Here is a 72089-nt window from a genome sequence, read left to right as displayed (position 1 = left end):
ATGACTCACGATCCTGTTATGTAGGTACCTGGTAAAGAAGAAGAAGAAACCTTGGCAGTAAAATCAGATCTATAAACTACAGTCACAGATGTGCCAGTGTGTAACAGAGCCGCACTGTGGCCTCCTCATCCACCTCCTGACTAGAGGACACATTAGAAAACACTGACAGACTAAGAACAGACAACAGTGATTCATAATGTGATATTCTCAAAATGACACACACTGCACTACATGGCAAACATAACAGTATAATATATAATACATCCAGGTTCATTACTTTATGTTAATATTTATTTTTAATGCAATATTAATAAAAGGGTTTCTACCATCAGAATTTCTGTTATGTAGCTGAGTGACATTAGCGATGTGCTAATGTCAGCACTACATAACAGTGTGTTTATTACATTTCTCCCTGCAGCCGTTCTGATAAAACAAGCACTTTTACAATATGCTAATGAGCCTCTAGGTGCTATGTGGGCGTAGATTCAGCACCTAGAGGCTCCGTCTACTCACCCTTTATCCCACCCAGGTCCTCCGTTCTGCCCGCCCCGCTCCTCTTGATTGATGACCAAGTTCCATGCATCGTTGAGGAAATCCCGCGCCTGCGCCGTTCACTTCTGTATTTGGTGCAGGCGCACTGAGTGAAGGCCGCGCTCCTGGTGCCGGCTTCCTTACTGTGACGTAGTCGGCGCAGGCGCAGTGAGGAAGCCGGCACCAGGAGCGCTGGCTTCACTCACTGCACTTGCGTCAAATACAGAAGTGAACGGCACAGGCGCGGGATTTCCTCAATGATGCATGGAACTTGGACATTAATCAAGAGGAGCGAGGCGGGCAGAACGGAGGACCTGGGTGGGATAAAGGGTGAGTAGACCGAGCCGCTAGGTGCTGAATCTTCGCCCACATAGCACCTAGAGGCTCATTAGCATATAATAAAAGTGGATATTTTAGCAGAACGGCTTCAGGGAGAAATGTAAAAAACACACTGTTATGTACTGCTGACATTAGCGCATCGCTAATGTCAGTCAGCTACATAACACAAATTCTGATGGTAGAAACCCTTTAAGTCCCAAATATATAGATGCAGCAGCAGGTACAGTTATATGAAGTAACTCCTGAGTTCATATGGTGACAGCAGTGCTAGGCCCTAGCCTAAGGGCCCCAGATACAACACATAAAGAGAAGAATACTGCAGCACTCTGTGTCTTCCTTTAAGGCCTCCTGCACACGACCGTATGGCTTTTTCAGTATTTTGCGGTCCGTTTTTCAGTTTTTTGTTTTAGTAGTGTCTCCACTTCTATTCTGTTTTGCCGTTCCGTTTTTCTGTTTGGTTTCTGTTTGTGATCCGTTTTTTGCGGATTGCAAATGGAAACAGAAGCATGCAATAATGTTCAAACAGTAAGTACATTCAAAAATTGGGCTGGGCATAACATTTTCAATAGATAGTTCCGCAAAAATGGAACGGATACGGAAGACATACAATATGCAATAATAGGACATGTTCTATGTTTGAACGGAATGGAAACGGAAGGCATACGGAGTACCTTCAGTTTTTTTTTTGCGTATACATTGAAAGGAATGGTTCTGTATACGGTCCGTATACGGAACGCAAAAACGTAACGTAAAGGAAAAAAAAAATACTTTCGTGTGCAGGAGGCCTAATAGTTATTCAGGTTTATTCACCAAGAAAGATGCAACGTTTCTTTATCAAGCAATGTGGTTGTATACTCCTAGGTTCTTTGATCACCTATAGGATATGGGGGGGTGGAGAGGGATTTCTCGATATCTGGGAAAGATTGGGACAAGATATGACAGTTACGTCTCAAGATCTGCGCTATTTGCCCACTAGATGATGTAAAGATGGAGACAAATGGTATCCTTTTAGCCCTTGGTAATGCGTCTTGATAGTAACTCTGTGCGATCCTGCTGTTGGTGTCTTTGTACTAGTGCCCTCGGGTACCCTCACTTTGGGACATTGCTTTCCTGCCCGGGACACTAAGCCCTAGGACAGGAAATAGCAATTTCGCCTAACTAGATGCATATAGCACCATTAATCCCCAATAGTAACATCTTTGGACATTTCCTATACAGCCTTCCCCGTTCCTTCATAAGACTACAGCAATGGATGCGGGTTTTCTTTGGTTTAAGTACAGCTCCCACTCACATCTTGGGGCTCTGTACCCAACACCTATCCTACTATCTGTATATCCATAGACAGTTTACATCAATAGCCATCCTTCCCACCATATTAATAGCTACGTCCCTTGGATGCTTATGTGTGCCCATGGTAATTTTTCTGATATTCTGTGACCGCTATCCACCATCCTATGTATTCTCCTGGGGACATCAAATAAACTTGTTGATCAGATTTCAAGTTTATCACATCAGTTTTACATAGTCACCCAGATTGATTCTTACTTATGATGAGGCAGTCTGTACATATAACTAGAGATAAGCGAATCGAAGCTGACGAAGTGGAATTCAATCCAAATTTCAGGAAAAATTTGATTTGCATCTAAAATGGCGGCTACAATGGCGGCTACACGTGTGAGGACATGGGGCAAGGAACTCTGGGAAGGTGGGCTAACCCATAATGCCATGCATGCAATCAATCAGCAGCCAGGCCTGTGATGTCATAGCCCTATAAATATGGCGGCCATCTTAGAGTCAGACATTTTCAAGTGTTCTGAGTGCAGGGACAGATGTGAGAAGGCGCTAGGGACAGCAATTGGGAAAACCTAATTGTGAAAAAAAATGTGAAAAAAAGATTTATAAGTGCAGGGAAAGGATAGGGAGGAATCATTTCACAGCATCTTAGTGCAGGGAGAGACGTCAAAAGGCGCTAGAGACAGTGCTAGAAAAACTATTTACAAGTGCAGGAAAAGATTATTTGGGGATCCAAAAAGCCATTATACAGCTCTGTCATTCCAGCTATTTGTTCTTAGGGTGCAAGTGCCTTTAATGGCTTATATCTTTTCAAACAAGAAAAATATATACGCAGTTCACTTCCGCAGTTATATGTGTTTAAAGCGTAGAGAAAGAAAAAAATATACGCAGTTCACTGGTGCATTTATTTCTGCAAAAGCGTTTACTGGCCTATTTCAGTACAAAAAAATATATATATTCTCAGTTCACTTCTGCAGTTATATGTCTTGAAAGCATTTACTGGCCTATTTCAGTACAGAAAGAAAAATATATATGCACTTCACTGGTGCATTTATTTCTGCTGAAAGCGCTTAGTGGCTTATTTCAGTACAAAAAGAAAAATATATTCTCAGTTCACGTTGGCGGTTATATGTGTTGAAAGCAGGGGCGTTGCTAGGGTCTGAAAAGATCCGGGGCCCAAGCCCCAATGAATATGGCCCAATACTCTAAGGCTACTTTCACACTTGCGGTAGCTTTCTCCTCTAGGCTGTTCTGGTGGGGTAACAGGCTGCTGGATGCGTGTTACCGCTAGTGGACCATGCTGCCAGAAGTCCGCTCCGGCCCCATTCGGCCAACATGCTGAAAGGTGGCTGGAATAAAACTGCAGCATGCTGTAGTTTTTTCAGCCCACCTCTCGGCATGTTTGCCGTACTCCACGGGAAGTCGACTCTCCCCGCGCACACCGCATTTTGCTGTGCTTGCTATACAGCAGCACATACAGTACCTCTCACATCCAGGGCCTCCCAGGTGACGTCTCCTCAGATGTAGATCTTCTCTGTCATCATCTTCTCCATTTGGTCCAGACAACTTCTCTCAGCCGCCTAGTCTTAGAGTGTGACACACAGACATCTTAGCTTCCTCACTTTTCTATCATCATCCTCCAACCTGGAGTCCACACAGTGTTATCCTGCTGCTCGCTGTGCTCCCCAATACCCCCAAATACTATCCTGAAGAAAAATGAGTGTTGTAGATAGCCCCCCCATAGTAATACTGCTCCTCGTAGTCCCACCAATAGTAATTCCCTTCTAGAATGCCCTCCTTAGTAATACTACCCCTAGAGTGCCCCCAACAGTGATAATGCTCCCCAAGAGTGACTCCATTAGTAGAAGAGTAGAAGAGCCCTCCAGTATTAATAATGCCCTCACAGACCCCTCAGTACTAATAGGACCCCCCATAGTGCTCTCTGTAGAAATAAGGTGGATCTATAAGACTCTCCTTTACAGCCCCCAGTAGTAATAGAACGCCTAATGTCCCCTGGATTTAAAATGCCCCTACAGTGCCCCCAGTATTTATATTGCCCCCTCCTGTTATAATGGTCTCCCCTGAAGTGCCCCGTGTAGTTATATTCCTCCTTTTAGTGTCCTCACAAATTATAATTCCTCAGTCCCTCCACCATACAGTCCCATGTAAATAACACTATTTCCCTCCCTCCGCCATAGAGTCCCATGTAAATAACATCACACCATCTCTCCAGCCACCTAAAATATACAGTCACATGTAACTATTATCTCTCTCTGTCTACAGCCCCCTCCTAACGACGGCAATACAGTTGTATCTGCCTGGCAGGCAGTATATTCGGGGCCTGGGACAAAACATCAGGGGCCCAGGCCCCAAATGTTTTAGCCTAGCAATGCCCCTAGTTAAAAGCATGCAGAAAGAAAAAAAAAAAATGTATTCAGTGTTCAGGGCTGCATTTATATGCGGTAAAATCTTTATTGACGTATTTCGGTCCAAAAACTAATTTTGTTCAGCGCTGCAGTTATATGCGGTAAAATCTTTATTGCCGTATTTTGGTCAAAAAACAAATTTTATTCAGCGTTCAGCACTGCGATTATATTCGGTAAAATCTTTATTGAAGTATTTTGGTAAAAAAAAAAAAATTTATTCAGCGGTCAGCGCTGCGGTTATATCCGATAAAATCTTTAGTGATGCATCTTGATGAACTTCGCAACTCTAGATGCCGGAAGACCGGGACACTCCATGATCTTCCCAGGAGCTGCTGTCGGGATCAGCGGTTCATTTTTGAGACGTCCGTATAGTGCGGGGGGAATCCGAAGACCCTCTCCATCTCCTTGCTCCATTATATGTGGTAAAATCTTTATTGACGTATTTCGGTCAAAGTTATCTGTGGTAAAAACTTTTGGGATGTATTTCGGTCGAAAAACAAATTTTATTCAGCGTTCAGCGCTGCAGTTATATGCGGTAAAATCTTTAGTGATGTATCTTGATGAACTTCGCGACTCTTCTGGGCTCAAAGCTATCTTGACGCTTTGTCTTCTCATTGTCTGTGGCCACTAGAGACCTATTCATGCCAGGCAGGTTCCCCCAGAAGTATCTGGGTCGATGAGCAGCCGATACCTCACTTGCATCAATCTTGACAGGATTCGTCTCCAGGTGGAGAGAAATTGTTTTTTGAAATTCTTTCTCTATCGTAACCAGGGGCGTTGCTAGGTTAAATCTTTCGGGCCTGGGCCCCTGATGTTTTGTCCCAGGCCCCGAATGTCCTGCCTGCCAGATAGATACAACTGTATTGCCATCCTCAGGACGGCAATACAATTGAATCTAATGCCCTGCAAGAGCTGAAGGACCTGTGGTGACAACACAGGTCATGTGATCAGTTCTAAATGCAGTAGCTGAAAAGGACCTGCGATGATGTCACCATCATGTGACCAGTGCAGGAGAGGATGGCTCAGCAGTGAAGAGAAGTCCTGGGAAGAAGCTGTGGTGAAGTCTGCGACGTAAGGAAAGGTAAATAAAGGGAGAGGCAGAGCAATGCTGTGAGTTGTAGTTATTTAACTGGGACTGTATGTTAGGGCTGAAGGGAGGGAAGTTATTTACATAGGACTGAAAATTGAGGTGGTGATGTTATTTACATGGGAGTGCATGTTGCAGGTTGCTAGGGCAGGGTGATGTTATTTAGATGGGACTATATGTTGAAGGCGGCTGTGGAAGGGAGTGATATTATTTACACGAGACTGAATGTTGAGGGGTAATGTTATTTACATGGGGCTGTATGTTGAAGGCAGCTGGGGAGGGGATGATGTTCTTTACATGGGACTGTATGTTGAAGGCGGCTCAGAAGGGGGTGATGCGATTTATGTGGGACAACATATTGGAGGGGGCAGGAGAGCTGGTGTAATCTTATTTACATGAAACTGTATTTTGGAGGGGGCTGTAGGTAGACAGGGATGTTATTTACATGGGCCTGTATATTGGAGGGTGCTGGAGAGGTGGTGTGATGGTATTTACATGGGACTCTATGACCGTATGTAAAAAAAAAAAAAGAGATGACATCCATATGCTATCCGTTTTTGTTTTTTTTGCGGATCCATTGTAACAATCCCTAAAATGGACAAGAATAGGACATGTTATATTTTTTTTTGCGGGGCTACGGAATGGACATACTGATGCGGACAGCACACGGTGGGTCTGCATTCCTATCCGCAAAAAAAAACAAAACGGAACGGACATGGAAACAAACAACGTTCGTGTGCATGTAGCCTTACATGGGACTGTATGGTTTAGGGGCTGATGAATTATAATTTCTGAGGACACTAAACGGAGGAATATAACTACAGGGGGCACTGCAGGGGGCATTATAAATACTGGGGCGCTTCAGGGTGAGCATTATAACAGTAGAGGGCAGTATAAATACTGGGGGCACCTTAGGGGCATTATAACAGTAGGGAGCGATATATAAATACTGGGGCACGTCAGGGTGAGCATTATAATAGTAGGGGGCGATATGAATACTGGGGGCACTGTAAGGGCATTATAACAGTAGGGGGCAATATAAATACTGGGGCACTTCAGAGTGAGCATTATAACAGTAGGGGGTGATATATATGGGGGCACTGTGGGGGCATTTTAAATCCAGGAGACATTAGGCATTCTTATTGCTACTGGGGGCTCTATAGGAGGGACTTATAGATCCGCATTATTTCTACTAAGAGCACTGTGGGGGCCTTATTACTACTGAGGGTTCTGTAGATAGCTTTATTACCACTGGGGGAACAACAGGGGGCCTTATTTCTACTGGGAGGCTCTGTAAGGGTATTATTAATATTGTAGGGCATTGTAGGGGGCAGTATTACTAATAAGGGCATTCTAGAAGGGAATTTCTATTGGTGGGACTATAAGGAGCACTATTACTATGGGGAAGATTATCTGTATGGCACTCATTTTTCTTCAGAATAGTATTTGGGGGTACCGAAAAGTGAGGAACCTAAGATGTCCGTGTGTCACACTCTGCAGAGATGAGGCGGCTGAGAGAAGTTGTCCGGACCGAAGGGAGAAGATGATGACAAAGAAGATCTACATGACAGGAGACATCACCTGGGAGGCACTGGATGTGAGCGGTATAGCTGTATGGCAAGTACAGTAAAATGTCTTCAGTGCTAGTGTTTGTGGTGGTGGGGGGTTGGGGTCGATTGGTCAATATGCATTGGGGCTTGGGCCCCGGATCTTTTGAGACCCTATCAACGCCCCTGATCGTAACCATGTCGTTGAATAAACAGAAGACTGGCGGATTCTCTCCTGTCTTAGGCAACACTTAATTTTTATCATAAAATGTATTAAATATTGAATATTAAACTGAACCAAAACTTGATTAAAATTATGAGAAAGTAAACTTAAATTCGCCAATATATTATCCCAATCTTTGAGGGAAATTCACGGACAATCAATTTGCCAAGCCTTTTGTGCCACAGAACGTGTATTATCAAATCGTGTTTTAAGCAACACATAATAAAGTTGAGAAATTTCTACCTTCTGTTCTTTTCCATATTCCCTATAAATGAATAGACGTAGCGGACACTTTGTGGCCTTCTCATGCTGCTGCCACCTCCACAATCTCTTGTCGTCGTGCCAATCTCTGGCTCCCTCATGCTGCTGCCACCTCTGCAATCTCTTGTCGTCGTGCCACTCTGTGGCCTCCTAATGCTGTGGCCTCCTCATGCTGCTGCCACCTACACACTATGTCACCTTGCCACTCTGTGGCCTCCTCCTCATGCTCTGCCGCCACCAGCTCCACACTCTCTCATTGTGCCACTCTGTGGCCTCCTCATGCTGCTGTCACCTCCCCACTATGTCACTTTGCCACTCTGTGGCTTCCTGATGCTGCCGCCACCTCCACACTAGGGTTGTTTCGGGTATCGAACTTTCGATACCCAATCGATACTTTTAGCCCGGTATCAATACGATACCGGGATTTCTCTTTTATCAATACTAGGCTGTGTTACTGCACAGCCTAGTATCAGATAATATGGATCGCTCTGCTCTCACCAGCACAGGTAAGAAGGAAGCAGTCTCTCCCTCCCCCCTGTGCTGCTGCCGCTGCCTCCAGTGAGAACGCAGAGGGGCAGAGGAGGGGAGGGACTGTGGCCACTGTGCCACCAATGATAACTAACATTTAATATCCAACTACAGCCAGCGGCAGAAATGTAATTGCCGGCACCCTGCCTCTGACAGGGCGCTGCGATCCTTGGCAATTAACCCCTCAGGTGCCGCACGGCTGTAGTTGTATATTAAATGTTAATTATCATTGGTGGCGCAGTGCGCCCTGCCCTCCCCTCAGTATTAAAAACATTGGTGGAACAGTGAACCCTCCCCCCAGTATTAAAATCATTGGTGGCAGTGGCCACAGAGTCCCCTCACCTCCTCTCATTGGTGGCAGTGGCAGCTTCTGATCGGAGCCCCAGCCCCAGCAGTGTAATTGCGGGGCTCCGATCAGTTACCATGGCAGCCAGGACACTACTGAAGCCCTGGCTGCCATGGTCAGCTCCCTGCTGCTGTGTGTACTATGCACAGTGCAGCAGGGAGAGTGTGAAGTCCTATTCACCCTAATACTGTAGATCTCTATTAGGGTGAATAAACAAGGTGTGGCAAAACCAACCTCACCACTGGGTTTTGGAGGGGCCTGTTTACCAGCCTCTTGCCTCAGGATTATGGCCCATACTAACTTTAAAGGAGAAGACAGACCGGCCGCACAGCTTAAATCTGTCTTTGGAATTGTATTTTATGTTATGTGAGGGTACCCAGATAGGTCATTTTATTGTATTTGTGTAGTCTGAGTGCCATTCACCTAATAATATGCACTCAGACTATCTGGGGATATGTTAAATGTCTGTATTTACTGTAAGGGTGTGACATTGTAGGTTTAAATGGTGATTTCTGTCCTGTTGTCTCCACATGTGTATTGGCGATTTCCCTTTGTCCTGAGAGATAATTGAATTGCTCCGCGGGTGTCTCCAGGGCAGAGAGGAGGAAACCATGATGCATTGTGGGGATGTATTGTGTCTGTGTATCCTTAATTGCTGCATATCTGTCCTGTGTCACAGTCTTCCTTCTGGTTCCCTAGGGGCGTGTCCACCAGATGGGGACCTGCATAAATACGGGCGGGTAGCCCTCAATAAAGTGTGCCTGTTTTATCCATTATCATGTTGAGGCTGGTGTTTGGGTAACTGATCAACACTGGGGGATTGCTATACGCTGAAGATTTGCTATACTCCCCTGGCATAACTACTAGCTCTTGTAAGCTGTTCCTGCTCTCGGGATTTAGGAGAGGTTCACCCACTGGAGCCTGGAGCCTTGTCGTAGGTCCAGGGTGGGTAGGAGACGGCGAGACCTCAACCAAGCTTCGGCGGTTTGTGGGGTCTGCAGTGCGTATGGTGTCAAGTGGAGTGCTTGGAGTCCTCGGAAAGCACTAGGAGCATCTATCGACGGAGGTACCCGGTCGGGGTGCCAGGAGATCCGTTACATTTTGGTTTCGCCACACAAGGGATTAAAAGATCCCAGGTTCTAGCCCCTAAGGGGGGAAATCGTTATGAAATAAACTGTAAAGAAAAAAGTTAAAAAAAAAACACACCAAAATATTATAAGTATAAATCACCCCCTTTCCCAATTTTACATATAAAATCTAGAAACAATAAATAAATAAAATATTATATATCGCCACGTCCGAAAAGTCAAAACTATTAAAATATAAAAAAATATCTCCTATGCCACACTATGTCACATTGGCATTCTGTGGTTTCCTCATGCTGCCGCCACCTCCAGACTCTGTTATTGTGCCACTCGGTGGCCTTCTCCTGATGCTGCTACTGCCACCTCCAGACTCTGTGTCACGGAAGGTGAGGGAAGAGAAGCAAACCAAACACAACAAAATTAAACAAAACAGCAGGCTAGGCCCCACAGCTAAAGAACAGGGAAAGGTCTTCTCCTTACAATCCCTGAGCCTTTCCCTAAATTCTACCAACATTAACAAATCTCAATGGTAAAAGTGTTCATGCACTTGAACCTAAGCCCTTCTGCAACTGATACAAACCCTCAGCTAGGGAGCAGGCGAAAAGACAACTGGTTCCTTGCACAAGATGAAGGAACCCGCGTCTACCTAAGGCCTAGCCAGTACAAACAACAGATACTGCTGCAAACTGCAGAATCTGTCATTGTGCCACTATGTGGCCTCCTGATGCTGCCGCAACCTCCAGACCCTGTCATTGGGCCACTGTGGTCTCCTCATGCTGTTTCCACCTCCCCACTTCATGACTGGGCCACTATTTTGCCTTTTGGCCTGGCTAACATCATGATTTATTTGACACTTCTTCTGATCTGTCAGAAGGAAGCAAAAATGAGACGCACAACGGATCCTGTCTGTGTAGCAGCTGTAAGGCCTATGGCTTATGATTTGGTAGCCAAAAGCAGGAGTGGGTACAAAACACAGAAGACATGCAAATATTCCATTCACGTGTCATCTCTGTTTTACATCCACTCCTGTTTTTTTTGGCATTAGCAATACTGATGGATTACTGACCAAATGCTGAGCGAGTGAAGGCAGATGCTCCACAGACAGGATCCGTTTTTTGTGGGTTATTGTTCTGACAGATCAGAGGAAGGGCAAAATAATCAGTGACGTCAACACAAACTTACTGCTGACAACCTCTCCACTCTGTTGGGGGAACAATACTTGTATAAGCGTTTAATAGAACAGGTTCTATAGACATCTATGTGGAATCAGCTGACGACGGTGTAAATGGAGTGCGCTTCTTCTTGACGCTAACATTGACCTGTAAGACTGAGTTCCCACTTGAGTTATTTAGTAAGTTTTGGCCCCATGACTGCCCAAATAAGTGAAGTGTGCAGTGATTCTAAGAGTGACGCCTGTCATCTGCATGTCATACTGACTCACAGTATTGTATTACTACCACAGCAGACTCCCTATGTGTGTTACTGCAAGACACAGTGTTCTACACCACTATAAAGGCTCTCTGCAGCCAGGAAATAGACGTTTTTTTACGTAATTGGCCGCGAATATATTCGGATCAAAGCTCATTTTTCCCGAAAAATTTGGTGAATTAGCAAATTGATTTTTTTTTTATTTGCTCATCTCTACATATAACGTTACACTTAGTGGACGCAACAGCAGGGGAAATGTGTCCCTGGTTACCAGACAACTAAGCATATATATTTCTGTCCTCACAGCCGAAGCACGCGGGGTGCAGTTGACAGAGTATAACTTATACCCGATGCATCAGCTGGATAAACACGTCCACTGTTGCACAAAGTGACAGCACTCCTAGCTTCCGGTCTTCACCATTGATGTATACAATTTAGGAAGATATGCGCAGATAAACACAATAGCTTGCTCTGTGACAGGAGGTGATGTAGCTTGGATTAGGCGCCAACTATGAACTGAATTATATGGAAAAGGATCTTCCTCCTTGGTCCCTCCGTGTTGCCTGGGTAAAGGCTGTATTACATTCACTCATATGTACTGCGTTGCGTGAGAATCGCAGCATGTTCTATATTCTGCATTTTTCATGCAGCCCTGGCCACATTGAAGTGAATGGGGCTTCAGTGAAAAACGCATTGCATCCGGATGTAATCTGGATGCAGTCTGGGTGCGATGCGTTTTTCACTGAAGGATGCTAGGAGATGATTGCACCCGCGCAGAAGAAAACTCAAACACTGAATGCAATGGCTGACTGAACTTGCTTGCGAAATGGTGCAAGTTTCACTGAACGCATGCGTATCATTCGTGTGAAAGGGGCATAATACTGCCGCTGATTGATTGATGAACGAGCAAATGCTCGTTCACCGGGCAATTCGAAATTTTAAGCTTGCTTAAAAATCAGCACTTGCCAGCGGCAGTTCATGCTGTCTAGTAGCGATCTGCCGCCAGCAAATGCCTAGACAATATGGGGGCAAGCGATAGCATAGCAATCACTCCTCCCCATGCTGCGGAGGAAATCGCTAGCTAGCAAGCGATTTCCGGGAGGGATCTCTTCCCTCCCAACAGGAGAGAATGCTTTTCTCCCGACAATTGCTCGTTCAATTGGCCTGTGTAATACAGACATAAGTGTAGCACCTCTACAATATTCTTTTTGTGCTTGAATAGGGGTTGTCATATTCTAATTATTCATGTATATGTTGAATAGTAAATTTGCAAATGAATGTTAAATAGCTCATTTGCATAATGAATGTCACATGATTGTGTAAGGCAGGTATATCCAGTATTTGTGTACGGCGGTATAGAACCACATTGCTTCATAAAGACTGTAGGAAGTCGAAACGTTGCATCTTTCTTGGTGAGTAAATATTAGGAGAAGACACGGAGTGCTGTGGCATTCAGGGGACCTCCCTTTAAAAGCGAGGAGTCAAAAACAAAGCAGAAGGTGAACAGACGACCACTTCTGCTTTATTATTAACAATAGAGATGAGCGAAGTTATAAAAAATTTGATGCGGCTGCTTTTCTGAAGTTCACAAAGAAATTAGATTTGTTTCGAATTACTTTGTCACGAATCGCATTCCATTGTATGTAGTTGGCGCAATGATGGGGAACAACGATAGTGCTGACTAGGGTTCCCATATAAAAGGTGAATGCCTTTGTATTCTACCTTCCAGTACAATTGAGGGCTACGAAGCAAGAGTTTTTGGTAGCGATATTTGACTTGCACATACCTTGCCAAGGATGATGCAGTTGCATTATTCCAACTTGCCCTTTGCAGCTAGACCAAGACTTCTTCAAATAAAGGAACTTGCAAACTTTACATGCTTAGTTCCTAAAAACTTAAATGTTAGGCTACACTGAATGTCAACACTTTGATATGTTTAAGTGACCTTTCCGGAGAATATGTTTAGCAGAACAGAAAGAACAAACAGCGCAAAACTGACGTGACATGATATACATTAAAATTTTTTATTTTTATTATTTAGTTTTATTTAATGATTTTTTTTGAATTTTACATACACTACTCACAACAAGTTAGGGATATTTGGCTTGTGTGTGAAATTTTAGAATGGACATAAAATGCACTCTAACCTTTACAGGTGAACCTAATGTGACCTTCTTTAAACTTAAACAAATAGGTGACATTTAACCACATATAACTTTAATATTTAACAGTTTTGGAGACATTTGGGGCATCTGTGGGCATGACTCTGTTATGGGGGGGGAGGGGAACGGGGGGAGGAAGAGAAGAACTTGTGGAGGGGCCAGGGGTATCCTAGAGGCGCCAGGGGGTGTACTGGAGCCATCCAGTCCCTCATTCACACAGTATTTATTAACCCCTTTCAGCAGTCCCCAAGGGGTTAATTAATACTGTGAAGGGGGGACTGCTGAGAGGGGTTAATACCTATTGTGAAAGGCCCTTCACACTTGTTATTAACCCCTTTCAGCAGTCCCCCGAGGGGTTAATAAATACTGTGAAGGGGGGAATGCTGAAAGGGGTAATAACTACTGTGAAGGGCCTTTCACAATAGCTATTAACCCCTCTCAGCAGTCCCCCATTCACAGTATTTATTAACCCCTTTCAGCAATCCCCAGCAGCACAGACCAGTTAGTAGTACCTAATTTCCCCCCTACCCTTGTTATTACAGTCAGTCCCCCACTACTCCCCCCATGAACAAACTTCCCCCCGGCCCTTTCAGTTTCAGCAAACCCCATTTCCCGGCCACAGCAAAGTCTCAGACCAAGTTGACAGTGACACTACCTCAGCGCAGCTGCACTCCTGAGAGTCCTGAGACTGAGTCTGTTCCCCCTGCTCGGAGCTGCTACTTCCTTCCTCTTCCCGCCGGGCCGCGCGCCTGAAAACCAGAATTGACTGGTCTGGCACGAATCCGCTGGCAGCGCATGATGTCAATGCGCCCTGAGCAGTGACTTGATTTGGATGATCGGATCATGTGAGTATATGGGCGATCAGAAGCCCTCTCTCTCACTATATTCTCGGGGGGGGGAGGGGGGGGGCAATTGACCCGTGGACCCTCCCCGGATCCGCCAGTGGCGTGGTCTGCATGCTAGACAACCTGCAAGAGTACCTGACCATAGGCGTCATCATCTTGCATGGGCCAGGGAACATCTACGCTGGACGAGGGACCAGTGAGCCTCAGTGCTGTTCACTGATGAAAGTCGATTCACACTGAGCAGAAATGATGGCCGCCAACGATGTTGGAGATGTCAAGGAGAGCGCTATGCATCAGCCACTGTTGTCACCAGAGGAGCCTTTGGTAGTGGTGGTGGTACAGTGTGGGCAGCTCATCAAGGTCGCATAATTAGGGAATGGCTGCTGGAGACTGGGGGACCTCAAATGGAGTTGCCTGCACTTTCTCCAGACCTGAATCCCATTGAAATCCTATTGGATCAGCTGAGTCGCTGTGTAGAGGCTTATAACTGTGTATCCCAGAATCTCAATGACCTGAGGGCCACCCTTCAAGAAGAGTGGGATGCCATGCCTCAACACTGCATGCTTCTACTTAAATGCCCTACTTTCATGATATAATATCACTGTAGCGTGTGCTTTTTCCATAAAGTTCACCCGAAAGCCAAATACCACTAACTTTTTGTGAGTAGTGTATATTACTAACTCACCACCAGTATTCTAGCAGTGTAATTTGATACACCCTAAGTCAGTTACATCCATACATTTTGTTTATTATAGGAACACGGTCACGTGATTTTAAGTCTGACCACCAGCACAGAAGCTTGCTCTAATGTGTAAACAGAAACTTGGTCTCTCCCTGTGGCTGATTTCCTCTGAACTACTGGATGACATCATCACCAATTAAATCCCTCCTGGCATCTGTCAGTCCTCTCCCCTCTCCATGTTCCTCTGTATTCTATTGAAAATATAATGTCTCTCCTATCTAAAGGATGAAGAATGCAGATATATAGTAGGTAAGTGTATACAGTGATCAGCTGCAGATATATTAACCTCCTGACTCACACTGTCTATATGTCACAGATGGTGTTACAGAAAACTAGAAGACACAAATGAAGATCCGACTGACTTGATCCAAAACTAAGGAACAAAAGGGTAAGCCCTGTAACAGCCCTAGCTCTCTCCCTTACTGCTCAGCCTATGCAAAAATCTCAATGGTAGAAAATTGAATACCCTCATTCCTCGACTGTATGACACCTGAACACCCTCTAATAGTGAGGGGACACGACCACCGGCTCCCTACACTTAATACAGAGGGAGTCAGGGTCACCTAGGATCAAGCCCACAGAAATAAAGAAACAGACTTATCTTGTGGATGCAGCAGTAACAGCTTCTAGCATCAGCACACTCCAGGAAGTTGTATAAACCGCAAGGTAAGGCAGTATGGGGAGGAGATATATAGGGAGGCAATCACTGCTAATAGATGACAGCTGGGAGAGGGAGGAGAGATGTCAAAACGAAAGTAAAACAAAAGAAGATCATGCAGAAGGTACTAAAGAACGTCTAACAGAACTCAAAGATCTGGTGGTGACACTATACTATCTGTGTGTGCTGACTCTCCAGTGTAGTTCTATGGGATGTATCTTCACACTGGTCTCCCTGCATCCTGCATGTAATATGCACTGCACAGGTGGCCGAGCATACCAAAAATTTTTCTCATAGAAGTCAATAGGGTAAGCTCCAAACCATTGTGTCTATGGCCTACAGTGACTGCTGTAAAGCATATCTCTAAATGCTACTGACAACAACTGAGGCAAGATGGCTGCCCCCATAATCATGTTCAGAAAAAAATCTGCAATCAGAAAATAAAAAATGATTAGAAGAAAATGATATGTGTTACCACCTGGCAGAAAAAATATGGGTGATGCTGCATTTACGCTATATAGTCATTGGGTTTTCCTGCACACTTCCGTATCTGATGATGAACATGTACCCATCCAGTCCTGATAATTATACCACATTTCCCAAAAAGGTAACGTCCCTTCTAACTTGCAGTTTGCCCACTGTCTTTGTATTGTAGGTGTATACAGTAGGATGATTAGTATTAATGGCAATCTTCTAAATTTGTGCTTATGGGGCAGCATGATGCCAGACTTTTGTAAAGAACAAAAACAGCTTTAAAGAAAAGGAATTGCCACAAAAATGTTAGATAGTCTGAAAACTACTGTTACAGGATTTCATAAGAATAAACTGGAAGTATATTGTGTTTCCCGGGCATGTTTGGTGGTGGAGAAGTCTAAAATGAAGACAAAAAGGCAGTATATTTTCTGAATGAAAAAATGCATTGTAGCTGGCATTTTGGCTGGTCAGGCAACCACAGAAAGTACCAAGCTATAGGGAGTCCATAAAGGGTTAACATACAGCAAAAAGAGGTTGTGCAGCCTGTTTATATTGATGATCTATCCTCATGCAAACACTACTTCCTCTTCAGTTCACCTGAGGATAGGTCATCAATATAAAACCTCTTTAAAGCACCAATGCTGCATATTAGAAATGTGTTGTTTCTAAGGGTGGCTATACATAGTCAATATCTGTCAGCTGAATGGTCTCTCCTGACTCTCCCCATACACAATTGGTTCAGCCGAATGTGTAGGTGTATTTAATGACGAGAGAGGATAGGGATGATGGAGGCCATCATCTGTCAGGAGAGAATCAGGAGCTCCCCAAACACATTAGACTGTCGGCTGAACCCGCTGTTCTCGGCACATTTGGCTGACAATACACCAATGTGTATGAGGTCCTTGACACTGCGTTTCGTTCCTCTGGAAGTAAGAGGTGTGAATCCCTACAAACCTGGTTTGGAAGGTGATATATATGGACACTTTCACATAGCTCATCTACTATTTGTTTCAATGCGGATTTCAGGCTGCTGTTTTAATACAGCTTGAATCCGACAGAAAAACAAATTGCATCATGTTCCATTGTACACTTATTGGTGGCCTGGAGCAAGGGTACTTTGTAGTATGGACGTCTGTGGACATTTGCTGCTATTATTGTTATAATCAAATGTAAGATAGATTGAGGGGCGCTCAAACTTCTGGATATGTATGGACGACTAAAAGTTTTAAGACAGAATATTTCTTAAAAATAATAATCAAAGATTTATAAAAATAAAACAATAAATACAAATAATTTACTTATGTCATAGTGGGGCCTTTCATATACTCAAAATTGTTTGTAGATGTCTCTGTGCAGCTCGTCGGGCCCATCCCTAATGCTGCACGGAGACATCTACACACACTGACTTTCAATGGTGTTCAAGACGGATCCGTCATGGCTAAAGAAAACATAATACAACCGGATCCGTTCATGACGGATGCATGCAGTTGTATTATTGTAACATAAGCGTTTTTGCAGATCCATGACGGATCCGCAAAAAACGCTAATGTGAAAGTAGCCTTATATTGAAACTCTGTACTTTGTTAGTCTATTGATTACTGAACTTGCAACATTGTTTCTGTTCAGATTGTGCTTCTCCACACCACCCCTAGGAGGTTTTAGTTCAGTTAGAAACTGTATATAAGAAGAACAGTGAGAGTCCCTAGTTGTCTGCAGATAGGCCAGTGTCAGTCAGTCTGAAGATAGGGACAGTGTTTAGTAGAAGAGACTGCATGAGCGACCAGAAAAAGATACTTCAATGGGGATATTGAGCCAAAGACCCTTTGTCACCAACCTTTTGACCAAGGAGCCAGCCAGACTACCAAGCCACCGACCCTGGGCCTTTAGCGCTTTGGCCAGGATACCAGTACTCTGGGAGAGCAAAGGACAGCTAGCTTCAGCACAGAACCCTGCCAGGGAGGTGACTAGAGGAGCAAACTCAGTGATTTGCCTGTAATGATTTGCACTTGAGTTCCTCCAGTAAAGGAGCATACTGGTTTACTGCAGACTGCATATCTTACCATCTCCGGAGAACAAGAACATGTAGTGACACCTCAATGGTGCCCTGGGGACCCAGTATATCGTTGGGCCCACACCAACCCCGGGCACTGAATACATATAGCATGAAATCAAACACATACACAGGTACAGTCGAGAGTTCTAGCTACAGTAGGAGGTTTATGAGTGCCCCATTATGGCTCTGTACAACTCGGAGTTCAAGAAACACATTTTGTATATACACCTCTTCATATTGTTTCATCTCTATTTGTCTATGGATCACAGCTACTATATTCACTATATATATATATATATATATATATATATATTGTAGTACAGACCAAAAGTTTGGACACACCTTCTCATTCAAAGAGTTTTCTTTATTTTCATGACTATGAAAATTGTAGATTCACACTGAAGGCATCAAAACTATGAATTAACACATGTGGAATTATATACATAACAAAAAAAGTGTGAAACAACTGAAAATATGTCATATTCTAGGTTCTTCAAAGTAGCCACCTTTTGCTTTGATTAGTGCTTTGCACACTCTTGGCATTCTCTTGATGAGCTTCAAGAGATAGTCACCTGAAATGGTCTTCCAACAGTCTTGAAGGAGTTCCCAGAGATGCTTAGCACTTGTTGGCCCTTTTGCCTTCACTCTGCGGTCCAGCTCACCCCAAACTATCTCGATTGGGTTCAGGTCTGGTGACTGTGGAGGCCAGGTCATCATCAGCACCCCATCACTCTCCTTAATGGTGAAATAGCCCTTACACAGCCTGGAGGTGTGTTTGGGGTCATTGTCCTGTTGAAAAATAAATGATGGTCCAACTAAACGCAAACCGGATGGAATAACATGCCGCTGCAAGATGCTGTGGTAGCCATGCTGGTTCAGTATGCCTTCAATTTTGAATAAATCCCCAACAGTGTCACCAGCAAAGCACCCCCACACCATCACACCTCCTCCTCCATGCTTCACGGTGGGAACCAGGCATGTAGAGTCCATCCGTTCACCTTTTCTGCGTCGCACAAAGACGCGGTGGTTGGAACTAAAGATCTCAAATTTGGACTCATCAGACCAAAGCACAGATTTCCACTGGTCTAATGTCCATTCCTTGTGTTCTTTAGCCCAAACAAGTCTCTTCTGCTTGTTGCCTGTCCTTAGCAGTGGTTTCCTAGCAGATATTCTACCATGAAGGCCTGATTCACACAGTCTCCTCTTAACAGTTGTTCTAGAGATGTGTCTGCTGCTAGAACTCTGTGTGGCATTGACCTGGTCTCTAATCTGAGCTGCTGTTAACCTGCGATTTCTGAGGCTGGTGACTCGGATGAACTTATCCTCCGCAGCAGAGGTGACTCTTGGTCTTCCTTTCCTGGGGCGGTCTGCATGTGAGCCAGTTTCTTTGTAGCGCTTGATGGTTTTTGTGACTGCACTTGGGGACACTTTCAAAGTTTTCCCAATTTTTCGGACTGATTGACCTTCATTTCTTAAAGTAATGATGGCCACTCGTTTTTCTTTACTTAGCTGCTTTTTTCTTGCCATAATACAAATTCTAACAGTCTATTCAGTAGGACTATCAGCTGTGTATCCACCTGACTTCTCCACAACGCACCTGTCATGTTTCCTGAGGTTCTACAATGCCCAGACAGTAGAAACACCCCACAAATGACCGCATTTCGGAAAGTAGACACCCTAAGGTATTCGCTGATAGGCATAGTGAGTTCATGGAAGTTTTTATTTTTTTGTCACAAGTTAGCGGATAATGATTATTATTTTATTTTTATTTTTTTATTTTTACAAAGTCTAATATTCCACTAACTTGTGACAAAAAATAAAATTTTACATGAACTAACCATACCCCTCATGGAATACCTTGGGGTGTCTTCTTTCCAAAATGGGGTCACATGTGGGGTATTTATACTGCTCTGGTATTTTAGGGGACCTAAAGCGTGAGAAGTAGTTTGGTATCCAAATTTGTAAAAATGCCCTGTGAAATCCTGAAAGTACTCACTGGAAATTGGGCCCCTTTGCGCATCTTGGCTGCTGGCATGTGGTATCGCCGTACTCAGAAGAAGTAGAGCAATGTGTTTTAGGGGGGTCTTTTTACATATACCCATGCTGGGTGACAGAAATATCTCTCTAAAAAACAACTTTTCCCATTTTTTTATACAAAGTTGTCATTTGACAGAGATATTTCTCACACAAAGTTTGGGTATATGTAAAAATACACCCCAAAACACATTGCCCTACTTGTCCTGAGTACGGCGATACCACATGTGTGACACTTTTTTTCAGCCTAGGTGCGCAAAGGGGCCCAAATTCCAATGAGTATTTTTTAGGAGGGCATTTTTAGGCATTTGGATTCTCACGCTTTAGGGCCCCTAAAATGCCAGGCAGTATAAATACCCCACAAGTGACCCCATTTTGGAAATAATACACCCCAAGGTATTCCATGAGGGGCATGGCGAGTTCCTAGAATAGTTTTTTTTTTGGCACAAGTTAGCGGAAAATGTTTTTTTTTGTTTGTTAGTTTTTTTCCTTACAAAGTCTCATATTCCACTAACTTGTGACAAAAAATAAAATTTTACATGAACTCACCATACCCCTCACGGAATACCTTGGGGTGTCTTCTTTCCAAAATGGGGTCACATGTGGGGTATTTATACTGCCCTTGCATTTTAGGGGCCCTAAAGCGTGAGAAGTAGTCTGGAATCTAAATGCGTAAAAAATGCCCTGTGAAATCGTAAAGGAGCTCTTTAGAATTTTGGCCCCTTTGCACATCTTGGCTGCAAAAAAGTGTCACACATGTGGTATCGCTGTACTCAGAAGAAGTAGGGCAATGTGTTTTGGGGTGTATTTTTACATATACCCATGCTGGGTGAGAGAAATATCTCTGTAAAAGACAACTTTCCCCATTTTTTTATACAAAGTTGTCATTTGACAGAGATATTTCTCTCACCCAGCATGGGTAAATGTAAAAATACACCTCAAAACACATTCCCCTACTTCTCCCGAGTACGGCGATACCACATGTGTGACACGTTTTTGCAGCCAAGATGTGCAAAGGGGCCCAATTTTCTTTTAGGCGGGCATTTTTAGACATTTGGATTCCAGACTTCTTTCTCACGCTTTAGGGCCCCTAAAATGCCAGGGCAGTATAAATACCCCACATGTGACCCCATTTTGGAAAGAAGACACCACAAGGTATTCCGTGACGGGCATGGCGAGTTCATCGAAGTTTTTTTTTTTGGCACAAGTAGGCAGAAATTGATTTTTTTTTGTTTTTTCTCACAAAGTCTCCCTTTCCGCTAACTTGTGACAAAAAATTCAATCTTTCATGGACTCGCTATGCCCCTCAGCGAATACCTTGGGGTGTCTTCTTTCCGAAATGGGGTCATTTGTGGGGTATTTATACTGCCCTGGCATTTTAGGGGCCCTAAAGCATGAGAAGAAGTCTGGAATATAAATGTCTAAAAAATTTTACGCATTTGGATTCCGTGAGGGGTATGGTGAGTTCATGTGAGATTTTATTTTTTGTCACTGCAGTGGGGCGGACTGAACGCAAGTGTGCGCACAAAATCCGGCCCGATCGGGCGAACACTGCGTTTTTTGTAGAGCCTATAGAACATGTCCTATTCTTGTCCGCAATTGCGGACAAGAAAAGGCATTTTCTATATAGTTCTGGCAATGTGCGTAAAAACAGCCTAAGGCAGGGCTAAAGACCACCCATTAGTGCTGATGACATCACCAGGAACACTGCTAGGCGGAAGTCTCCGTCACGTTTATGAACACTGCTAGGCGGAAGCCTCCATCAAGCCTCTGTTTATTTACAGGCAATTCCTGTAAATAAAATACCAGATTTCTGGACAAAATATCGTATCAATTACGAGTACCAGCCAGGTGGCAACCCTAGGTGTGTGTCAGGCAGTGCTAGTAATAAATCATGCCCTACTCCATCATATGGAAATAAAGGATTTATGTAAGCTCAGCTCCTGAAATTTAGGAAGTTCATATGTGAAAGTCGGTGAAATTCTTATGACTGGACTGGGATAATGTGCCCATCAGTCTATCTTGCTGAATTAATAACACCTAATAACACCTATCATTTTATATACAGAAGAAGAAGCTTCTGTGAGTGCTAAGTAATACTTAGAATACTTACCCACACAGAGGCTATGTACCAAATTTAATAAAAGGGTTGTCCCATCTCGCCATTTCCATGGCGAGATGGGACTAATTGCTGGCTGTATTGGCCAGAGTCACAGAAATGGCCAAGGGGCTTGCATTCCACTGTTTCAGTAACTCCAATAGCAGTGCATGAAAGCTACGCAAACTGTGTAGCTGGGAAACCTATACTGTTTCCGTAACTCCCAAGTTACGGAAGCTTGCTGTGCTATGTGTATGCATTTTTGCTGTCCGTTTTTAATATCCGGCACGGGATCTCAAAACCACAGCAAAACGCATCTGTTTGAATAATACAACTGGCTGCTGCATCTGTTGAGAATGGATCTGGTTGTATTATATCGAAACTGAACATGCTGATCCGGCACTAAAACCATTGCAAGTCAATGGGTGCCGGGACCATTGACTTACATAGTTTTTGATGCCGTATCTGGCATGTTCAGTTTCCCACAAAAACGCAGAGGTTTTGTGTCCGGCATGAGAACGCAACAAAACGGAATGGAATGCCTTCTGGTGCACTCCATTCTGGTTTCTTCAGTTTTGTTCCCATTGACAATGAATGACGACAAAACTGAGGTATTTTTCTTCGGTTTCTGAGATCCTCTGCCAGATCTCTAAACCGAAATGAAAAACGCAGAAGTGAAAGTAGTCTAACTCCCCGCCACTGCGATGGGAGTTATGGAAACAGCTGAGCGCCAGCTGTTTCTGTAACTCCACCTCCCATGGCCACACTGGCAGATCCAGGGGGGGCAACGGGTCAATTGCCCCCCCCCCCCCCCCCCGAGAATATAGTGAGAGAGTGGGTGCCGCTCCATTCGCCTGCTGTGGCCCCGTTACCTTCTTCGGCGCTGTATGGTAATTGCTACTATTGGAACACCAGGGAGGAGTCTGCCCTGCTTCTCCCTGGGCATTGCTTCTCCCCTGGCTGTAGCGCTGTCCAATCGCAGCGCAGAGCTCACAGCCAGGGAGAAAAAAAATCTCCCAGGCTGTGAGCTCTGCTCTGCGATTGGACAGCGCTACATCCAAGGAGAAGGAACGGCCATGGAGAAACAGGGCAGACTCCTCCCTGGTGTTCCAATAGTAGCAATTACCATACAGTGCCGGAGAAGGTAACGGGGCCACAGTGGGCAAACGGAGCGGCGCCCAGGGATAATAGTAAGTGCAGTGAGATCCCTGGGCGCTACATATACAGATAGGTATCTTACAATGTTTGGACCCATGAAAGGTCCTCTTTAATAAGTTTTTCAGGGCCCCTTTACATACACTGGCACGGCAGCATTGGTGGCCTGCCCTGTCCCTGCCGCCCCCCCATGCATCTTACTGCCAGCCAGCCAGAATCAAGCTGGTACAAGCCGGCGCCGTTCTAATTAGGCCTGCCCACCAAGTTCCAGGACCGGGAACTGGAAGTCCGGAACAGAGAAGCGCCACGCGGGAGTCGGGACAGGGACGGGACCTCACCTCACGGGTTGCAGACAACTGCGGCAGTGCCAGTGACAGTCTGACAGACTGTGCCCCTCCCGGGACCAGACTCTGGATCTGCCACTGCATGGCCAGCAGTTAGCCTCATCTTTGCTATTGAAATGGTGAGATGGGACAACCCCTATAACTGTTATAGACCCTTTTTTTTTTTTCGACCAAAAGAAGAAGAGATGGCCCTGTCCTAGGCAAATTCTTCCAGTATGGAAGTTTTCCTTGGCCAAAAAGCAAAGTAGGGTCAGGCTAAATGTGCCTTAACCCTGAAAAATAGCACCCCTACAGGCAAATCTTGCCTTTTCCATTGCGCTTGAGGCGCGGATCCAAGATAGCTGTTAACCCCCTCTGGAAGGGTGCACAGCCAATGGTGCGATTCCTGGCCTTGACAGCAAGCTGGAGTGAGTGTAAACAATCACAAGGAGTCCTGATAACACAATGTGGCTGTAGCTTTCACAAGGCAGTCACTGCAGTAGTGCAATAAAGTCTCTTTAGGGTCCAGACAACAATTAGGCCACTTCTTAGTAAGACATGGAGGCTCAATCCTGTTCGTGATGCCAAATTTATGTGCAGTACGCCCATGAAGAGCCACAGTGGAGGATGACAGTGGTAGTGGCTCTGGCTGTCCCAGACAATCACAACAGCTGTCCTCACACTGTTGCTCCCTAGGGCCATGCAGTGAAAAAGATGGGGAGTCACCCTATCTTCCCTTTGGGCACACTCTGATTCCGGGGCTCCTACCTGATGTTAGCTGGGGTGCCCATGATGTTAGGTGTTTGCATGGTTGCAAGGCAAGGCGTGTAGAGTGCAATGGCCAACGTATGGTATAGCAGTCAGGAAACCAGACTAGAGGTAGAAGAATAAATATCTCTCTTTACTGTAGTGCACAATGGGAGTTGTAGTGCATCTTACTATAGCAGTCACAGTTCCAACTGTACACAATGCAATTCTCTACCAGATAGTTCTGTATGGATTTAGGCAAGGATGGGAGTTATAGTCTTTTTTGTACATTATCTTGCTATAGTCTATCTCAGTATAATCTATGGCGGTAAACAGTAACCTGGCAATAATGGCTGTAATGTCCACTGCGGGATATAGAGTTTTGAAGGCATGTCTGATCTATGGATGTAAGGGGTAGGAGGTACTATTATCTAATGTTATTACACTACTAATAGAAACATCAGGAGAGTCCTCAGAGTTTTTGTATGAGGATAGTAGGATACCTGTGGATGTACATAGTAGGTACTGTAATAATATATTACATAATGTTATTACAGTAATAATGGTAATATTAGGAGAGCCCTCTGAGTTTATGTATAGCTACAGTAGGACACCTATGGATGTAGGGGATAGGTAATATTAAATTATATAATGTTATGAAAGTAATAATAGGAATATTAGGAGAGCCCTCTGAGTTTTTGCATAAGGATAGTAGGACCCCTGTGGATGTAGGGGGTAGGTAGCATTATATTAGATTATATAATGTTATTACACTAATAATAGGAACATTAGGAGAGTCCTCAGAGTTTTGTATGAGGATAGTAGGAGACCTGTGGATGTACATACTAGGTAATATTATATTACATATGGGTTATAACAGTAATAATGGTAATATTAGGAGAGCCCTCTGAGTTTCTGAATAGGTACAGTAGGACACCTGTGGATGTAGGGGTAGGTAATATTATATTACATAATGTTATTACAGTAATAATGGTAATATTAGGAGAGCCCTCAGAGTTTTTGTATGGCGATAGTAGGACACCTGTGGATGTAGGGGGTAGGTATGGCGATAGTAGGACACCTGTGGATGTAGGGGGTAGGTATGGCGATAGTAGGACACCTGTGGATGTAGGGGGTAGGTAATATATTTATTATTATTATTTATTTTTAAAGCGCCATTCATTCCATGGCGCTGTACATATGAGAAGAGGTATACATACATAATACAGACAATTGCACTAAGCATAAACAAGACGAGTTACAGACTGGTACAGAAGGAGAGAGGGCCCTGCCCGTGAGGGCTTACAATCTACATGGTATGGGAGAAGGACACAGTAGGTGCGGGTGAAGTTGGTCATGGTGGTATAGAGGCAGCAGGGTCACTGGTTGTAGGCTTGTCTGAAGAGGTGGGATTTCAGGTTTCTTTTGAAGGATTCCACTGTAGGCGAGAGTCTGATATGTTGAGGTAGCGAGTTCCAGAGTGTGGGGGATGCACGGGAGAAATCTTGGAGGCGATTGTGGGAAGAGGTGATAAGAGGAGAGGAGGAGGTCTTGTGAGGATCGGAGATTGTGTGTGGGGATGTATCGGGAAAGTAGCTCAGAGATGTAGGGAGGGGACAGGTTGTGGACGGCCTTGTATGTATTTGTTAGTATTTTGAACTGAATTCGCTGGGCAATGGGGACCCAGTGAAGGGATTGGCAGAGGGGAGAGGCAGAGGAGTAACAGGGTGAGAGGTGGATTAGTCGGGCAGCAGAGTTGAGGATAGATTGGAGCGGTGCGAGAGTGCTAGATGGAAGGCGACAGAGGAGAATGTTGCAGTAGTCTATGCGGGAGATGATGAGGGCATGTACAAGCATTTTCACAGATTCAAAGTTGAGGAAAGCGCGGATGCGGGAGATGTTTTTGAGTTGAAGGTGGCAATAATATTATATTGTATAACGTTATGACAGTAATAATAGGAATATTAGGAGAGCCCTCAGAGTTTTTGTATAAGGATAGTAGGAGACCTGTGGATGTAGGGGGTAGGTAATATTATATTATATAATGTTATGATAGTAATAATAGGAATATTAGGAAAGCCCTCTGAGTTTCTGTATGAGGATAGTAGGAGACCCGTGGATGTAGGGGGATAGGTCATATAATGTCATTACAGTAATAATTGGGAGACGTGGAGATAGTACTATCTAGTTAATAAGAGCCAGCAGTAGATATGCAGTCTTTCAGCTGGTTAACAGGAAATGCTCTGACATTAAATCTCTCTCCGGTATCTCAGAGTGTGTTCCTCTTCTTGGTTTCTGTAGATCTCTGCTCCTCCCTCGGTCGCTGCCTCTCCTTCAGCTGTCTTATTTCCTCTAACCTCTTGCCATCTCTTTTGTCTAGATGTCCAGAACCAACCACCCACATTACTGTTTGCCTCGACAGCCACTGTACGTAGTCCAGCACCCCTTCACTTTGTATTTGTCTCCGTCTCTAAAGCCCCCCCCCCCCCCCCCATTTCAAAGAGGAGGACAGACAGCTGTTGGTGGAAGTCCTTTTTATGGGCATGTCTGTAACTGTACGCCCACGGCCGCTGACAATCTGCCAAAGCAAATGAACTGTTCCAATGTACAGTATTTGCCGGTCTTCTTAAAGAGACACTACCATCAAATCTTTTTTTCTCACTTCAGCAAATTACATTTATACTAGAGAAAGTTAATGCAAGGCACTTAGTGTATTGTGATTGTCCATATTGCTTCCTTTGCTGGCTGGATTCATTTTTCCATCCCATTATACACTGCTTGTATCCAAAACATCAGTGATGGCCGTGCTTGCACACTATAAGAAACACTTTCCTATAGTATGCAAGCACGGCCACCGCTGCTAGATTGCAGGGCAGTCGTAACCCCTGGAAACGAGCAGTGAATAATGTGATGGAAAAATGAATCCAGCCAGCAAAGGAGGCAATATGGACAATCACAATACATTAGTAAGTGCCTTGTGTTATCTCCCTCTGCATGATAAATGCCATTTGCTGAATGAGACAACCCCTTTAAAAGGCTATTTATGAGTATTCATTATATATATATATATATATATATATATAATTTTTTTTTTAACACCACATGTATAGTTTTTTAAATATAATTTGTTAAAGTCACTCCATGTATTGTGCTTCCTGTTCTAGTTGACTTTGGACTGTTGCACAGCAAATAACCTTGTTTGACTTTTTCACTCAAACCAGAAGGGAAGGAAGAAGAACGGAGGGTGTGTGTGTGGGGGGGGGGGGGGCGGAGTGATTCAATTAGAGGATAACACATTACACTAAGTACAATGGGAGAAATTTATCAAAACTGGTGTAAAGGAAAACTGGTTTAGTTTCCCATAGCAACCAATCAGATTCCACCTTTCATTTTTCAGAGCTTCTTTGTAAAACGAAAGGTGGAAACTGATTGGTTGCTATGGGCAACTAAGGCTACTTTCACATTCATTTGCGTTCAGAGCGGATCCGCTCATATAATGCAGACGATGGATCCGTTCAGAACGGATCCGTCTACATTATATTGTAAAAAAAATTCTAAGTGTGACAGTAGCCGCAGACGGATCCGTCCAGACTTTACATTGAAAGTCAATGGGGGACGGATCCGTTTGAAAATTGAGCCATGTAGTGTCAAATTCAAACGGATCCGTCCCCATTGACTTCCATTGTAAGTCTGGACGGATCTGTTTGCCTCCGCACGGCCAGGCGGACACCCGAAAGCTGCAAGCAGCGTTCAGGTGTCCGCCTGCTGAGCGGAGCGGAGGCCAAACGCTGCCAGACTGATGCATTCTGAGCGGATCCGCATCCACTCAGAATGCATTAGGGCCGTACGGATGCGTTCGGGGCCGCTTGTGAGAGCCTTTAAACGGAACTCACAAGCGGAGCCCTGAACGCTAGTGTGAAAGTAGCCTAAGCCAGTTTGCCTTTACACCATCTTTGATAAACCTCCCCCAGTGTTCATCTTTACCTAGGTCTATCAAGAGAACAATAGAGCTTTGATATTGTTATCTTTATTCTACTAATCTATTATACTAATCTACTTGATCCAGGGAGTTATTCTGATTGCCTGATTGGAGTCGGGAAGGAATTTTTTATTCCCCTAAAGTGGGGAAAATTGGCTTTTACCTCACAGTTTTTTTTTGCCTTCCTCTGGATCAACTTGCAGGATAACAGGCCGAACTGGATGGACAAATGTCTTTTTTCGGCCTTATGTACTATGTTACTATGTATGTTAATACCATACTAACATGTGCGCCCCTTGCCTGTGCTGTAGACCGCAAAAAGCGGTCCTCAATGTACAAGCACCAGCCTTGTGTCCACCATTTGCGGATGAGGACCCATTCAACAAGATTCAGTCGCGAAAAAAAAAAACATGTTCTAATTTTTGCGGTGCGGAGGTAACCGAAATCATCCAATGGAAGCGCATTCTGTTCTGTTCTCATGCCGGAGAGAAAACCGCAGCATGCTGCAGTTTGCTTTCCATCCTGGGTTGTGGAGCAAGATGGATCCGTCATGACCCATAATGCAAGACAATGGGGACGGATTTTATCTGACACAATAGAAAACGGATCCGTCCTCCATTGGCTTTCAATAGAGTTCATGATGGATCCATCTTAGGTATGTTAAAGATAATACAAATGGATCCGTTCATAACGGATGCAGATGGTTGTATTATCAGTAACGGAAGAGTTTTTGCTGAACCCTGCCGGATCCAGCAAAGACACTAATGTGAAAGTAGCCTAACATCTGTCCAGTAAAGACTTATGCAAACAGTCAACTAGTTGTGCAGTACCTCAGTGGGGCACTACAAATGGTTAATTATTGCCAAGTCAGTTAACCTACAGATGCTTAGTGCAATGTTGTGATTTACGTAAAATACAATGTTTGTTTTACCTATTTTATGTAAGCCCAATGGTAAGTGTACAGGCAACTAAGATGTTAAACACTCGTTTACCCATTAGGTTGCTAGGGCGTTGGACTCAGGTCCACCCTCTAGTTAGAGAAAGTGTCTAGAGCAGGGATGCCCAATCTGCGGCCCTCCAGCTGTTTTAAAACTACAGCTCTCACCATGCCTGGCTGTAGGCTGATAGCTATAGGCTGTCTGGGCATGCTGGGAGTTGTAATTTTGCAACAGTTGGAGGGCAGCAGGTTGGGCATCCCTGATCTAGAGTTTGCAGAGAAGGAGGAAGGACATCTGTGAGAAAGCGCTGCATGCAAGGCCTCAAGTTCTAGAGAACTGCTGTCTCAGAGACCGCTAAAGAACAACTTCTACCTTAAAGTCCTCCAGAGAGGACAACAAACATCTTGAAAAACTGTAGAACCTGCAAGATAACGCCAGTGAGGTACAGACAGTTTATGGTATGCGACAAATCTAGCTCAGGCTTCTACCACACTGGGATATTGGTTAGCCATCCAAATCTTAATCTGCACTCCTCAGTTCAGGATCGGCAGGAGAGTTAGATAGTACAGTATAGCACAACTCTGGTGAATGGAAAGACTGTAGATAGATAGAGAGAGAGAGAGAGACTGGAAGTACTACAACCTCTATCATTGTTGTCTAGCACAGCCATTGAGTATACTGCTGTTCTATGAAATACCTCTAAACAGTGACTTTGCCTGTACTACTGGTTATTTATTATAACCAACGACCCTGATTATTGCCTCCATACTTTACCAGCCCTGCACCTGCACTCTTGCCTCGCACCCAGCCAAACACCCACCGAACACCAAGGGAACCTCAGCTACCACCAAACAGGAGACTCAATACCAGGGAGTACCCTGAGAGATAAACTAGTGCGCCCTCCATTCACTGCACGGCCCCAGGTAGCGCCAGAGAGAGGAATGCCACTGTGAACCTTGGGTACTATCATCACTGCCATTCCGGCATCCTTGCACCTCCCCAGCGGGATGCTGCAGTTGTCCCAGTTTGGATCCGGTGCTTGGAGTGTGTGACCATATTACTTTCTTTTTCATTCCCTTTGTGCGGTAATATTCCCATAGCGGTTCCCAGTGTTTCCAGACCTTTTCCTTCATAGGATTCCATTTTTCAACCATAAAGTAATACTGGAAGACATTGGAACTAATATTACCAGGGGCGGACATACCACCTGCACAACCGGCTGCACAGGGGCTCAGGGAGGGGGGCCCCTGTGCAGCATCGACTTTATTGTGGAAGCGTTTATCTCTATATTCATCTGTATCGCCGTCCTCAGGACAGCGATACAGATGAATGGTGCGGCGGGTCAGGGGAGAGGCGTCTCCCTTCCCCGTTCCTCTCATAAGCTATAGACACTAGGCCTGCAGCCTATCAGAGGCCAGTGCAGGCGGCGCAATGATGTCATCATGTTGCCAGGGCCGTACAGCGCGGTACACAGGCTGGAAGAGGCCTGCATCACATCACTGAAAGCGGCATGCAGGCAGTATGTGAGTTTATTTTTTTCATTTACGCTATGCTGGGGGCCCTATCTTATACACTGGCACACATGGGGGCACTATGGAGGGGGGGAGCACTATGGGGGCCATATCTTATATACTGGCAGACATGGGGGGCATTATGGAGGGGGAGGAGCCCTATGGGGGCCCTAGCTTATATACTGGCACACATAAGGTGCACTATGGAGGGGGAGGAGCACTATGGGGGCCCTATATTTTATACCTGCACACATGAGGGGCACTATGGAGAAGGGAGGGAGAGAAGCACTATGGGGGCATCTACTATGGTCCTATCTTATATACTGGCACACATGGGGGGCACTATGGAGGGGGAGGAGCACTATGAAAGCCCTATCTATTATACCTGCACACATGAGGGGCCCTATGGAGAAGGGAGGGAGAGAAGCACTATGGGGGCATCTACTATGGTCCTATCTTATATACTGGCACACATGGGGGGCACTATGGAGAAGGGGGAGAGGAGCATTATAGTGGCATTTTATACTGGCATATTATGTCAGGCACCAGGGAAACAAGGGGAGGACCACTATGGAGGCACTATATAGGAGTATTTTATACTGGCGAAAATTATAGAGCGCTATGGGGACCATAGCTGAACTGGGGTCCCTAAGAGGGTTTTTTGGGCACACATTAGGGAGGCATTGGCACACATTATGAGTGCATTATGGGGACATTGGATTTACTGGGGGCACTAAGAGGAGGTATTTTTTATACTGCAGGGCATTTTTATGTACGGGCTCACATTAAATGGGGGCATTTTTCACACATTATAAAGAGAATTATTGCTACCCGAGGCATTATGGTGGGCTCTATTACAATTGAGGGACTATGACGAACATGAAATCTCTGACTGATAGAATGTTAAAGAAACAATCTTTATTCATGAGATATCTATAAAACGGGGCACAATTACCCTGATAAATCTTAAACAGGCAAAGAGAACACACCACGTGTACAGAGGGACTAAAATATATATGCCATCTACATGAAGAGTATCGTAATTGAAACACCCATGGAGCCCTATCATTGGATAGACTCATTTTTGTTTTAACAGTACGTATCCCACACAGGTGTAACCAACAAGCCACTGAGGACAGGTGAAGTGGCACTAACGATCTAAATCACCTCAGTGTCCGTATAGTTTCAGACCAACCCTTTTTACTGGTATAGACTGAGGGAGCATAAACAGTCCAGCTCACTGAGGACCGTGCATGGCCAAACACATGCCGGGCTGAAATAATCTTGGCCCCTCCCCCTGGAGGTGTGTGCCGTTACTGCTGACCAGTAGGGAGTACAGACGTGTCACTGACACGCCCCCCACCAGCGGAGTGACAAATGTAGCGTTACAGCCCGGGGGACTAAGCGCAGCCGCGCTAGACAGGTAAGGAGGAACCTCAATAGCGGCTATAGTTATCCCTGAGACAAAGTAACAATAAACTGTAAGTGACTATGACTGTGACTATGAGGAACATGAACACTAGTAAGGTCACTATGGGAGCATTATTACTTCTGGGGCACAGTGGGGGCATTATTAATGCTGGGGGCACTATTACTACTATGTGCACTCTAGTAGATAATTATTTCTATTGGTGGGACTTTGGGGAGCACTATTAGTAAGGGAGGGGGGCACCCTGGAACAGTATCAGCTTAGCACAATTATTTTTGGGGGACGTTATGTTTACATTATTAGTGTCAGGGACACTATTTCCTGGGTGCAGTTATTTTATTGTGCGCCAATAATTACTGAAGGCGGTACTATCTGTGTGGTTCTAGTATTTTCAGGGGGACTGTTTCTACAGTATAGTATTGGGGAGCACAGTATTAGGGGGTGGCAGGGTAGGGTGTTCAGAAGGTGGGAGGATGATTGAAAACTAGGAAACTAAGATGTCTGTCTGACAAACTCTGCAGAGAGAAGAGATGGCAGAAAGAAATCATCATGGCAGTCTGGTCTGAAAGGAGAAGATGAGGACAGAGAACATCTAAATCTAAGGAGACATCACTGGATGTAAGAGGTATGTGGCGCTGTATTAGGCTACCTTCACATCTGCGTTAGTGATTCCAGCAGGCTGTGCCAGCAGAATGCTCCGGCACGGCTGGATGCAGACAAATGCCCGCCGGCCCCATTAAATATAATGTGATCCGGCAGAGATCCGGCCACAATCTGGTAAAATGCAGAGAATCAGCGGGACAAAACCGCTGCATATGTAATGTTAGGATGGAATAGGTTAGGGTGAGAATTTGGCTTGGGAGGGCCCAGGCACAGGGGCCCTCTGCTGTCTGTTTTCACCCCTAAATATTACTGCAGCCAAATTAAAGGAACAAAATGATAGAAGACTGCCTCAGAGTTGGAAGCATATGTTCAGAACTTGGTTTTGTGGTTCCTCCTGTAAAATATGTCATAATGTCTACTAGGAACTAGTTCTTATTGCATCACAAAAGTAGCACATTTATCCTTTAGAGTGTGAAGAAAAAACAAACAAAAACGTGTTCCCTCCCATTATAAAGAAGCATAATCTAAGTATCAAAGTGTTAAGCACTACGGGTGCAGTAGGCCTGTAGACCCATTGGTTGCTTTCTTCTTGGAAGCTTAGCCTTTGCCGGGAAATTCCATGAGCCTGCAAGCCTATCAGCGAGCAGAATGTCGCTGTCACAGTCTTGAGAGGGGAGGGCAGGGGAGAGTGAGATCATCACACATGAGAGGAGGAGGGAACAGGAGTGTGAAACTGTAGTTGTAACTAAGGGAGGAGAAGAAAGGGGGGGAAAAAGTCTTAAACTCTGGCAGTATGCAGACCAGAAAGGGGGTGGGAGGGACAAGAGTATAGACTGGAAGCATGTATAGAGTGTGAAGAGTCTCAGAAACAGGCAAGTGTCAAATCCAAGGAGAGAAAAGACAAAGGATCAAAAACAGAAGCTGGTAAGTGTGGGTAGTAGTTGAGTTTAACTAAGGGGTGTGACTGCAGGTCTGCTGAGCGGGCCCGAGAGTCAGGGTATGCCAGGTACAAGAAGACTTTGTACAGTCCAGGTATGTGTGACGGAACGATCAGCAGCAAGTGTGTTCTTGTACGCCCTCACATTCGACTGTAAAAAGTGACCTAATGTATATGAGGTTTGTCATAGACCTGCTCTTATAGACCAGGTAAAGTATGGCCTCCATAACGTGAGGAGATATAAATATGCACCCTTTTAACGAGTGTCATACTATCTCTGCATGTCTATAACTTTCTGATTTATACATGATCATGTCATTCGTGTATGCATACAAGATTGATGACATGCATGACTAATGACGTGTGACATCTTTGTTTTATTACATTTTCCGGATTGTACCCGGCACACATGTATTTTTCTATGTGCATACTTACAACAGCACACAGTAATAGATCTGTCGGGGCAGAACGTTTGATTACAGGAGATTGCTCTTTCAGGATGTATTGTAATAGACTTTATTTGATCATTGCAATGGATCTATAGGCTCTTAAGATACTTTCAATCCTAAAAATCTCTGCCCTCTTCTACTTAACCATTCATTAATGATAACTTGTTTTGGAAAGGTGAGTGGTAACCAATAACGCTCCCAGCGGGCTTGTCACTTGGCTCTTTAAAAGACATCAATCCAAAAATTGTTTAGATGTGTAGTGATTTGGAGGACAATGGATGGGTTTCTACATTATTTGGTAGATTCAGGCCATTTGTAGGTCTGGGAAAGCTGAATGATGGCCTATGTGGAGCAGTAATGCTGATCTTATTGGTGGCCACTCAGTTTCCGAAATCAAAGAAGTAATTAAGTCTCTGAAACGGTATTGGCAAAAGAGTTCAACTCAAAGAAATCTCCAACTATATGCAAACCTTACCATAATGACCAGCAAAACTGCAAGGGCCCTGTTTTAGTGTAGATCCAGTACAAAGAGGTCTATCCTGTAGACCAGGGATGCTCAACCTGCGGCCCTCCAGCTGTTGTAAAACTACAACTCCCACCATGCCCTGCTGTAGGCTGATAGCTGTAAGCTGTCCAGGCATGCTGAGAGTTGTAGTTTTGCAACAGCTGAAGGGCCGCAGGTTGAGCATCCCTGCTGTAGACAATCAACTGCTATAACATGTCTACACTCTCGGATATACACCACTGAACTGGTTATAGTAGACATCACCAGTCCAATGGGCTGATGTTCTTTTAGTAACATTTTTTTTTACAACTTTTTCTTATGTTTTTGATTTGTTCTTAGGGTGCTGACCCACATTCAGGTTTTTATGCAGTTTTTGAAGCCAAAATCATAAAATGATAATAAAAGGCGAGGAGGTATTGAAGGCAGATACTGCTTGTAAAAAAAAATCTTTGGTTTTGGCTTCAAGAACTGCACCAAAAAACCTGTACATTTAGTAGCACCCTTCAAGAGGTAGGCCCATCTCACACCTTGGAGGTATATTGCTAGGATATGCCCTCAATGTCAGATAGGTACAGGTTCCACCTCTGGAACCTGCGCCTGTCTCTCAAATGAGGGATGGCGTGTTCTCCATTTACTTCTATGGGAGTTCCAAAAAGAGCCATGCGAATGTGCTTGGCTATTTCCAGAACTCCTATAGAAGTTAACTGCGAGCACACCACGCAAGCATGGTCCTCTTTCCATTCACCTCTATGGGAATTCCGGATTTTTTTTGGGCACCCCAATAAAAGTGAATGAAGGGTTGCCACACATGTGCAGTTTTCCCTCATTCATTTTCTGGGTCCCGTTCTAGAGATAGGTGCGGGTCCCACCTCTGGGACCTGAACTTATCGGACATTGGTAGCATATCCTACCGTTATGCCACCAATGTGTCAAATGGGCCATCCCTTTAAGACTTTGTTCACACGCGGTCCATTTGTTGCCGAAATTCCGTACATCCTAATGGGGTTTGTAAAAATTCAAGCACATGCTGCAGAAATAGCATGGTTCTGATCTATGGGACGGATTCTTGTGGAAATCTTTTAGTCTATATTCACACCTGAGGTGCAGTTTAAACTGCAATGCAAAGTGCACTGGAAAAACAACATGTGCTTTTGCTGTGGTTTTTTATGCAGTTGTATTCTTTCCAGGTGAGACATTGAAATCAGTGTATTTCATCTGTAAAAAAAAATGGCTATTAAAATCAGAGCAAAAATGCTTTTTTTTTTTTTTTTTTTTTTTTTTTTTTTTTGCAATGCAGGCTTAACACCATTTTATGTGGCAATGTACCCCTACAGATCTGCTGAATGTAAATGCGGCAGAGCATTGCTATACATTAGTCAGTGTGGCAGGGGCAAGCATGTCTCCTGTAAAGTAACTGCGCCTGTTGTTACCGACTGTTATGATGCTGAGCTTTGTCTGGCACCTGCTTCCGTGTTTGCATATTGCAGGCAGACAGTCCACCAACAAACATACCACACAATATAATTCTCATATCAAACCATACTAACCAAAACCAAACAAAAACTATCCCTTCCAGCATGTCCCAACACGTAGAGTGGTCTCCAGTGTTTCTAGGTATGTGTAGTGAACGTACAACTGACAGAACATGCTGGGAGTTGCAGTTTTAAATCAGTTAGAGGTGTGTCTGTCACATATACACTGACGGCTACTGCTTAAAAAAACTGACCTATTCATCAGTTTAGGGGGCCATTTAAACAGGCTCGTTCCAGATCATTGGTGCACGCAAAATGCCTACCGATCAGCATTTAATTGGCCACTGATCAGATATTTTATGGTTACATATTTTATGCTCAGATATTTTATACATTGGAGGTGCTGCCAGCAAACTGGGGGATGAACAATCGTAATAGCGATCATTTGTTCCCTATTAATTGGGCTGTGTGAAAATGTGTGTCAAATGACTTGCATATTGTCCCATGTAAAAGGACCTTTAGGGTGGCTGCACACAGTGTGAATTACTCACGGTTTTTCCTCCCGTATTTAGTGCGGGGGAAAACGCAGTGTAATACAGTACCAGCAAAGTGAATGAGATTAAACAAATTTCATGTACACCTTGCTTACATAAACAGAAAATCTGCAACAAAAACATATAAAAACTGCACAAAAAAATGCACCAAAACTGTGATAAATATTGTGGATTTATGTGCGATTTTGGTGCGGTTTTGGTGCAGATCTACACCGTGCACAGGCGCTATAAATAAGTAACCTATTAGGTGAGGGTCACACATAAAATTCTGCTGTTAAACTGCCTAAAATATGCACCAAAATCCAAAATAAAATCTGCACATGCATTTCTAGAACAGATGCCTAGAGTCTGTTGCAGTGGACACCTGTCACATGACCAAAGATCGGGTGTAGCAGTGCAGCCAATAAACTGAATAGAGTTGCAGTGCAAGTTGCTGCAACTGCAACCCCAGAATTGGAAAAAATCCAGAAGTGTTTATTTTATTATATTTTTAGCAATTCTGGGGTCTAGGTCACAGTTAGGCTACTCTCACACTAGCGTTCGGGGCTCCGCTTGTGAGTTCCGTTTGAAGGCTCTCACAAGCGGTCCCGAACGCTTCCATCCAGCCCTAATGCTTTCTGAGTGGATGCGGATCCGCTCAGAATGCATCAGTCTGGCAGCGTTTGGCCTCCGCTCCGCTCAGCAGGCGGACACCTGAACGCTGCTTGCAGCGTTCGGGTGTCCGCCTGGCCGTGCGGAGGCGAACGGATCCCAGACTTACAATGTAAGTCAATGGGGACGGATCCGTTTGAAGGTGACACAATATGGCTCAATTTTCAAACGGATCCGCCCCCCTTTGACTTTCAATGTAAAGTCTGGACGGATCCGTCTGAGCAACTTTCACACTTCAAATTTTTTCTAAACTATAATGCAGACGGATCCGTTCTGAACGGATCCCATCGTCTGCATTATAGGATCGGATCCGTCTGTGCAGACACCAGACAAATCCGCTCTGAACGCAAGTGTGAAAGTAGCCTAACTTGCAAGTCATACTGCGACCCCATTCAGATCAATGGCTGCACTGCTACCCAGCTCGTCTTTGGTTGTGCAATGGGTGGTGCGGAGAACATCTCTGTGTAGCCCCAATCAACATTCTACACAGAGTAGAACATCCTGATCCTTTTTCATCAGAAGATGTTGCATTGAGAAAAACTTGTAGAACTCATTCATTGGTCACCAGTATTTCAATTCATTCAGATCAGGAAGGGTCCTTACAGACACAAATGTTTGCACTGACATTTCTTGGGGTTGGCTGCAAAAATGGCAGAATAACTTTTTGCCATGTTTTTATGGTGTTTTTTTAATAATTTTTTTGAGTTTTTATCAGTGTGTCTTACCGTTATTTCCTTTGTGGCATCCTCAGCCCATAGGTGATGTAAAAACTCCAAGAGCTATAGCACTATAATAAAGTCACCTAAGGCTATTTTTAGACTCGCATTTGGTGGAGATCTGTCATGGATCTGCACAAACGCTTCCGTTCAGATAATACAACCGCATACATCCATTCAGAACGCATCCGTTTGTATTATCTGTAACATAGCCAAAACAGATCCGTCTTGAACACCATTGAAAGTCAATGGGGTACGAATCCGTCTTCTATTGTGCCATATTGTGTCAGTGAAAACGGATCCGTCCCCATTGACTTACATTGTGTGTCAGGACGGATCCGTTTGCCTCCGCATTGTCAGGCAGACACCAAAACGCTGTCCGCCCCCAGAGCAGAATGGAGGCGGAATGGAGGCGGAATGGAGGCATTCTGAGCGGATCCTTATCCATTCAGAATGCATTAGGTCAAAACTGATCCGTTTTGGACCAATTGTAAGAGCCCTGAAACGGATCTCTCAAACGAAAACCAAAATGCCAGTGTGAAAGTAGCCTAACGAACAAAAATGGGATTAGCAAAAAAATATAAAAAATGCTTTTTTGACCTGTGTTTTATATTCTTCATAGACCTTCAGCTAAGAGAGGGTTTGCATCACAGTTTCATATTCTGTTCTTCTGATCGGTCAGCAGAACTAAAAAAAAAAAACTGGATCCTATAAAAAAGGATCCTATGTATCAGTTATGCACATTTGGCATCCATTTGAGCTATTTCCGTCTGAGATCCGTTTTTCTAGACAGAGAAAAAAGTACTGCTGCAGAAAATGTTGGCGCGCTAATGTTAGGGCACTTACGATTGTCCTGCCCGGGATCCAGCTGGGGGTACCAGCATTTAGATGCTTGGATAGCTGTGGGGCAAGATCCTCCTGGGAGGCCGGCTGTGCTGTAGGGTTAATGCAGCAGCTGAGCATTCTCTTCTCATACAGGAAACATAGGAGCTGCCTGGGCTGTGCTGTAGGGTTAATGCAGCAGCTGAGCTTTCTCTTCTCATACAGGAAACACAGGAGCTGTCTGGGCTGTGCTGTAGGGTTAATGCAGCAGCTGAGCTTTCTCTTCTCATACAGGAAACATAGGAGCTGCCTGGGCTGTGCTGTAGGGTTAATGCAGCAGCTGAGCTTTCTCTTCTCATACAGGAAACACAGGAGCTGTCTGGGCTGTGCTGTAGGGTTAATGCAGCAGCTGTGCTTTCTCTTCTCATACAGGAAACACAGGAGCTGTCTGGGCTGTGCTGTAAGGTTAATGCAGCATCTGAGCTTTCTCTTCTCATACAGGACACACAGGAGCTGTCTGGGCTTTGCTGTAGGGTTAATGCAGCAGCTGTGCTTTCTCTTCTCATACAGGAAACACAGGAGCTGTCTGGGCTGTGCTGTAAGGTTAATGCAGCAGCTGAGCTTTCTCTTCTCATACAGGAAACACAGGAGCTGTCTGGGCTGTACTGTAAGATTAATGCAGCAGCCGAAATTTCTCTTCTCATACAGGAAACACAGGAGCTGTCTGGGCTGTGCTGTAAGATTAATGCAGCAGCTGAGCTTCCTCTTCTCATACAGGAAACACAGGAGCTGTCTGGGCTGTGCTGTAGGGTTAATGCAGCATCTGAGCTTTCTCTTCTCATACAGGAAACACAGGAGCTGTCTGGGCTGTGCTGTAAGGTTAATGCAACAGCTGAGCTTCCTCTTCTCATACAGGAAACACAGGAGCTGTCTGGGCTGTGCTTTAAGGTTAATGCAGCAGCTGAGCGTTCTCTTCTCATACAGGAAACACAGGAGCTGTCTGGGCTGTGCTGTAGGGTTAATACAGCATCTGAGCTTTCTCTTCTCATACAGGAAACACAGGAGCTGTCTGGGCTGTGCTGTAGGGTTAATGCAGCATCTGAGCTTTCTCTTCTCATACAGGAAACACAGGAGCTGTCTGGGCTGTGCTGTAAGGTTAATGCAGCAGCTGAGCTTTCTCTTCTCATACAGGAAACACAGGAGCTGTCTGGGTTGTGCTGTAGGGTTAATGTAGCAGCTGAGCTTCCTCTTCTCATACAGGAAACACAGGACCTGTCTGGGCTTTGCTGTAGGGTTAATGCAGCAGCTGAGCTTTCTCTTCTCATACAGGAAACACAGGAGCTGTCTGGGCTGTGCTGTAGGGTTAATGCAGCAGCTGAGCTTTCTCTTCTCATACAGGAAACACAGGAGCTATCTGGGCTGTGCTGTAGGGTTAATGGAGCAGCTGAGCTTTCTCTTCTCATACAGGAAACACAGGAGCTATCTGGGCTGTGCTGTAGGGTTAATGGAGCAGCTGAGCTTTCTCTTCTCATACAGGAAACACAGGAGCTGTCTGGGCTGTGCTCTAGGGTTAATGCAGCAGCTGAGCTTTCTCTTCTCATACAGGAAACACAGGAGCTGTCTGGGCTGTGCTGTAGGGTTAATGCAGCATCTGAGCTTTCTCTTCTCATACAGGAAACACAGGAGCTGTCTGGGCTGTGCTGTAGGGTTAATGCAGCAGCTGAGCTTTCTCTTATACAGGAAACACAGGAGCTGTCTGGGCTGTGCTATAGGGTTAATGCAGCATCTGAGCTTTCTCTTCTCATACAGGAAACACAGGAGCTGTCCGGGCTGTACTGTAAGATTAATGCAGCAGCTGAGCTTTCTCTTCTCACACAGGAAACACAGGAGCTGTCTGGGCTGTGCTGTAAGGTTAATGCAGCAGATGAGCTTCCACTTCTCATACAGGAAACACAGGAGCTGCCTGGGATGTGCTGTAAGGTTAATGCAGCATCTGAGCTTCCTCTTCTCATACAGGAAACACAGGAGCTGTCTGGGCTGTGCTGTAAGGTTAATGCAGCATCTGAGCTTTCTCTTTTCATACAGGAAACACAGGAGCTGTCTGGGCTGTGCTGTAAGGTTAATGCAGCATCTGAGCTTCCTCTTCTCATACAGGAAACACAGGAGCTGTCTGGGCTGTGCTGTAAGGTTAATGCAGCATCTGAGCTTTCTATTTTCATACAGGAAACACAGGAGCTGTCTGGGCTGTGCTGTAAGGTTAATGCAGCAGATGAGCTTCCACTTCTCATACAGGAAACACAGGAGCTGTCTGGGCTGTGCTGTAGGGTTAATGCAGCATCTGAGCTTTCTCTTCTCACACTGGAAACACAGGAGCTGTCTGGGCTGTGCTGTAAGGTTAATGCAGCAGCTGAGCTTTCTCTTCTCATACAGGAAACACAGGAGCTGTCTGGGCTGTGCTGTAGGGTTAATGCAGCAGCTGAGCTTTCTCTTCTCATACAGGAAACACAGGAGCTGTCTGGGCTGTACTGTAAGATTAATGCAGCAGCCGAAATTTCTCTTCTCATACAGGAAACACAGGAGCTGTCTGGGCTGTGCTGTAAGGTTAATGCAGTATCTGAGCTTTTTCTTCTCATACAGGAAACACAGGAGCTGTCTGGGCTGTGCTGTATGGTTAATGCAGCAGCTGAGCTTTCTCTTCTCATACAGGAAACACAGGAGCTGTCTGGGCTGTGCTGTAGGGTTAGGCTACGTCTACACGATGACATTTGTCGCGCGACAGATAGGGCACAACTACACTGCAACATTTGTAGCGCAACATTTTGTTGCACTAATGTCGCGCGACAATTTTAATAATGGCAGTCTATGGTGTTGCACTGCAACATGCTGCGACTGCGACTGCGACGCAACAGTCGAAGAAAATCTATTCAGCATGTTGCATGTTGCAGTGCGACACCATAGACATAGCCATTATAAAAATTGTCGCACGACATATGTCGGCGTGTAGACATAGCCTTAATGCAGCAGCTGAGCTTTCTCTTCTCATACAGGAAACACAGGCGTTTTCTGGGCTGTGCTGAAGGGTTAAAGGGGTCATCCAAGACTATAAAATGCTCTCCCCCAAATGCCAGGCCCCTCACAATGAATATACTTAACTGGCTCCCCGCGCCGCTCCTGGTCCCTGCTGCTTCTCCCCGTGTGTGGATGAAAACATCCGGCGTCTAGGGGGGGAGCAGCCAATGGCAGGCGGGGACGAAGATGAGCCTCCCTAGCGTCACCTGCAATGTTTTCATCCCAGCACCGGGACCAGGAGCAGCGCAGGGAGCGGGGGAGCCAAGTAAGTATATTCATTGAGAGGGGCCCGGCATATGGGGGAGCATTTTATAGTCTTGGATAACCCCTTTAATGCAGCAGATGAGCTTTCTCTTCTCATACAGGAGCTGTCCGGACTGTGCTGTAATGTCTGCACAGAAGCAGGGCACACTTCTGTGGAGATCTCTCAGTCTCTCTATCTGCTGGCCATGCTGCTGTCTCTAAGGATACTTTCACACTAGCGTTTTTATTTTCCGGTATGGAGTTCCGTCATAGGGTTTCAATACCGAAAAAAATAAACGCTTCAGTTTTGTCCCCATTCATTGTCAATGGGGACAAAACATAACTGAGCAGAACGGAATGCTCCAAAATGCATTCTGTTCCGTTTGGTTGCGTTCCCATAACGGAAAGCAAACCGAAGCAAGCTGCCGTTTTCTTTCCGTCATGGGATGTGGAGCTAAACTTTCAATGGAGTTCATGACGGATCCATCTTGGCAATGTTAAAGATAATACAACCGGATCCGTTCATAACGGATGCAGATGGTTGTATTATCAGTAACGGAAGCGTTTTTGCTGAACACTGCCGGATCCAGCAAAGACACTAGTGTGAAAGTAGCCTAAGATGGCTGCTATTCCTCCTCCTTAGCATTTCCCCTGGTCCCCCTGCTATTGGTTGCAGGAAGGAGCAAGTGCTCATGGGATTTGTAGTCCACTTAACCTTAGAAGAATCAGCACTAATACCTGCTGCTGTGAGTCTCTGCTTGTAATTGACAGCCACCGCATCCACTAGACCCACTGCTTTCTCTGCAGGGGTACAAAGACAATTGCTTAAAAGAGTATTTCTGTTACAGACAATTGTGTAAACCAGTATCCCAGTCACAGTTAATTGCTTAAAGGATAACTGTCACACTTAGACCCTAATTTCAATTTTCTTATATGTAGTTACTAATAACATTATATTCCAGAATCAGTTACTATTAGACTGACTTACCCCATATTTAATAAGATTCAGCCTTTAGCAACCAGTCTGCATAAAACTGCAATTTCACTATTCAGTTAAGATGGCCGCCACTGCCCTCACCCTGAGGCTAATCCCGCCTGCCCTCACTAGCCAGTAACAATAGCCCCCCAAAAGTGTCAGTAACCACAGCCCTCCCCCTAAAGGGTTAATCTCCTGCAGCACACAGGGGTCCTCTTACCACATGTTGCTTCCATTTATACACTGAGCAGATGGCAGGTCTCCCTTCCCTGGTCTGCGCTGCTTCCACTCTGCATTCTCCAGCTCTGCTGAGTGAGGGAGCGTCTGCCAAGCGCAGGGACAGGGAGAAATGCACACAGCCCAGGCACTGTTATCAGCTCTTGGGGAGGACCTGGCTTTAATTATTTACTTACAGTCCCTGGCTGTCTGTAATCTGACCTTGCACGCTGCGTGCTTCTGCGTCCTCCGTCCTTCAACACATAGACGGACCCTGCCTAGCAACCTGATTTTAAGCACAGGTAAAAATAGGCAATAAAGGGAACAAAACTGTGGAATTAAGGGGTAATTGAATACACAGTGAAAAGTTGAAATAGGGCCACCAAGGAGATATTAATCACCACAATCTAATACTCCAAAAAAAAAAAAAAAAATACAACAGTTATACTTTAAGGGAGTATTCCTGTTGCAGAGCCTTCTATTTGAGGAATCACTGCTGGTCTGTTGTACTGTACTCACATCGTTAGTACAACAGATGTCATAGGACAACTTTGCATGCATCGTAGTCACCCACTTCATCCCATATGGCCCAAAATCAAATCCTCATGACAAGGACCTTGAGGATGGCAATGACTAATGTTCTGGAGATGGTGAAAGATATGTAAAGCATCACAATGTGATGAAGGGAATGAAAGCAACAAGTTCTTTCATCCATAATTACATCTCCTATACACCTACACATTCTTCACCCACTTTCTGCTTCATTTGCATGGGCATGTTAGAGTTAACTATTGTATGCAATCCAACTTTTATGATCAAATCTGGGAGTTATCACTGCAATCTTACAAGGTGTATTATTACTACATAATCAGCAAATAGAACGAAATGTAATAGTTACCGTACCAGTGGATGCCATATATTGCTGCAAAAGGACATAGTATGGCAAGTTTATTAATACTGTCATAGGCATGGGGTTGGGCGCTGTCTCACTATATTAAAACTGAGCCCGCCATTTATGAAATGAAACCAGCCAGGTGACCGGCTTCTGAATTAAGCCCAGGCAATCATCTGTTATCTTAGGGGTAACATGTGGCCATACATACAGGGGAAATGCTGTATAATAAGGTAAATACTTAAAGGGGCTGTTTTATCACAAACAACGGGGGCATATCACTAGGATATGTCCCCATTGTGTTATAGTGCGCTAAGACCCACACCTATGTTGAGAACGGAGCCCCGAAAGTGGTGGAGAGTGCACGGCGCATGTTCAGCCGCCCTCCATTCATTTTCTATAGGGCTGCCTATAGAAGTGAATGGGAGTGGTGGCCAGCCATGCGCAGTGCGCTCCTATTCACTTCTGTCTGATCAGCAGGGTAAGGCTACTTTCACACTAGCGTTCGATCGGATCCGTTCTGAACGGATCCGCTCATATTAATGCAGACGGTGGCTCCGTTCAGAACGGATCCGTTTGCATTACCATGAACAAAAAAAAAAAAAAAAAAAAAAAAATTTTTAATTTTTTTTTTTTTTCATGATAGTGCAAACGGATCCGTTTTGACTTTACATTGAAAGTCAATGGGGGACGGATCCGTTTGAAAATTGAGCCATACTGTGTCAACTTCAAACGGATCCGTCCCCATTGACTTACATTGTAAGTCTGGACGGATCCGTTTGCCTCCGCACAGCCAGGCGGACACCCGAACGCTGCAAACAAGTCATATGTTGGGTCTGACCTGTTGGGCATTTTGTCTTAAGAATTTACATTCTGTTGTCAGTCATTAAAAAATAGGTCTTGCTGGCCACGTTCTCTCTTTCTCCTAAATGATCATTTGGTCTCCAGTTCTATTCCCTAAATCCCCTAATGTTACTTCTTTGGAAGGTGGACTTTAAGTGACCATGAGACTACTCATGAGACTACTGGATTTGCTTACCTTAGGGAAAATGGAGACAAAAGCAAGCCAAAATTCAATGGCTGGTCCCTTTTTACTGCTGTGCTTTTGACAACGCTGGGGTTGCAGTTGTGGCAACTTGCAAGTTGCCTTGCAACCCCATTCTCTTCTTTCATGTTGGGAACCCCCTTGTTGAGTCCCAAGTTGCAGTGTTGCCCCAGCCTAAGAGCCTTTAAAGGGGTTGTCTTACCTCAGGCATTGATGGAATATTACTAGAATAATGTTAGATAGGTTCGGGTCTCACCTCCGAGACTTGTTCCTATTTCCAGAACGGCTTTCCCGAACTGAATAGAGCAGAGCCACGCATGCACAGCCGCCCCCCATTCATTTCCAAAGGACTTCTGAGAATAACTGAGCTCGCTCACCTATTTTCGGAACTCCCATAGAAGTGAATGAGGAGCATGCTATGCATGCGTCGTGCACTCTCATTCACTTTCGGAGCCCCAGTCTAGAGACAAGTACTGCTCCCAGAGGTTGATCCCACACACTTCTGACATTGGTGGCTTATCCTAGCAGTAGTCCATCAACGTCTGAGGTAAGAGAACCCAATGCAAGCATTTTCCAAAGAGTTTCAGCTATTGGTTAAATACGGTGTTAATTACCTTAATTAAATGTACTGGTCCCTTGCTGGGGATCAAAGGGAATAAAACTTAACGTTTAATGATATTAAAATTAAAATAAATGGAACAAAAAAAGGATACAAAGAATAGACAAGCCCGGATGGGCCAAAGACAATTGCACGAATATGCACCAGTGAAAGTATGGAAAGTTCTCACCCGGATGGTTTGATGGACGGACAGGTCTGTGTGGATGGAACCTGGTCGGTGATGCCACAGGAGAGAAGTCCAGTTCTTGGAGGGTGCTGGTCACTGGAGCACGTGCATTAAGGATGGTACCAAGATATGCTGGACGGTAGGTAAGGTCGGGAGTGTTAGTCCCTAGTGTATCCCTGGTGAGGGGGAAGGGGGCTAGTAGACCCTGCCTACCTATACGGAGTGCTTGCTCCGCAAGGAGCGACCCCGTCCGGATACCTAACCCTGGTACGGGCCGGTGTCCCTATTAAGCCCTAGAGATGTCCCGACGTGTCACGTTTCCGTTTAGAAAAAACTCATCAGGGGACGTAAAAAGTACAGGGTAGCAGGCAAAATAGTGCCTGAAAAAAAGAGCAATATTGGCAGCTAGACCAACTAAGGGAGCTAGCTACAGGTGTGGGAGCTGAGTCGGTGAGCCAGGGTGATGGCTAGTGGATGCTATAGAATGGTCCAGGGGGGCCTATTCGAGCTCCAGGTATGGTGGCCAGGCCAGTGGGACCGGACAACAGAAAATCCTATCAACAGGACTGTGGGTGCTAGCTAGCCAGTGGGCTGTCAAAGCACATAGACAAAAAGCGCTAATGAAGCGCGTGATGCGGTCACTGTGGGGCCCAAATCAGAGGGTGTAAAGTCGGGGGCTGTCCGGGCTTGTCTATTCTTTGTATCCTTTTTTTGTGCCATTTATTTTAATTTTAATATCATTAAACGTTAAGTTTTATTCCCTTTGATCCCCAGCAAGGGACCAGTACATTTAATTCATATAATTTGGAAATATTTGGTCAAGGCTCTAAGCTAGACCTGTGCACTTCTTTGTTAATTACCTTAGACAGCTTCTAGGACAATTGGAAAAGCTGCAATGCGCTGATCAATCGTAGTTGATCATTTCAATATCCTGCTATAACGTATATTTAATACTTGTGTGCCACTTCAAAGGGCCATCCGGATAAACTGTAAGAAAGCTGGGATCTGTATCTCATTATTAAGTCTGAATGCAGAAACCAAGACGGGTCAGTCAGAGGCCCAGGCATTCTGAATCACTTACTCATAAGAAGCATATCCTGCTGTGCTCGCTGACTAATCTCCAAACCGCTGAGCCTAGCAATAAGAAGTGGAGGAGGGTCCTGGATACTGTTACATGAGTATACATACAGGGAAAACTAAACGAGAACTTGTGGAAAGTGTAAAAAGATGCATTAATACCATAAGTTCCCCAAAAACATGTGTTCCATAATGCAAAGCAACAAAGGGCGGCATAGAGATAGCTGTTGCATGCTTGTTACAGTGCCCTCCTGGTCCACCTAATGTGTCCAGTGCTGGTGAGAAGAAGCTGCTTCTGATGCATTGATTCTTAGTGGCTGTTCTGCACAATCACTCTGCTGCCTGTGTACAAGGAGATACAAGGGCTCGGACTGAGCTACTGAGCATGTGTGACCATTGCACCTGGACACATTAGGTGGAGAGCCTGAGTGACAATAAAAAGATATGTAAGATAGAAGGACTTCACTACTACTGCACAAAATCCTCATGCCACTACTCCATGTGCCGGACGGACAAGGGCTGTATATCGGTACATGGTGGTGCGATTACGGACAGTAGATCATCAACAATATAAAACAGCAAAGAAGAAGCAGTGGCACTCACAATCCGAGAATAAAGAGAACAGCATGGGGCGGCATAATAAGTATGTAACTGTAATATCTAGACACAGGAGCACAAATGTAAATGATTTCAATTGAAATAATTACATTTTACATGATGTAACAGAGAAATATAACTAATTTGTGAGACAATCCCTTTAACCCACATCTTGATTTAAAGAGGACCTATCACCACAAGAAGCAGTGAAATCTGCAGGCAGTATGTTATCAAATAAAGGTTACCGCAGCACTCAATGTGCAGATTTATTCACCAGGAAATTTAAGCTGCATGTTGAATGGAAGACACTGAGTGCTGCGGTAACCTTTATTTTATACTATCTACTAGGGATCTAAAAGCTAGAACCTAACCCACCTAATGGACTGTACAATGCTTTACATACAACTGTAAGTGCTGCTCCACCTTTTTCATTTTTTGCAGGCAATATGTTATAGAGCAGGAGGAGTTGAGCAGATTAATATATAGAAAGGAAGATAGTCAGTAAAAAACTTGTAATTTATACATTTATATCTCAGCTTTTTCTGACTTCAGTTGTACACGGAGGGAGTTATCAGTGATTGATAGCATTGACTGTGTAAGTGTGTATACAGAGATTGCTGTCAGTCACTGATAGCTGTGCAGAGGGGCCGTCTTATCATTGATTGATAGCATTCCCTGTGTAAGCATGTATACAGAGACTGCTGTCAGTTACTGATAGCTGTACACAGGGGCGGTCTTAAATGCAGAGATATAAATGTATACATTACAAGTTTTACTTAATAATTTCCCACAAAACTATATATCAATCTGCTCAGCTCCTCCTGCTCTATAACATGCTGCCTGCAGATTGCACTGCATTTTGTGGAGACAGGTCCTCTTTTAGATGGTTAACTTGTTGTACACCCCCACTTTCCTCCCTCAGAGGTCAGCTGATTGGAGAAGTAAGGCTGCTGGGGAAGCTGACAGTGCCTGTACCATTTATTTAATGGTTCCCATTTTATAGCATACCATAAGTGACTACATAATACTTGTTTGCACCAGGTCCACCACAGATGCACACAAGCTCTCTCTTAAGGCTGTATCATGTAATGACTTCTTAGAGTAACAAGCTATAGCAATCAGGTGATCATTCAACCCTTGTCCTTGTGCCCAGTGGTTGAATGATCACCTGATTGCTATAGCTTGTTACTCTAAGAAGTCATTACATGATAAAAAAATATAGCAGTTTCGTGAATGTGCCTTTTGGGGTGAGAATATCTGATTAAGGTAGTGTCACTGTACGTAGTGCTTCTCTGCCTTCAACTTCCTGTTTATTACATAGATACACTTTCCCGAATCACGAAAAAACATTTCTCAAGAACTGCAGATCTAGCCTAGAAGTCAAAGACAGAGGGGGAAGGAGAGAGGGCGGTATTACAAGGCGTTGTTTAAAGGGACACGCACTGTTAACTTTTTCATGTCACACTAGATGCAAAACTGAAGCTTTAGCTATCTATATCCATTACTACACATTTATTACCCTTCCTGATATGGGCCTCCTGAAGGTGAAACTTTACTTTCAGAAGCACTTAAAAAAATATGTTACACAAAAGCTGCAAAAACGTTATACCCTGTGGACGGAGGGTTCCCTTAAATATAAATATGGATGTGCCCTTCCTGGTGGGTGTCCTCAGTTGTAACCTATAGCATCCCCTAATCCCGCCGTGAACATATGAACAAACCATCCTTTACTGCCAAACCCATCCAACAGGCTGTGTAGATCCCCAACAGTGCTGCCAGCGAGAGACCGGTGCCGCAATGGCCTGCCTCCATGGATGGTAGGACACCAGTAATATTTCAGAATTGCACCTTCAGCCAAAGTAGCTCTTTAATGACTTTCTTAATTTCTACCTTATAAACCTGTCAGCAGAACACATGGAACTGGAGACACAGACTGTCCTAAAACAGCCAATAGCTGCTGTCATGTTTGTACGATAACAGGCAAAAATAAGGGCTAAAATGATACAAATTAATAACGATAGGCGAAAGCGGCAGAAACAATGCAGCTTAGGATAGAAGTGAACAGGATGAAGGGGCGTGGGCAAAACAAATAACAGAAATAAAAAGAATGGCAGCCAGGAGAGTAACAGGAAAAGAAGAGGGGAGCAGGAAAGTGGGGCTGGAGAGGAGGAGACAGGCGAGCAGGGAAGAGGGAGGCCCTGTTACTGGCAGGCTTCAGTGACCTTCTGACAGAAACTGAAAGTAGTCTATATACTTTCGAGCACATGGAGTAACCAGCCAGCTGCCTGAGTAAGTTTACATGTACTGTGAGCGGGTCTCCACTGAAAGCATGTCCGATTCAGAAAGTAATGTCATTTTAATGGTTTATACTGTAAAGTGACATTTTAGTCCCATAGTTGAGGGAACATATTTTAATGCAGTACCATCTTTATGGCACTGTTATGGGGCATCATGACTAAAACTCCTTGGAACACTATGGTTGGCACTCTTATGGGGTAAATGCGGATGACTGTATGCGGACACTTGGAGGGTATATTTTGGCACCAAGTCCTATGTATTGTATGCATTACCCTGTGACCATGTCTCCTGCACGTCACTATGCTGCTAGGGTTTAGGGTACTAAGGGCACTGCTGGGGTACTAATGGTTTAGGGTACTACACATGTCACGGTCCTTTTCTCCTTTATAGAAGGAGAAGTTTACTTACAGCACATGTAAATTGCTGGTGAAGAGTCCAGCAGTAGTGATGAGCGGCAGGCGCAAAATTCAAATTTGTGATATTTTCGCAAATATTTGGGTGAATATTCGCTATATATTCGCGGATTTGTTATCTTCAGTCATTATTTTCTTGATTGCAGAAATCGTCATTTGAAAAATTCACTATAGAAATTTGCATTATGAAAATTCGCACTACTCCTAAAGTCAAAGATATTGCAGCCTTCTCATTGGCTCACAAGCTAGAAGCAGGGAGGGATCATGTGTACTGATTAAAGGGAGTCTTTCACGCAGATTCGCCCTATTACCCGGCGCGTGCGCATTAAATGAGCACTGTCGGGCCGGGGCATCGCAGTTTAGCGTGCGCATGCGCGGGATTACGGACAGGAGGAGGGAGGTTAGAACAGAGACTAAGGGCGGGCAGACGCGGCGGAGGGGGAGTGCCTTCGTATGAAAATTCGCAATTCAAATATTTTGTGATCAACACTATCCAGCAGCATCCAGAGCTCTGCGAAATGCAGCTATGATCGTTCACCCCCGTACAGTTTGCATCTCGTCAGCAGCTTATCCCCGTTTACATGGGAAGATGTGCTGCCGTCATGTGCAAGATGTGAATGCAAATAAAAATGGGCAATTGCCTATTCATACAGGTGATCAGTGGACATACTTACAAGGGGCAATGATCTGAACATGAATTTGTAGGAACATTTGTAAAAAAGGGCCTAATGAATGACATTTCACATTGGTTGTCATTCACTTGGCTCCCTGATAGTTATCTTTGTGGGTGCATTTGCGGGTACACTGCTTTGTGCTAGCTTTGGCATGGATCATGTAGCGTGAATTCAATATCATTGGGGAATTGCTATTTAACCGTCATCACTCATGATAGATAAGATACCTGTGAGTCAGTAAAAATATAGTAATACAAGAGACGTAAACTGTTACTAATAAATCCATCTCTGTAGGAATAATAGGTAAATGAAATGGATTTGTGTTTCTTCACATGTAAAAAAATAATAATTAAATATCACATTGTACTAACCTTAGAAAAGCAGTATTTAGCGGCAAAATATAATCCAGCATTTCAGCCATTGCCTTCAAAGGAGTGTGCGCAGCATAACTGATGCACTGAAGTATATTATTTTTGCCATTAGCTTCCAATAAAATGTGTACGCACTGTTAAAGGGCATCTGTCAGCAAATTTGTATCTATGACACTGGCTGAACTGTTACATGTGCACTTGGCAGCTGAAGGCATCTGTGTTGGTCCCATGTTCATATGTGCCCGCATGGCTGAGAAAAATGAAGTTTTAATAAATGCAAATGAGCCTCTAGGCGCAATGTAGGCATGGCCATTACACCTAGAGCTCTCTTTGCACTTCATTGACAGGGCCTGGCAGTGTAAACGTGATCATGCTGTCAGATGTCCTTTAAGTTCATTCCATTCAGAATACTGATTTGACAATAGAATGAACAAGTCAAGCCAAAATTAGCAAATAATTGAATGGGTTCCTTTCAGGTCCACCTATTATAATATTGAACAGGAAGGCTTCGTCTTTTGTCCATCTCCTCTTCACGATGACTTGGTTTCTGGAGTGCAGATACCCATTAAAATAAGAGATGCTGTTTTGGCCCGATCTCCAGGGACCCTGTCATGCTCATGGTCAAAAGACAATATTATTTTTCGTATAAATTGATGCCATTTTGGAGCAGAAGGAGCATTCTTGGCTCTACAAACAAAACTGACCCTCATCCATGTCTTGTTGGGAATAACTGAAAGTGTCTAGAGTACCATATAAAGATTATACCAATAAAGCTTGGCCTAACACCGCAACAAAATCAATAATTATATTGCGTTTCGGCAAACCTCTGTCTGGGGGTTCGAAGGTTAGCCGAAACGCACATCAGGGTTGGTGCCATCTCGGAGGAGGCACAGCATGGGTAAAACATTCTGCCTTGATGATTGATTGTATTGATATAATTGCACTAGCACTTTATATTTTTTCTTACTACCATGTGGAGCAGTATGAATTGTTGCCAGTGTGTCCTCCTCTGGTGATGTTGCCTTGTCCCTGCACTTGTTTTACCATATAAAGATGTAGCCTTTAAATTAGCTTTATTTTCCACCCGGCACAAGAAATATCTGACTTTTCTCCAGATTGTACATGTTTGAGTATTTTAGGACTAAGACATATGTAAAGTACTGGAAAAATTACATGTTGAGTCCTCCTTGTGGAGAAGTGAATGCATTTCACTATATGCTCCTTAGCATGTTGTAGCAATGACATAAGGAACCAAAAATCTATGTTGTCAAAACCTGTCCACCCAGTGCGTAAATCAACAATATGTGCACTTGTCAATAGGAAATGAATTGAAAGGACCTGTTCTCAATAGGAATACAACATGTCTCACACTATCATTTGTCTTCAGGTTATAGAAAACAAACATGGCCATAGACTGCCATGACGGTCAAACGACAGTCCCCTCCAAGACCCCTGTGCACTCTCTCAAGCTCATTAAGCCTCTTGAGTCGGTAGATAAGACAGCAGTTGAAGCAGGAATACCCAAAGCTCTTCTCCAGAATAAGGATGGACACTGGGCCAAACTACTGCTGAAGGGAACAGCCACCGAGACTAAAGACAGCTCTGCCCTGGGAATCTCCATCATAGCACAACCTGAATGTAAGATCTTGTCATGTTATAATTAATTTCTTTGACCCAAATTTCCTTCCAGTTTTACATAACTTGTTACTTGTAATGTTTCAGCTTTACAGATCTAGCTGAGCTCAAATTGACTGTGATAACATGACACAGTGTTATCTCGGTTATCTTGTGACAAAAGCCATTGAAATCCATTGAAAAGTCAGTTAACATTTTCTTGCAATTTTTTACTGAACATGTTAACCATCAAGTTTTGCTCGGCTGCATTTGTATGTTTCAGCTACTAATACCATAACTGTTACTACTATACCTATTACTCTATAACCTCTCCCATATCATCTCTTATTACCCCCTGTAACCTCTCCCATATCTTCTCCTATTACTCCATATAACCTCTCCCTATATCGCCTCCTATTACTCCATATAACCTCTCTCTATATCTCCTCCTATTACTCCATATAACCTCTCCCTATATCCCCTCCTATTACTCCATATAACCTCTCCCTATATCTCTTCCTATTACACCATATAACCTCCCCTATATCTCCTCCTATTACTCCATATAACCTCTCCCTATATCTCCTTCTATTACTCCATATAACCTCTCCATATATCTCCTCCTATTACTCCATATAACCTCTCCCTATATCTCCTCCTATTACTCCATATAACCTCTCCCTATATCTCCTCCTATTACTCCATATAACCGCTCCCTATATCTCCTCCTATTACTCTATATAACCTCTCTCTATATCTCCTCCTATTACTCCATATAACCTCTCCCTATATATCCTCCTATTACTCCATATAACCTCTTCCTATATCTCCTCCTATTACTCTATATAACCTCCCCTTATAACTCCTCCTATTACTCCATATACCCTCTCTCTATATCCCCTCCTATTACTCCATGTAACTTCTCTATATATCTCCTCCTATTACTCCATATAACCTCCCTTAGATCTACATACAGCTTATAAAAACAAATATTTTGTATCATTTTTCAGGTGAGAATAATCAAGAAATTTGCCCAACTTCCCAGGAAGGTCCTCTGTACATCACAGACTCCAAGCAGTACAGGTAATTAAACACATCCACCCTACTAATAAAGACCTGGGGGCTATTATGGCATTTGCATTCAATTATGAATTCATCTCTTCACAGTTTAACCGAATGCAATGAGCATATTCCAAATAATGTGGTAAATGCAACAGAAGGCAAATTGGCACAGTCACCACGATTTCCAAAGAGCAAGAAAAAGAGGCGGAAAAGAAGTGTTAAGAATAATAATGCCACCACAGCTATAGGAAGCCAGACCACCCCAGAGCAAGAGACACGCACACCGATACCTGTACAGGTAATGTGAGCTATGGCAAAATACATCTGTTACTGGGGGCACCGGGGCTGATAGCTGTCTGCAATGTACTATGCATGACCACCTTGAGTTTTGAAACAGAGAATTTAGTCTGAAACCAGGGCACCATCACAAGGTGATTAGGTGTAGTTACCTATATTCTGCTTGGGCATACTATACGTTTTCTATGAACCCATCATATGCATCAATTGTGTCTCGAAACAATTGACCTTTACATCGAAAATTGAACATTTGGCAATTAATGTAAAAAGTGGATCAGATTTAGCGGCCATTATCTTGTGTGGAAAAGTTTTTCTACTTGACGTTATCATGGAAATTGTATGATGCTAGCACGGGTGCCTTCACACAAGGCAGATTTTGTTGCCGAAGTTTCTGTTCGGTTCCATTAATCTGAATGAGCCTTGCAGAAATCCATCTGCTTTCATGGATCATGGTCAACCTCTTTTAAATTGGCAGCCACCTTGGTTCACTGGGATTTCAGAAAACTTTTCATATGTCATAGAGGCATCTCAAAAGTTTGGATCGGTGAGGGTCTGAGTGCTGAGACCCCCACTGGTCACTAGAATATCACACTCTTTTTCCTAGCTGCAGGGGACGAAATCAAGATGGTCCCATAGACTTTCTTTTGAGGATATCTCTCTTCCTCTCCTACAGTGAGGAGAGACAGCACAATACGCGAGAGCTTCTCACTCCTTTTTATAACATTTAGTGGGGATCTCAGCTCTCAGAGCCCCACAGATCTAAAAGCTTGATATGTCTCTATAACATATCAAAAGTTTTATCAAAACAGTGGATTTTAAACATGGGACGTTTCCATCTAAAATGTAGTACTACATGTCCCCCATTAAATGAATGGCTCAAGCTACGGCAAGAACCCCTGTTTGTTAACAGTTCTGCCCTCTCTTTCATACCGGGGACTCCCCAAAAGGAGACTCCTCTCTGTGAAGTCCATATGCCCTAATAGTGTGTATGCAAAGGGTTGCCTTTTTGAGACAAATTTCCTGGACCACTACTCTGAGCCAAACTCACAGGATCTGTTACATTGGGCGTGTTTCCCAGACCAAACACATTTGTGTGAAATTAGTCCTATTTTCATTGATTTAAATAAAGCACTATTTCTACAGTTTGGTTAATAAGTCCAGCATCTCCTTGATTTGGCTAGCTATTTTGACCTCAGCCAGATGGGGATAGCAGTCGTCAATCAGAATGCAATTGTGATCACTATAGCGGCAGCAGTGCAAATAAAGCAATGTATGACTTAATCTCCTGATTGCTCTGCAAAGTCTTTCTTCCCAAGTGATGGTATGGACACTCATTGACTAGTAGAGTAGAGCAGACTTAATTAAATATCGTTTTTCTGGTTTTCTGTAGGATGAAGAATCTCAGTCAAAACAGTGGCATACAAGTGGCATCCAACCAACTAATGAAAACATTCAGTACCCGCCTCCAAACTCACAACCCTATGCTTATGACAACCTAAAAGTGCTCCACAAGCTTATCAGTCCATGTCAATGCATCTACCATGTGGGTGCTGGAAAGCTTCAGCCTCCATCAAATCTATTACTTGATCAATCATCTAAAATTATTACTGCTTTGGGGACTGATGATTATGAAAAATTTAACCTACAGAGGGGTTCCTTCAAGTTCTCCAACTCCTTTACAGACTCAAAAACCCAATCTGTGGAAGAGGGGGTATTGTTTGCTCTTAAGGATAGTGTAAGCTTTGGAGAACCCTACAACTTGTGCACATTAGCCAAATCCTGGAAGAATGATTATGATCGTGAACAGGAGGTCAACGAAGGGATCCTACTGGACAAGGTATAACAATATACCAAACTAATCAAGACATAATTTTGGACCTAGAGAACTGACTAAGCAACCCATTTAAAGGGCATCTGTCAGCAGATTTGTACGTAGGAAACTGGCTGACCTGTTGCATGTGCTCTTAGCACATGTGTCTAAATTGCTGAGAAAAATGAAGTTTTAATATATGCAAATGATTCTCTAGGAACACAGGAGCCTTACCATTACACCTAGAGGCTCAGTTCCCTCTGCACTTTGATTGACAGGGCCAGGCAGTGAAATTGTCTTCACACCTGGCCCTGACTTGTCCTAAAGTCAATCAAAGTGGAGAGAGCGAGGCAGTTGCAGAGAGAGCTGAGCCTCTAGGTGTAATGGCAATGTCCCTGTCGCTCCTACAAGCTGATTAGATTAAAGAATGTGTTTGTAGAGAGACTGTGGGAAAATGTATCATCATGGACCTACAAGTACTAAACCCAATAGCAGAGTCTTTACAGGAAACGTAGTTATTTTTAGGGATAAAAACAGCATCTGTATCAAGATACTACAGCTGATATGATTTTCCTTTTCTGACAGGACTTTATTAGATAAGACACATTTTCTCATTTTCTTTAGGGTCTCAGGACGCAAGATTATGAATACAAAACAAATATCCATTGGACAAAAAGTGAAGAGGTGCTGGGCAGTGGAGCATTTGGAGATGTGTTCTTAGGAAAAGACAAAGAAACTGGTTTTAAATTTGCAGCTAAAACAGTAAGTATAATTTCTTCATAAATGTCCATATAGGTTTTATTTAAAAGCATCAAGGACAAACAGGTTGTCCCAGCTGGACAACACCGGACCACATTTCCTATTGGCTATATGCGCTTTATAAAGGGGGCTCCTTTTTTTGTATGACCAGAGAAAATAGCCTCTGCAAAGGGTATTTCCCACTTTGGCAGACTTGGTGTAACCATGTATTACATGGTCGTCCATTGGATAAAATGATTTGCCAGCAAACCTGCTTGCCTCTTCAGCAGCAGGATGGGTAGCTAGCTCTAGGAAGATGGGTGGCTTACTCTAGCTCGAGTTAGACCTTACTTTAAAGTGGGTCCATCATGTACAGTATACACTCTGGAGATAGGCACTGTGGACAAGACTGAACCATCATTTACATCACCTAGGCACAATAAATTAAATTAATACGCAGTTTAGATTCAGCCAGAGCAATACGATCCGGGTCATCATATATCTGCCCCAGGGCTGCAAAAAATTAATCCACCGATAGGAGGGGCCGTGCCTCTAGCACATCTGCAATACCCAGTCCCCATAGCTCTGTGTGCTTTTATTGTGTAAAAAAACAGATTTGATACATATGCAAATTACCCTGAGATGAGTCAGAGCTTGAAAATATGACTCTTCTCTGGTCTCACAAAATTCATAATACTTATTGAATTTGTCTGCAAATGAAATTAAAAGTGTAATTTATATGTTTAGGGTAACACAATGAACATTTAGAAACGCTCAGTGAGGGTAGCATAGTAGAGGTGACAGGTTCCCTTTAAGGGCCGGCGCATTTCACTTCCTTGGCTTTATGGGTTAGGTCATGTGACCTCGCTGACCTATCCTAGCCCTCCTGCGCATATATAAGTGGCTCAGCCCCCTTCCCAGATGCCTCAGTGTCAAGGTCCTTGTGTCCTGCTAAGGTTCCTGGTTTCCGCTAGTGTTCCTGACTTATATCTGTATTCCTGGACTATGCTACCTGTTAAATCCCTGTCTGCTTGACTTGACTCTCCTGTTACCAAACTGGATTGCCTGACCTGTACCTGTGCCGCCTGCCCTGACCTTTTGCCTGACTGACTACTCCTCTGCCTCATCCTTCGGTCCTGCGCCTCTGGTACCTTTCTCAGGTGCCTCATGCGCCTATCCTCCTCAAGAGGTAGTGACCTGGTGTTCCCCTTGGGAAAGTCTATCCCCACCATCAGGGGTATTTTGAAGATCCAGGGGTTCACTTAGACAACACCCTTAGAGGAGGTAGGACACGTGGCACAGTGGGTTCACACCCACTGGTTCGTGACAGTACACTGAGGCCATGGACCTCGCTGGTCACCCCAAGCCTGTCGTTCAGGAATTGTTACATGAAGTGAGGCGACAGAGCGAACGTCAGGATATCATGATGCAGTTTATGCAAAAGGTTGCTTCTCGTATGAATGCCATTTCTTCTCCAGCTACTGCAGGAAGCCTCCACCTAAGCAGTGAGCCCATTGACGTCACGGCACTAATGGGCGGGCTTTAGTCCTGCTCTAGCCTGTAGAACGGGTAGGGCAACTCTAAAGCTCGCCCATCAGAGCTGGTGATGTCACCAGGAACACTGCTAGGTAGAAGCCTCAGCATAGCAATGTAATAATAATATAAACAAAAAAGCTATGAAATGCTCTGATGCTTATGTCAGGAGTAAAAATGGGGAACCCAGACAACCACTTTAGGCCTCCATAGATGTTTGCAGTTCAACATGTGTAGGTAGCTCATAAAGAGATGTTACATTTTTAAAGATGTTTCACATCGGAGGCATATGCATGTGGTGTAAACACAATGTAAAAGAGCAGGTTGAAGTTAATCCATTCACTTTCACTTCCTCCAGGTCTAATTTTATTTCCTCTCTTCCTCTTTTCAGATTAATGTTGACAGATTTCGATCTGAGGAGCTGACCTGCTGCCTAGCTGTCAATTCTGAAAAAATAATCCCAGTGTACGGGGCTGTCCGAGAAGGATCCTGGATCACTGTGTTTATAAAGCACATGGAGGGTAAGGTTCAGGACTCCTGACTTATTACAAATGACAAGTAATAAGAAATGGTTGTAAATCTAGCACTAACACCCAAAATCTCACCAGAGTGTGTGAAGTAAAATTAAAACTGCTTCTGCACACAAGATAACTGATGAAATGAGCTGCAGGGGTGGTGGGAAGGTTGGGAGTAGTTGTACCCAAAGTTCGGATGCTCCCTGGGCTGTGCAGCTATAGGGGCACACCCTGATGTTGGAGCTCCTGCCTGATGTTAGGAGGGGTGCCCTCAGTCCTGTTATGTTTTTAGGTGCAAGGCAGGGTTTCCTGAATTGCTGTGATAGCAATGAAGATGTTGGTGCACACAATGATGAGACCGGATTTTAGTGTATCAAGTCCACTGTACTTTACTGAGGCTATTTTGCAGATGATTTACACAAGCATGAAGTGCAGTTTTTACAGTTGGCATATGTAATTTCTAAGGCTGTGTATGGGAGGCTGGCCTCTCTCTATCAATCAGGCTATACAATCTCTCCTTTTCCAGCCTAAGGGGTGCACTTTCTCTGTCTTCAGATATATAGATATATCTCTAGTATCCTCAGTGGAACACAGCCTGTGAACCTGAAGCTCGCCCCTACCACATGCAGAGATGTCTGTAGCCTCAATGTAGGTGTGCTACCTTTCTCTAACAAATGGTTTGCACATCTCCTTTGTGGACATTCAACTTTCTGTAGAATCCAAAAGTTCTTTACCTCAAGGGATGACATAAATACTGTGACTTTTACTGCTTATAATCCAGATTAAGATGGTTTCCCTGTTAGCACTGCTCCTTAGCGGTGTACTCGTCTGCAACTCTTTTCCTCCTAGAAAAGAAATGGTGGAGCCAGCCCTTCCTAGCCACTAGGGAACCTCCCACTCCATACAGAGCCCATGGGACATATAATACATGAAATACAGCGACAGTAACACTTTAACCACCTGCAGTGGGGACAGTGCACTGACAACTATCCCCCCATACATCTGCATGACCGGCCAGCAGACGTTGTCTGTTGTAGGTGGGAGAGGGGAGAAAGTGGCTGCCAGACTCCTGATATCTGGAGTACACATGGGTTTGGTCAGTAGTCATCTGTATGGCTGATTTAAGTATTCTACTATTAGCTGTTACAGGTAGAGTTACATATCTTGTTTCTAACTGCTGAACTGCGATTCCCTTGCTCAAGGATAAGTAGTCTGATAAGTAGTTTGGTTTTGTATTTGTAAACCAGACATCCATAGATATTCAGAATAGGATTTATCAAGTTCTGCACTGCAGAAGTATGGCTTATTGGCGCAAAAAAAATAAATAAAAAAAAATAGATATTTTGTAGTTTTACACAACTTACTTCAGTTTGTGGGCATGGTTAGCCTGTTGAGCTTATTTAAAGGGTTTTCAGGGAGTACAGTATTGATGACCTATCCTCAGGATAGATCATCAATATGTGATGGGTGGCAGTTCAACTGCTGGCACCACCACCAGTCAAGTGTTTGATGAGGCCACAGCACTCAGGTGTGTGCTGCGGCCTCCTCCTAAGCTAGTGACGTCATATAGTCTATGGGCACCTCAGTCCCATTCAAGTGAATGGGCTTGGGCTGCAAAACCAAGCAAAACTACTATGCAGTGTAAATTGCTGTGGCTCTCTGCCTCTTCAAACAGATAATCGGCAAGGTTGCCAGGAGTCGGACGCCCACTTATCAGATATGGATGAGGATAGATCATCAATATTGTACTCCCAGAAAATCCCTTTAAGCCAAATTGATCAACTGCGATATTTGATAAATTTGATACAAATTACAGCAACACAGACTCCTAAAAACTCACTTTAAAGATTTGCCTCATGATACCTCTCCCCCTTAGTGTCTAGATCATTAGGCATTCTTTGCCAAACAGCACAATGACTCACTGGTAAAAACAGTGACTCAGATACCTGGATCGACTTTATCAAAGAGAAATCATCAGAAAGCGGCACACTGGCCCAGATTTACTCTTGCATTTTTTGTACTGTCTATGTTTAAAGGGCTTGTTCAACCCCAGGGTCCTTTTAGGCAGAATACTTACCTGCTCCCCACCACTAGGTTCCAGCTCCCCCCCTGCCGCCTCAACATCTGGTCTGACACAGGTCACGTGGCTGTTGCAGCCAATGACTAGCCACGAAGGTGACATGTCCCCATACGTCACATGACCCAGTGATATGGCGCATGAAGGGACACCATCACCACTATGGCTAGTCATTGGATGCAACAGCCACATGACCTGTGTCAAACCGGACATTGATGCTGGGAGACCAGTGAGGCGGTGGCAGGTGGTGAAGGAGCCAGAACCTAGTGGTGGGGAGTCTGTAAGTATGCTTTCATCTGCAGGTCTGGCCCCATTAGGGGGTCTGTCCGAAAGGTCTCCAGGATGAACAACCCCTTTAAGGCTATCTGGCTTATTAGTATATTAGTGCCAAATTCAGGATCCACTATCTAAGGGTTCGTCTACACAGGGATCTTGGTCCCGTGAAGATGGACGCGTCCAAGGATCTAGCAGTATTGGATTTTTTGCAATTCTGGGTTGTGCTGTATTTTTGGTTGACTTATTTTGTGCCTTGTATGACACTATGCACCATTGTGAATTTTGTGTATTTTTTTATATTTTGCACCATTTTGCAAAACTATATACCACTTTGCATCTTTTTGTTCTGTTTTACACTGTTTGTTTTCAACCTACATTGTTAATGGCAATGGGGTAACCCACAAAACCGCCCAATTATTTTTGCTGAATTTAAACATCTGTGTTAAAAGAATACTGTCGTGGCTTGCATGGCCATGCGGTTCTCACTCCACGGTGGCCACATCCAGGTGATGGTGCTTTTTAGAGATGATTTTCAGCCTTGGTAACATACTTGTCACATGTATTTTGATTCTTGTCATCATTCTCAATAGCGGGGAGAGAGGTAATGACATGGCCAGTGCATTGTACTGCCTGACCAAGATAAGCAGCTTTCTCTCTGATACCTTATACAGAGATACCTTACCAAGTACATTTTCAGTATGTTGTGGACTATAGTTCTTTTACATGGCAAGTTATAATTCACTAATGTGAACAATGAAGCTAATTGGTGTCTATGATATTTTTCAGGTGGATCTCTGGGCCAGCTAATCAAAAGAAGTGGCTTCTTAGCAGAGGACTGGGCTCTATATTACACAGGGCAAGTACTGCAAGGGCTAAAACACCTTCATGCTGCCAATATAGTGCATGGAGACATAAAAGGTCAGTACCACAAAATCTTTGTCCTGGTCCCTTAAAATTTTGATGTGCAAGCTCACCTATACCAGAGATGGGCAACCTGCAACACTCCAGCTGTGAAACTACAACTCCCAGCATGCATACTTGCTCTTCTCAGAACGCTCATAGAAATAAGTGGAGCATGCTGGGAATTATAGTTTCACAACAGCTGGGGTGCCGCAGGTTGCCCACCTTAAATCTATTATTATTGACAGCCTATGAGCTGGGCTCAGTTGGGAGCATTCTTCAAAGTGATGCTCCTTTTCAGCTTTTAGCTCGGAGATCTTGTGATCTCCTGCAACTCTACATTCAAATGAATAGAACTATAATGCACAATACACATTGTGCAGAAGGAGCTGAGCTAATTGAAATATAGTTTTGTAGGAAAGATTGAATAATTTCGTAATTTATAGTTATAAATCTCTGCTCTTTCTGAGCTCAAGACAATGCATTTGGCTATTATCAATGACTGATAGTATTCCCTAAATAAAGGTCCCCATATAATTAGTGCATTGTCGTCCAAACCCTCCAAGAACCCCAACACCCCCCACCCCCAGCGATCATCTGTTCCCTGCAGCCTCCAGTGCCAAAAAAGCTCTTAATTGGCGCAGGAAGAGTAGTTGCCGTGCTGGGTTACTGCAGTTCACCCACTGATATGGATGGAAGATTAGCCGCAGTAACCCATTATGGCCACTACACTTTGAACGGAGCTGTACTTCCTGTCCATTCAGTGATAGAGGCTGCAGAAAGCAGCTGCTTGGCTGGGGAGTGGTGTGTTGGACCCCCACTGATTAGATATTGATGATCTATCCTGAGGATAGGGTATCAGTATCAGGAGCCTGGAACCCTCTTTAAAGAGGACCTTTCACCGATTATTACACTGTACTAAGTATACAGACATGGAGAGCGGCGCCACTCCGTTCTCCTGCTATGCCCTACGGTATCTCCGGTCACTAAGTTATGGTAGGCGGAGTCTGCCCTTGTTCTTCTGTAGCGCTGGCCAATCGCATCGCAGAGCTCACAGCCTGGGAGAAAATTACCTCCCAGGCTGTGAGCTCTGCGATTGGCCAGCGCTAGAGCAGAACAAGGGCAGACTCCGCCTACCATATCTTAGTAATTGAAATCTCCGCCTACTATAACTTAGTGGCCGGAGATACCAGAGGGCATAGCAGGAGAACGGAGCGGCACCCAGGGATAATAGTAAGTGCAGTGAGATCCCCGGGCGCCGCTCTACATGTCTGAATACTTAGTTCACAGTGTCAGGATCGGTGAAAGGTCCTCTTTAAAGTGAACTTGCTCTTTAAGCTACATTAAACTAAGGTATTTGTGTCTTCCTGTTATTCTTGGGTTTTGTATTCTCATGTTCCTGTATAATGTCTTCAATCTAAGCTTTTTTCCTTTTTTTTTTTCAGCTGACAATGTACTTCTGTCAGATCATGGCAAAACTGCATACTTGTGTGATTTCGGGCATGCAGCACATCTCCCTCCTGGTGGTTGTAAAATACGGCTACTGACAGGTAGGTGACAGTGTTAGATAATGAAAAGTTCCCAAGTACAGACACATGAACGGAAAATAGCCTAGAACAACTTTGTCCTTGAGGGTACAGTACTAGTTTGAGCTAAGACCCCCATAAAATGCACGCTCAGTGTGTACATTTATATCAATTGGGAAAGAGACAAGCCGCTGCCAGATACTTTTGATAACAACTCATCCAACATGTCTGATCTTCATTTCCTTTGCCTGTTGCCCTCAAAAACTGTACTGCTCAGCATGCACCCTGTGCCTTCCCACTCCCATTGTCACACTGGGTGGGGGATTTCAATAGGAGGGACACCTTAAGATTGTGTATTTTTACAGATTAAAGATTATAAAAGCATACTCTTTACCTCCACAGACGAGCAGGAAGTTTTTGGGAAGGAACAGTTCCTTCCCAAAAACATCCTGCTCATCAGTGGAGGTAAAGAGGTACGTTTACATGCAGCAATCACACCACTGTATGGGGACGAGCGTTTACACCGCATGATCTGCTGCCCACATACGATAATTTAGGTGTCTGCATCAACAATGGTTTCCCCCGATAAACAGGTGTTTTGCTTGGTTATCAGTTGATCTGCGGCACCTTTATATGGGCTGATTATTGGGAATGAGTGTTCATACTAATGCTCGTTCCTGATAATCGGCCGAAATTTGAACCATGTAAATCTGGGTTAACAGTATATGGTTGGCTAAAATAGTGACTGGTAAAAGTGAAAAATATTTTACAGCTTCTATTACTGTAGTAATTGTACTTATTGTCTCCTATAGGTGACTATGTCCCAGGTACTGAAACACACATGGCCCCTGAAATCGTGCGTGGGGAGCCTTGTGACACTAAATTAGATGTGTGGAGTGCATGTTGCATGCTTCTTCACATGCTAAATGGCTGGCATCCGTGGAGCCGCACACACAAAGCACCCTTATGTCTGAAAGTAAGTATATTAATATTGTCAAATTAAATAAAAGAAGTCAAAACTATAAAGAGTACTTCCACCCTTTGTATGTACACATTAAAAAGCAGCATTTGGCCTCATGCACACGACCGTGCAATTTACGGAACGGGTAGCCCAATGTAGACATGCCTATTCTTGTCCGCAAAATGGACAAGAATAGGACATGCTATATATTTTTTGTGTGGCCTCGGAACGGAGCAACGGATGCGGACAGAACACGGAGTGCTGTCCGCATCTTTTGCGGCCCCACTGAAGTGAATGGGTCCGCATCCGAGCTGCAAAAACTGTGGCTCGGATGCGGACCATACCTACGGTCGTGTGCATGAGGCCTTAGAATGATGGACATTTTAAGCCAATTAGTCCACAAACAAGATTTATATTTTTGTGCAAAATATTCTATTCCTCTTCTATCCTTAGATTGCAACAGAACCACCACCTTTGCAAGAAATCCCCCCAAACTGTCAACATCTAACCCAAAATCTTATAGTGGATGGACTACGGAAGGATCCTAGTAACAGAGCAGATGCATTGGATCTCATTTACAAAGTAGACATTGCACTTCAAAAAAGTAAGCTCAGTATTACCACCCAGTACCTTCTGATATTAAAACTGGAAAACTATATTACAGACAGTACATGCTGAGAATAAGCCTATCCTACTCCGTTTAAAGAGTAGGACCTGCATGCCAAGAAACTAGCATATAAACCAGTATGAAGATGTAATAATTACACGTCTTTCTTTCTTTCTTCTAGTTGGAGGTCTGAAATCACCATATAATTCAGAATACAGAGAACCTCGAATATTCCCCAGTATATACACAGATGTCCCAGTTGTCCCAGGTTCTCAGCTAAAGGCTTATCATGAAGAAGCCGTGGCTGTACAGAGCCGTGGTATGCAGCAGATAACAGAAGATGCTTCCTTGACGAGTCAGAAAAGCGTTGAACAAGCGAGGAGATCATGTGAAGTGGAGATTGAACGTCTAGAACGAGGTAGTGTGTGCCGATATGGTCTTATAGGAAATCCTAAAGGGGTTATCCAGTTCTTTAAACATGAAGGCCAATCCTTGGTATACACTTATCAATACTAGATTGGTGTGGGGTCGTGGTGCTCTACCAAATGTGATATCCCCTCCATGGTTTACCGGGCGCATCTACACTAAATAGTACCTGCGCCTGGAATTGCTGGTCAGTCTCATTCACCTCAATGGGATGAAACTGTAGCAAATTGCTTTACCCAACAATGTAATATTGATGGCCTATCCTAAGGAAAGATCATCAGTACTAAATATCCAAATAACCTCTTTAAGATTGTATATAAGACGCATGTTGCATAAAGTTGTTGAATATACCCTTATAACCAGCAAAATTGCTTTGATGCCTAACACTTGACTGCTCTGTCTATAGATCTTTACATGGACAACCTATCTCAACCCTACTTTCTTGAGGAACATGAACAAATGTTTCTGAGTGAGCAAAGTTTGGAGCCTCTGCACAGCCGCAAGGTACTGGTATAGTAAGACTGATTAAACATAATTTCAATCTGTTGTTTTTTATCTATTTTTCTTAGGACATACAGGATATACCTGGTGTATAGGCGCTAGATGGCTACGTAGGGCTGCTCATTCAGTCATAGAATGGAATTCTTAGCTTCCCACGCAAAGCGATAACTAACCACTGCCAGATGTTATACTATAAGGATACCTAACTCTTTGTTAATACACATGGCACAATACTATTGGTTAAATTATATAACCATAGAGTGTAAGGAGTAACTACCAGGGATTTTATTATAAAAAGACAATTCTGGCATTGGCTAGAAGAAAACTAAATACCACCAAGAGTTATATCTTCTCTTTTAAGGAACATTCCCTTACCCTGGCTTTGGTCCCGTGTTCAGGGATCACAACAACATTCTACCATTCTGCTACACCCTAAATACAGTATTATAGCAGTTATTGTTCTTTCATCGCTTGCCACTAGCTTGAGATACATTCACAAACCATCATTATATGACAATCTCCCTTGTTTTCTATACAGGATTCCATGACAACTTTGGACACTAAAAGTTCTGGGATTCATTCCTGGGACAGCCAAATGGAGCCCTGGAGCTTACAAAGTGATTCATTCTTTAGTGGAGGAAACACGGCTACACCCAGTTGGTTCAATGGTAAGTTGAGATATTTCTTTTCTTTGAGAGAATGATGACACAAGGAATTCTATGAAACACCAAAGAGGGAATCCATGGGCCATGTACTGTCTCCTCAAGCTCAACTGTTGTGCTTGTCATCAATTAGGGCATAACGACTGTTAAGGGGCACTAACAGGACATTCCACAGTAAAGTGATACTAAGGGGGCATAACTATTGTGTGGGGGAAAAATGGGGGCATATATGCTGTGTGGGGGCAAAAGGGGCATAACTGCTGTGAAGGAGCCATTAAGGAGCATTCTATTGTGGAGGGGCACTAAGGGGGAATAACTACTGCGTGGGGCACAAAGGGGGCATACAGTGTCCAAGTGACATACTGTAAAACTCTTGACACCTCTGGGCAGTCTTGGCTAGAGTAAAAGTTGTGGGGAAGTCTCCAGGGGGTGGGCTGTTCAAAAGATTGCCATGGGGCCCAGCCTTTTCTAGTTAAGCCAATGACTCTGATAATTGGGTGATGAAATAAATGGTACATTAGGAATAAAACAATGTTGTACACTTATAGTTTTTTGGTAGAGCCAAACAGCCTCATTTCATGTGTTTCAGGGGTAAAAGTTCATCTTCAATCCTTCAGTGGAGAGATCCTGTATATCTGGGAGTCTGGCAGGACTAAACTAGGAGACCTGGCGGTTGGAATAAGCAGTCAGGTAAGAAACTTGATCAAACCAGAACTGTGATATAAGGCAGCTTATACACTCACCTAAAGAATTATTAGGAACACCTGTTCTATTTCTCATTAATGCGATTATCTAGTCAACCAATCACATGGCAGTTGCTTCAATGCATGTAGGGTTGTGGTCCTGGTCAAGACAATCTCCTGAACTCCAAACTGAATGTCAAAATGGGAAAGAAAGGTGGGCTACAACAGCAGAAGACCCCACTGGGTACCACTCATCTCCACTACAAAAAGGAAAAAGAGGCTACAATTTGCACGAGCTGACCAAAATTGGACTGTTGAAGACTGAAAAAATGTTGCCTGGTCTGATGAGTCTCAATTTCTGTTGAGACATTCAAATGGTAGAGTCCGAATTTGGCATAAACAGAATGAGAACATGTATCCATCATGCTTTGTTACCACTGTGCAGGCTGGTGGTGGTGGTGTAATGGTGTGGGGGATGTTTTCTGGGCACACTTTAGGCCCCTTAGTGCCAATTGACCATCGTTTAAATGCCATGGTCTACCTGAGCATTGTTTCTGACCATGTCCATCCCTTCATGACCACCATGTACCCATCCTCTGATGGCTACTTCCAGCAGGATAATACACCATGTCACAAAGCTCGAATCATTTCAAATTGGTTTCTTGAACATGACAATGAGTTCACTGTACTAAAATGGCCCCCACAGTCACCAGATCTCAACCCAGTTGATAGGATAGCAACTGCAAGATGCTATCCTATCAATATGGGCCAACATTTCAAAAAAATGCTATCAGCACCTTGTTGAATCAATGCCACGTAGAATTAAGGCAGTTCTGAAGGCAAGTATGGTGTTCCTAATAATTCTTTAGGTGAGTGTATATTGCATCTTATGTGTCAAAACCTTTTAAGAGGGGGGAGACTTTCTCAGCCTTGAAAACAGATAAAATTTTAGCTCTTTTCCTGTAAACGGCACAAAAAAACTTAAAAGTAAACTATTATTGGCTGCCTCTTCAAAACCAAATACCGCATGCATTACAATATACTGCCCCAGCGGAACCAGACACCACAATGCTGCATATTATACTGCCTCTGCAAAACCAAATACCACAGTGCAGCACAAAATATGCTGGGACAAGTTATAGTTTTTAATGGCGCTATTTTGGGGTACACATAACTTTCTGATTAACTTTTATTAACTCTTTCTAGGAGGATAGGAAAAACAGCAATACTGCCACTGCGTTTTTACATTATAAATTTTATGGCGTTTTTTTGGTATAAATAACACAATATCTTCATTCTCTGGGTCACTACCATTACAGTAATACCAAATACATATAGTTTTGTTTTCTGTTTTACTACATTTTTTTCAAATAAAACCCCCTTTTTTTTTTTTTAAAGAAATAAATGTTTTTGCATTGCCGCTTTCCAAGACCAGTAACTTTTTTTTATATTTTTCTTTCTATGGAGTTATGTGAGGGCTTGATTTTTGCGGGACGACTTGTATTTTTCATTGGTATCATTTTGCAGTAAATGGCGCTTTTTGATCCCTTGTTATTACATTATTTCGGTGGCAACTAAAAATAAATTAGCAATTCTGTATTTTTAATTTATTTTTATTTTTTACCGTAGGGGATAATTTATGTGATACTTATGTAGTCCAGGTAATTTTGTTTATGGGATTTTCTTTTATTGAATAAGTGTTTTCTTTAATTTTTTTTAACCACTTAATAGTGCCACAAGGGAACTATAACAGACAACATTCTGATTAATTTTAAAATGCAATGCATTATCCCTATAGTGTTTGCATTTTAATATCAGAGAGGAGCAGCCTGCTGGAAATTACTCAAGGCTGGTCTGGGACCTACACAAGACCCCAGCCAGCCTTCACACACATTGGCACCCCGCGATCGCATTTGCAGGGTGCCGATGGGAGACAGAGGGAGTCTGCGCCCTCTGTCAGCACTTTACATGTGGCGGTAGCCATTGCCTGCGGCATGTAAAGTGTTAAACAGCACGATCGGCACTCCTGCCGGTCTGGGCTGTTAGAGCAGTGCCGCGACTCTCATTTGAGAGCTGGGCCCTCGCTCCCTGCTACACTGGGGATCCGTGCAGCACTTTAGACTGGGCCGCCGTAAAAAAGCGGCGGCCCAGCCTAAGGCCGCTTAGTGACCGCTGTAAAAAGGCATATTGGTGGTCACTAAGGAGTTAAGTGCCTGGCTGGCAGCCAAGAGGAAGGCTTGGATGGCCCTCCGGACATCAGCGCACCAGGAAATCTCCAAAAATTGCATTTTGCTTGTACATGCAGTAATCCACTATATAGAAATACTGAAATTCTTCTGAAGGAAATATATTACTTTAGACGAATAGAAATTAAATTAATTAAGTATGCTACTTCTGCCTTAATTCCTTCTACTAACATGTCTATATATTTGTATCTACAGATTCCTATAGAATCCTTCACCATAGTGAACTCAAAAGGAACCCCCATCCCTCATAACACAGACATCTCAGACTGTGGAACTGAGCTACAGGTCTCCCTAGCCCTTGATCGTGAAAGGTGGCTCTGGAGAGTGAAAAAAGGGAAAATAGAAGAAGGGAAAACGGGGGAGGTATACACAGGTGGAGGGACAGATGCCCCAACTTTTGTGGACCCCAGAGTGCTCTCTTTGACTTAGAGGTTTCTAAACGCCTACAAATGTGCCTTATTGATTGTCAAGTCTGGAGTTCTATCTGATCTCATAAGAAGGACACAAAAGGGATCATGTTCTAGTAATAATATTTTCAAGAAGAAAATATATTTTTTCACAATTATAATTGTGTGTGAAATTGTCAGAAAATTATATAGGTTTCATTATAGCCTTAACCTATTTTTTGGCTTCCAAAAGGCTATTCAACCAACCAGTCAACCAATAAACCAAACAATCAATAGACTAACCACAATTGTCCAGATAATACAGTGGTTTGAGAAACAGTGTTGATTTGGTTCTTCATGATGGTAAAATATTAGGTTTTCATGTGGTAGGCAGCCGATGGATAGCATTTTTGTGGGGCTTATGCAAGCATTAAAAGCACAACCCAATCAGCCAGTGCATTAATGCAAATTTCAGATGGATGTTCCTCAGATGTGATAACTTTTCCTGCACAAGACACTTTTTCTATATGTTAAAGAGGTTATGTTCCAGAGTTTTTCAGGAACTTGGAGGGGGGTCTTGACAGGTGAAGAAAGGGATAATATGTACTGTAGCCTTAGACCACCAGACCCCTTAATGCTACATACACACAAATTACTTGTGTGTTAAAAGATGTTGGTCATTTTCTTCATTGTGCTTGTGCACAGACACTGTAGTGATGTACATAGAAGAAAAGGGGCTATAGCGAAGATAAAAATGGGTTTTCAATTATGGTGTGCCAAGATTACCATCCAAGACAGTAGGGCTCCTTCCCCTTGGGGAAAATTCCCCACCCAACAATGCAGTTCTTCTGGAGAGACTTGTCCTGCACAGCTTCTCTCCACTCATTACTAAAGAGAATGGAACCACCCAAGAGCCCCAAAGAAGCTGCATGGTCTGCTTCTATGGATGGTATGTACCCGCTTGGCTGCAACAAACATTATTCACCTCATTTGCTTATACTAACAGTACAGGTTAGAAAAAGTTCTGCACATTAATAAATATGCATACAAACCAACCAACAGTGGATTCACCAAATCATTGAAACAGACCAGATACCCACACAATGGGAGGGGGTTTGTAAGATCAATAAATAGTAATAATACTCAGTAAGGAAGAGAGAAATCTCTACCTACAACATGGCTGCCTTTGATATGTGCAAGTAAAAAGTTCCCTACGAGGGCCACAACCTGTTAGGCCCCTTTCACACGGGCGAGAATTCTGTGCGGGTGCAATGCATTAAGTGAACGCACTGCACCCGCACTGAATCCGGACCTATTCACTTCAATGGGGCTGTTCAGATGAGCGGTGATTTTCACGCATCACTTGTGCGTTGCGTGAAAATCGTAGCATGTTCTATATTCACGCAACGCAGGCCTCATAGAAATGAATAGGGCTGCATGAAAATGGCAAGCATCCGCAAGCAAGTGCGGATGCGGTGTGATTTTCGCGCATGATTGCTAGGAGATGATGGGGATGAAAGCAACTCCAGACCCCATTAAAGTGTATTCACTGTATTATTTTCCCTTATACCATGGTTATAAGGGAAAATAATAACATTCTTAATACAGGATGCGTACTAAAATGTGGGTTGAGGGGTTAAAAAAAAGGAAAAAAAAGAACTC

The 72089-nt window shown here is 43.9% G+C and overlaps 1 protein-coding gene across 1 annotated transcript; it reads left to right on the top strand.

The window, feature by feature from the left end:
- Window positions 1-33619: 33619 nt before the first annotated feature.
- On the top strand, window positions 33620-71777 carry MAP3K14 (mitogen-activated protein kinase kinase kinase 14). The gene is made up of 16 exons (XM_044296972.1): window positions 33620-33769; window positions 52995-53245; window positions 54232-54304; window positions 54389-54581; window positions 55971-56417; window positions 57015-57152; window positions 59053-59182; window positions 62316-62447; window positions 63875-63979; window positions 64768-64931; window positions 65370-65520; window positions 65705-65941; window positions 66356-66453; window positions 66989-67118; window positions 67702-67802; window positions 70237-71777. Exons 2-16 carry the CDS (start codon window positions 53011-53013, stop codon window positions 70468-70470), a joined length of 2568 nt encoding a protein of 855 aa, XP_044152907.1. The 5' UTR covers window positions 33620-33769; window positions 52995-53010; the 3' UTR covers window positions 70471-71777.
- Window positions 71778-72089: the final 312 nt, after the last annotated feature.

This window comes from Bufo gargarizans, chromosome 6, assembly GCF_014858855.1.
Source record: "Bufo gargarizans isolate SCDJY-AF-19 chromosome 6, ASM1485885v1, whole genome shotgun sequence".
Lineage (NCBI taxonomy): Eukaryota > Metazoa > Chordata > Amphibia > Anura > Bufonidae > Bufo > Bufo gargarizans.
Note: the sequence above shows the minus strand (reverse complement) of the source record. Positions and strands in the feature narration are given on the sequence as shown.

What these genes read in the sequence shown, in the direction of transcription:
- MAP3K14 (XM_044296972.1), top strand. Translation starts at nt 53,011, where the DNA reads ATGGCCATAGACTGCCATGACGGTCAAACGACAGTCCCCTCCAAGACC. An exon ending in TTAAATTTGCAGCTAAAACA is followed by an intron (nt 57,153 to 59,052) that starts GTAAGTATAATT and finishes TCCTCTTTTCAG; the next exon opens with ATTAATGTTGACAGATTTCG. An exon ending in AGCCTCTGCACAGCCGCAAG is followed by an intron (nt 66,454 to 66,988) that starts GTACTGGTATAG and finishes TTTTCTATACAG; the next exon opens with GATTCCATGACAACTTTGGA.